Source organism: Sphaeramia orbicularis, chromosome 6 (assembly GCF_902148855.1).
Source record: "Sphaeramia orbicularis chromosome 6, fSphaOr1.1, whole genome shotgun sequence".
Lineage (NCBI taxonomy): Eukaryota > Metazoa > Chordata > Actinopteri > Kurtiformes > Apogonidae > Sphaeramia > Sphaeramia orbicularis.
Genome location: NC_043962.1, coordinates 43,198,181 through 43,270,269, shown reverse-complemented (window position 1 = coordinate 43,270,269; position 72,089 = coordinate 43,198,181). Strand labels below are relative to the sequence as shown.

The following is a 72,089-nucleotide window of genomic DNA, read 5'->3' as shown; positions in this document are numbered from 1 at the left end:
TTGTCTTGTTGTTTAACTGACTTTTGCCAAAAATAGATGCTACTTTGCTAGCGCAAAATGTGAAGACAACCGAGTCTCCTTAGTTATTTTAAAAAGCCCAGTAAATGTGATGGCGTTGATAAACACGGTGAAAAAAAAAGGGACTGATGTGGTGAAGGATGGACAAACAAGGAATACACCAGTTCTAATGGCATTTTTTTGTGTTATATGTACGCATTTTCTACCTTTCATGTGTTATTTGATGGCATGTCAATTTGTGTCCAGATCTCTGGTTCACATAACCCGAACCCTAACCCTCAGTGCATGGGATTTGACACTGTGTAAACAAACACAAGGAAAGCTTATAATGTTTACAGATAACACACCAATTAAAAGTGGCGTATATCTTTAGGCGAGTCGTGATATCACAATGGTTTATCAGCCAGCACCAACTACAATTGCTGTATCATTGAGACATTTTTACCTCCACCAAGGAGGTTATGTTTTTGCCAGGGTTTGTTTGTTTGTCTGTTTGTTTGTTTGTTTGTTTGCTTGTTTGTCTGTCCGTTAGTGTGCAACATAACTCAAAAAGTTATGGACAGATTTGGATGAAATTTTCAGGGTTTGTTGGAAATGGGATAAGGAAGAAATGATTAAATTTTAGTGGTGATCGGGGGTGGGGGGGCCCATGGGGGGGCCACTGATCAGCCTTGGCGGAGGTCTGCGCTCTCCGAGTGCTTCTAGTTGAACATTAAATACTACTAAATATATCTCATTATCATTAAAAAAAAAAAAAAAAAATTGAAATGACGGATAATTTTATGTTATGACAGAATTTTTCGACCCTGTCCATCAAAATGACGGACAAAAAAAATGTCTAGCACAACCTCTGACACACAGGAGTTGATAGTTGGTTGCATAACCATTGTTTTTAATGACTTCTGATGGTCTAATAATTTTTTCCACGACTTTACATGTGATATATACATTTCCTAATACAGTACATCCACAGTTAAAGAAACAGATACTATTTCCCCCCATGGAGATCACCTTGAGTGCAGTAATCAGTGAAGTGTTCAGCTTTTGCAATTTATATCTATGCTGATAAATACTGACTCGCTTGTTGGTGCCAAAGCATATAAAATCAAGGGTCTATTTAATCACAATCCTGCCATATTAGTCGTCTCCTAGCCTTAGTCCTGTCTCAGTTGAAGAATGGCTGGTCCTGCTTAGGGTCATCCTGCAAGGCCTCTCATAAATTCCACCAGCGTTACCTGTCTTCTGGCACTTGCTTGATAACACTCATTATTGCTCAATGACCTGGAGGCGAAGCTTCACTTTGGGCCTCATCACCTTCCGGACAAAGCTGGGAAAAGCTCTCCTCCTTGCAGCTCACCTCTGCTTTTAAAAGCCATAAAACTCATGCCCGACAAGTTAGCCAGGAGACAAGAATCACAAGTGGTGATTATTTGATATTGTAAAGTGAATTACTCCGTCCACCATTCTCCAGAGGAACGGAAGCCTTCTGAAGGACCGACGGGATGTTTCTGAGATGTGTGCGGTTTATGAGGCTCCTCAATCACAAGCAGGAAGAGTGTTTGAATCTGATTTTAACCTGGGGCGACAATGAAAGTTGGAAGTCTCCGTCAGTGCTGAGATGAAATAATAAAAGAGGGCAGACAAGACAAAAAAAAAAAAAAATCATTGTTGCAGTTTCTCCTGCAGTGATCATTCTGATGTAAAATGATAAAGTGTTGGTCCAGGGATCCATCCAACGCACTCTAGACCATCAAGACTTGGAGTATTAATGAAAACGGAGTGAACCAAAACCATAGGCTTTAAATCAGGGGTCTCAAACAGGCGGCCCGCCAAAGGTTCCAATGCGGCCCGTGGGATGAATTTGCAAAGTGCAAAAATTCCACAGTCAAGGCTGTGGAACTCATTTTAGTTCTGGTTCCACATACAGACCAATATGATCTACAGTCAAATAATAATAACATCATTATCTACAAAAAATAATAACCCCATATTTTCTTCTCAGTTTTATTTGAAAAAATAATATTACATTATGCCTAGAAATAATGACAACTTAACGTTTTTGTCTTTGTTTTAGTGCAAAAAGTAACATTAAATTATGGAAAGATTTACATTTAAAAACTATTCTGTAACAATAAAATGTGAATAACTAAAAAATCTTCAATTAAGTAAAAAATCTTGAATTAAGCCAAAAAATCTCAAATTTAGCAAAAAATTTTGAATTAAGAAAAAAAAAAAAAAAAAAAAAAACTTCAATTAAGTAAAAAAAAAAAATCTTGAATTAAGCCAAAAAAAAATATCTCAAATTTAGCAAAAAATCTTTAACTGAGCAAAAAATTTAGAATTAACTTCAAATTTTTGTCTTTGTTTTAGTGCAAAAAATAACATTAAATTATAAAAAAAAATTGCATTTCCAAGCTATCCTGTAACTATTAAATATGAATAACCTGAACTAATATGAACAACCTGAAATATCTAAAGAAAATTAAGCACAATTTTAACAATTTTCTGCCTGTTACTAAGCGTTTAGTGTCTTTTTTAGTCCGATCCATAATGCACATGTAGAAGTGATAAGTTGAGGCATAATATCATTAAAATTGCATTTATTTTTCAGAAGAAATTTCAGGTTTTTTTCAGATTATTCACATCTTTTTTGTTTGGATAGTTTATAAAAGTACACTGTAAAAAAATTCTGTTGTTTTTACAGAAAAAAAACAAAAAAAACTGGCAGCTGTGGTATCCAAAACAATACTGTAAAAACACATCCAACTGTAAACATATTTACAGAGTAACATGTAGATTTAACATTTTAAACATGCAGATTTAACATTGGATTTAAATGATGAATGGACTGCACTTATTTAGCACATTTTCTACACCTTCATGGTGTCCAAAGCACTTTCCAAAACCACCAGGTCAATTTAGGGTTCAGTGTCTTCATGGACACTGAACAGTCGGACAGTCTGGACAGTCGGAGCCAGGATTCGAACCACCAACCCTTTGATTATTGGACGAACTGCTCCACCAACTCTACCAACCCATTAATTTACAAAATTGAAATATTCCATTGTTAAATGTTTACTATTTTTTTAAATAACTTTTTTGTAAAAAAAAAAAAAAAAAAAAAAAAAAAAAAAAAAAAATTATATATATATATATATATATATATATATATATATATATATATATACAGACTGTTATTTCAACATTATAGTCTTGCAGTTTATACAGATATACATAGAAATACATCCTTTCTACATACAAATCTGGTTTTGTTCACATACTCTTCCTGTAAGAACTACAGCTATATTTGATTTAATCGTTAACACAAAAATCTTTTTTAAAAAAACAACTTTGCATTGTATTGTCACTTACAGGTTTTTTATGTTGCAGTTTTACAATTTTTTTGTGTTAATTCTACAGTCATTTTTTACAGTGTAAGTATTTTCATAATTTTATGGGATTTTTTGCACTAAAACAAAAACAAAAATTTGGAGTTGTCATTATTTATAGGTTATTATGTTATTATTTTACTGGTGCGGCCCACTGGAGATCAAATCAGGCTGAATGTGGCCCTGAAAGAAAACGAGTTTGAGACCCCTGCTTTAAATGGTGCTTCAGTGTCTGGCGTTGGATGAAACACCTTTCCTTAACGTAAACACTTTTAAAACACTCACACCAGAATATATAGATGCTCAACTGAGAGGAGAAGTCATTTCGACGGCCAAATAGAGCGAGAGGGCCTTAGGAGGCTATTCACACTAGTGCTGATAGTTGTTAAAACCCTATGTGCTTCACTTCAAATGGGCTTAGAACAGCTTGCGGATGTGAACAGGGCAATGGAGCAACACCATAATACACTCTGGGATGTTCACCTCAGGCAAACACTCTGTGATGCTAAGCACCTCTCTCAAAGCTGCCAAAGAAAGTCCATTGATTTTTTTTTTTTTTTTTTGTTTGTGGACTTCCATTTGGGAATTTGAAAAAGAAACACAACTAGCAAAGCACTCACACTGTTAACGTTTCCCAAAAGTCGATGGTTGGAAAAAAATCGATCAATTAGCATGTGTTTTGTTTTTTTTTTTTTTTGCTTCTAACAGTCGCGGATAAATACAAACTCTCAAGATTATGTGAAAACTGGGTCAAACTATGAAGTAGCATTAACTGACATTTAACATTAGTGAGTCTGGACTTCTATTGACAGGACTTGGCAGGTAATTACATTAAAATAACAGGTTACAACCAAGATATCGTAATACTGTCAGGTTCCATTACACTTCCATAACTTTACTGTTTTTTTTTTTTCCCCCACAAAACTATTTCACTTCTAAAGTAATTCTTCAAACCATTTGTGTCGTTACGGTGACATTGCTTTTAGCGCTCTCTAATCTCACTGTCACTGTTGCTATTTTAACAAATTGAGAACACTTTTCTTCAGTCGAGCTGCTTGGCTGTCATCATAGACACATTTTCAACAACAGCGCATCTACATGGCAGTCATGATAGTCATTTGGCTGGATAAAATAGACTATCAAAGCAAAAGCACCATTATATACTCAAAGTTAGAGTTCGTGTTGTGTTTAATCTGAAGAGAGTGTGAGCTGAGTTAACCCATTAAAACCCAGTGCTGCTTTTGTGGCAGTTTCCAAAATGTTCTCTCTATTTAATCTTTCTTAAATGATTTATCACCATTTATTATAATATTATCCTCTTTTTTTCCATTTCTGTTCAGTGAAAATCAGGTATTTTCCTATATTTATGTTACTAATCATGTAGATGTTTGTGAAAACTCAGATTAAAGCTGAAGGTTATTAGATCAAAAACAGAGAAAACTAAAGAAAAGGCGACTTTTTCAGATACATTTTTGAAAATAAAACAAGTGTGTCCATCCACTGTCATTTATCAAACTACATGGGTTTTACTGGTGAATCAGTGTTGTAGAAGATGACCTGAACGTCCAAATGGGTCATATTTGATGACCAGGAAAAGATGACAAACTGTATTTTGCACCAGTTATTGATATTGATAGGATTGATTGAACAACAGTTATTAAACATTTCAGATCAGTAGATGGTTTAGGTCACTGTTTGGGTCTTTATGGGTTAAACTAAATAAATGCCACTGATAAGTTCTTTAACCCTCCGGTATCCGGGTGCGGCTTTTAGGCACACTTTGCACTTCGTTTTAAAAAAACTTTATATTATTTTTTCACAATTTAAATAAGGTTAGAATTCAAAAGTTGTTCATTTTTGCATGATCTAAAACTAAAATTCTGGCCACCAACTAAAATTTGCACATTGTAAACAAAAGAAAATTACAAGACTAGCATCTGTCTCCCAAGTGTGCCTAAAACGCACAGTGTCTTCCATTTGATATGTATGATTAGAGCTGACCTTGATTTACAAAAATAAAATCAAATTAGAGCAGAAAAATAAATCAATATATAATATTTAATAGTTTGATTTATAGGTGTGCATTTTTGGCACACTTAGTGACAGATGCTAGTATTTTTGAACATTTGACCTAGCGCCAAAAATAATAATGCAAATTAACTGATGGAGGAGTGTGACGTAGGCTGGCCGTTTAGCGGTTGGAGGTCAGTGAAACGAGGAAGGAGATGAGGCAGAGGCAGGAGATGGTGTGGTCCACAATTTTTAAAAAATATTTTCAATAATACCTATTTCAAACAAAGCGCAAGGGCTAAAAAAGTGCAAATGCCAAAAAAAAGTGCAAGTGCATATGGAGGTTTGAGTAGGAGTGTTTTCTCCAGCAGCAGAACCTCAAGTGATGGAAATAGGCGCCTTTTATACTGTTCTACTAACTGGATAAAACCACTACAACTCCACAGGGGAGTTACAAATCTACATAAATTGCTAAAACTAATCTAAAACCTCCATAACTAAAACCCACAACCATGACCTATCTAAAACCCATGCTCTACACCTAAAAACTGTAAATCTAGACACCAAAGATAATAAAGACCAGTGGCGATTTCTCACAGACTGCAAGGGAAGCCCGGCTTCCCCTAAAATTACGAAAATTAAATGGTTAAATATGTTCGGTTGTGTTGACATTTCATTGACTACAAATGTGTTAGAACACGTTCATCTCACAGACGAGTTCGTTCAGAATCAGCTTTATCACAAACCAACAGACTCGATGTTGTTCACTTCTCATACATTCCCGTTGAGCTGTTTTCTCATTCGATCTCTGCTCAGTGCATTTGTCCGTAGACTGCGGGCGTCTCTGGGCTTCAATGGGACTGAGTGGAACAGTTTTTTTCATTGCGTCAAAACTGGACGGTAATTGGATAAATGCCACCATGTTGTCCCGCCCCCGGATGCCGGGCGTCTCTGGGGGTGAATGGAGCTGTGGGCGGAGCTCGGCCGGGCTGGACGCCAGAATCCCACGTGCTGATTGGAGGATCAGACGAAAGGCTGAATTCCGTTTGATTGACAGCTGGTTTCAGATCTTCTCCTTCACTGACACAGTTCAGTTTAATACCGCCGCACATTCTGCTGTGAAATGGAGAGAGAAACCACTACGAAATTACTTGTTCATTTCTTGCACTGTAACTAAAACACACTCATTGTTCCTTGTTTCAATTTAACATAATTTCAGCGTTTTCTTGTTTCAGTTCCATAATTTAATCATTAATCATTTAACTTTACAAACAAATTTAATCGTTTGACTTTAATATCGTTTTGTAGATAGTTAAATCAATCAAACTGTCGGCTAGGTTGGAGTGAAAGGAGCATCTCTTGTTTAAAAAGGCTGAAGTCTGACACCCACAACACACTGGGCCAAGGCTGTCTAAGCAGCCCAGCTCTGCTGGACATTCAGAGGACACTGGTCCAGTCCCTGGAAAAGACGCCGACTTGGAACGATAAGGTCACTGAGCATTTTCTTAAAAAGGAACAGAGGGCCGAATGTATGTTTAAATTATTTGACAATTTTTTTTTTGATGTAAGCCGACAATGAGCCTCCCCTGTCTGAAAGACGAGCAGCTGCCACTGGTGAAAACCCATAAACCAATAAAATACACGTCCTGGCTCCCCCACACATTTCTCTGCCTTGGTCCAGGCCGGAACCTTCTTAAGGGCTGTTGTTCATGCTGGGACTCTTTTGGTTGATGGACCTGGACACAAGGACAGGGTAAGTACAAACACTAACACACCATTCACTAAACACTTTAAAATCCACTCACACAGACACTAAACAAAGTTAAACTTAAATACTGCACATTTACATTGCACTCTCTGTTTGTGATCTAACTTATGTCTCCCCTTTTCTCCAGGCCCAAGCAATCATCAGTTAAAAATACAAGTACCACTGGATGTAAAAACTGAAAAGGAATGACCATAAAATCAATAAACTACTTTAAAAACCAATCATGTGCAATTCTTTTGTTTGTGCAAATATGTTGCTGTGCTGTAAACTACATGTGCAAGTTAAAGTGCTTAAGTGAAAAAAGGTGCCTGTATTCATACTTAAGTGACAAACGGCTGTTTGTCACAAGGAGTTAATCATTGACATATGCCAGGCTGCAAAAATCAAATAATATGTGACCCACTTTTTATGTAGTATATTGAAAAAAATCAATTTTTTGTGTTTTTTGCATCCAAAAAAATGGTTTGTTTACATTAAAAGCACGGCATTTGAAGGTTTAAAAAATGTGACACTTATTGAGTATTTGGTATTTTTATTTACGGCTCAAGTCGATGAAATAGAAAAAAGTGTAAAAGAATTAAAAACAAACTGAAAATTTTTTTTGACATTCCACAAGTGTGTGAAAAAGGCACACTTGGTGCTTAGTAAGGGCCTTGCTGGATGGGATACCAGAGGGTTAAGAAAAGCTCTAGATAAACATTTGGCCTTTGTTTTTCCTTGAGTCTATCCTATGTGTTATTTACTGTTTCATTTAGATTTAATGCTCCACACTCACTGGTCCTCACTGAACACCTGCTGCTGATGCTGACCTTTGACCCTCAGGAACCCATCCATTCTTTAAAACATGCAGGGATCTCCTTTAAAAGGTTTAAAAGAAAGCTGTTGTTAATTCCACCCCTCCCCACTTTTCTGCTTTGACTTTTATAGGATCTTTGTAGATAAACATGGTCAGTATGTCTGAAATCTTCTCCTGGTACCTCAGGGAGACAATCATTCTATCAGAGTTTGATTGATTGATTGACTGATGTATTTATTTTGAACATGAATGTTAAACAGAAGAAAATAATTAAAAAAACACTAAACATAAGACGTATAATACAAATTTGAAAAGGAGTGAGAAGAAGTACAACTTATAAACTCCCACCCCTTCTCCTTATATAATTAATAACAATCATAACCTTCCTAGTCTAATCATATCTATACACTATGCCATAATATGACTGATACTTACTAGTAAATAATTAGGTTTCTGGCTTTATATTATTAAAAACAGTTTAACACCAGTAAGAAACTGTACTGGTTTGTAGTGGTTTACCTGGTAAAAAAGTGGCCGCAATGGCTGTATTCTTTCCTTTTATGGATGATTACATTGGGAGCACAGTCTTAGTTTACGTATGATATTACACCTTTTATTCCAGTTTGTTGTTTAGTGTATTTTCATTTTTCACTGTAATTCATGTTTTTTTCCCTATAATTCCTGGATTTAATTTAGATGCTAAATGAATGAAATCTTTATTTTGAACATGTAAACAGTGAAATCAAAACAAAATCTACCAACAAAATATCAGTGATAATTAAAAAAAAAAAGAAAGAAAATAATGAAAATAAATTAAATTAAAATGCTTGAAAAGGAGTAGGAAGAAGTATGTTCATGAAAAGTGAAGAAAAAGTGACTTTTTCAACAACAATATCATTATCTGAGCATAAAGCCAGCGTCTCCATCCCCTTTCATTGATCCAACTCCATGGTGAATCAATGTTGTAGAACAGGGGTCTCAAACATGCGGCCTGGGGGCCAAATGCGGCCCGCCAAAGGTTCCAATCTGGCCCGTGGGATGAATTTGCAAAGTGCAAACATTCCACAGTCAAGGCTGCGGAACTCATTTTAGTTCAGGTTCCACATACAGACCAATACGATCTACAGTCAAATAATAACAGCAGAATAACCGACAAAAAAGAATGACTCCAGATTTTCTTCTCGGTTTGATGTGATAAAAATATTACACTATGCCTTTAAATGACAACTTCAATTTTTTTTCTTTTAGTGAAAAAAATTAAATAAAATTATGAAAATATTTACATTTACAAACCATTCTGCAACAATAAAATGTGCAAAACCTGAGCGAATATAAACAACCTGAAATGTCTAAAGAAAATTAGGCACAATTTTAACAATTTTCTGCCTGTTGTTTAGTGTGTTAGTTTGTTGACCAAGTGTTTAGTGTCTTTGTAGATCCGATAATGCACATGTATAAATGATAAGTTGAGGCATAATATTGTTAAAATTCCATTTATTTTTCTTAAGAAATTTCAGTTTTTTTCAGGTTATTCACATTTTTTTTTTGTTTGGATAGTTTATAAAATTAAGTATTTTCATAATTTAATGGGGGGTTTTTTGCACTAAAACAAAGACAAAAATTTCGAGCTGCCATTATTCATAGGTTATTATGTTATTATTGAACTGATCCGGCCCACTTTAGATCAAATCGGGCTGAATGTGGCCCTTGAAAAAAGGTGAGTTTGAGACCCCTGTTGTAGACGATGACCATGTTTCCACATTCGCTACGGAGCCTCTGAACGTCCAAATGGGTCATATCTGATGACCATGAAAAGATGAAAAACGGCATTTTACACCAATTATTTACACGTATTGATAGGATTAGTCTTTCGACCAGTATTTTTTTCATCAGTAGATAGTTTTGGTCACCTGTGGATGCTTAGGTCTTTTTGTGCAGGATGTTTTTTGTCGGGGCGGGGGGGGGTGTCAACCCCCCTGTAGTTTTTACATCCCTACTTCTGCTGAATGATTTTCATCCTCAGGTGGGGCAACCCCATCACTGGTTATAAACCGACTGAAATAACTTAATAAAGAAATAATGACTGAGTTTTCTTACATTGACTTTGGACAAACGTCCCCATGCACATAAATACATTATATACCCTACCTATCTCTCTGTATTTGTCTGTGTCTCTCTCTCAAATGTCACTCAGTACACATGAGGTACTCACAGCAGGCCGTACAGACTAATGATGTGCTGGGTCTTTTTTTTTTCAACCCGCTGGTCCCGCTTTTGTGGAATTCTTTGACTCGCCCCACAAATATAATAAATTTTTTTTGAGCCACCCCAACCTGACCCAGATCAGCGGGTAACCTGCGGGTTCCGCGTGTAACCCACTGATCTGCACATCACTAGTACGAACGTACATCTGCAGGCACCAACATACATGTTCAATTGAATGTTCAACACATGAAGTCCGACATCAAAGCAAACTGTTTAGTTCAGGGGTGTCAAACTCATTTTCTTTCAGGGGCCACATTCACCCCGATATGATCTGAAGTGGGCTGGACCAGTAAAATAATAACAGTGAAAAAAGTAAAATTACGTTATGATCATGTTTCCATCTATAATATTTCCTTAAAAATCTGAATAACATCAACGTGAAATGTCTTAAGAAAAACAAGTGCAATTTTAACAATATTCTGAGTCAGTTTATCATTTACACATGTGCATTACAACCTACATTACACTTAAAAATACACAAAACATTTATTAAGAAGCAAAATATTGGTAAAATTGCATTTACTTCTCTTAAGACATTTTAGGTTGTTCATATTTTTTTCAGGTTATTCATATTTTTTGTGAAACGATAGTTCGTTAATGTAAACATTTTTTTGTGTAATTTTACTTTTTTACACTAAAACAAAGATCAAATCTGCAGTTGTCATTATTTAAAGGTTATTATGGTAATATTTTACTGGTCTGACCCAAGTGAGATATAATTGGTCTGTATGTGGAACCTGAATGATTTTTTCACCACTGATTGTTAATATCTTAAATGTAATTTTTGCATTTCACAAATTCATCCCAGGGGCCGGACTGGATCCTTCGGCGGGCCGGATTTGGCCCCTGGGCCGCATGTTTGACACCTGTGGTTTAGTTAGTCTAATTAGCTGAATTATTTTGACATGATGTGAAATCTTAATAAATTAGAATTTATGTTACCTTTTACAGTCTGATTGAGTTGCCTGTTAAATCCTCTACCATGTTGGCATCATCGGCCCTTATCCATGGTCCTGAAACTTATTGAGGCCACCTCCCACATCACAGGTGTGGCTGTCGCAGAAAATTAAATGTTTCATGTATTTTTAGTTTGCATTAAAGATGAATGTTCAACTGTTTGACATGTAATAGGGCCTACTGTTAACCCTATAATGCCAAATGTATCATATTTGATACATGAGTTTTGAAGCCCTCTACATGATCAGTGTGATATATTTTTTTTCTTGAGAAACCTGATGTATACAATTAGATACATGCAATACACAGATAATCCACCAGGGGGGAGGAATTCGTTCACTAGAAGCCTTTCCAGTGACACTACAAGATTATCGTTAATGAGGAAGGAGGCAGAACTTTGCCAATTTTGAAAAGGAATTACCAGTTTCTTAGGCATGTTTGTGTTATATTAAGTTTTTGTTCAAAAATAATAATATTTAAACATTCAGAACCGATGTATAAAATTTGACACAACACTGAAACTCATACATGGAAATTGATATCCTACTATATAACACACATTCTGTGTCCCATCGATGTTGTAGCACAAGAGGGTGTTTGTACAGATTTTCCTCAGCCTTCACAGGCCCGATCGCCACCAAACTCACCAAATGAATAGAGACATTACCTGACTATCTACTAGGCATAATTTTATGTCCGTATTCAGATGTTGTGAGGTATACTGGGTGATTTTAGCCTCTCTAAACTTTGAATTCTTCATCCCTGCCGCCGTACTCCATTTTCGGAAGTGGTTATGCTGCCGTTCATGATATTTCTACCGCTAGCAGACGATGCTACAATGTGAAGGCTGCAGTTCACTACCGCTGTATGAATTTAATCATGCTGGAAGGGCCAAACAAATACATGCTCTTCCATTCATGCCTCACATGTTGGCTCAAATTATTACCTGCACAATGCATGATTAAATGGTAGTTTACAAATGGATAGTGGTGGCAGACAAGTTCTACTTATCATGCTGTCGTACAATGGCACCACGGGTACAATGCCGTTAGTTTGGAAAAAAAAAAAAAAATGTTTTGGTTGTTCAGAAGGACCAATAAAGGCTCCATTTTCAAAGAACTGGAATTTTCTGCCAATAATTTAATGGTTCAGGCTTTACAGCAGTGGTTCTTAACCGGGGTTCAATCGAACCCTAGGGGTTCGGTGAGTCAGTCTCAGGGGTTCGGCGGAGGTCAAGACACACACTCGACTCATTAGTCGGGTGTGTGTGTCGGGCTAGGTCTGTGTATGTAAACAAACGGCTTCGGAGACTCTTTCTCTGATTGACATCCAATATACGTGGTGTATTGTTGTTGCTTATAGCACTACAACACATCCGGAAGTGTTTATAATCTCTTCCACTCATCTGACGATGAATTATTTGAGTATTTTCCACATCGTTGTCATGACTTTTGCTACTTCCTGTTAACCACGGAGGCAGCCATGTGTAGCGTTTGTTTACATTTTTCGGTCACCGCATTGGTCAGTTACAATCATGTGACAACCGATGCACCATCGCGGATGGAGAAATCGTATTACGCTAAAGCCGAGCTAGTGCCGTAACAAAACAACGATCACAAAAATACTGAAGGAGTATAGCGAGAACTTTTTTTTTGATACACTACATGCAGTTATCTTATTTTTATGACAAAATTGCGTGGTTCGGAAAGTTTGGAGCGAGATGAAACGAAAACTGGGTTGACCTGACGGCCTACACATACATATACACAACAGCAGAAGTCACACTGATTTACAGTAAATATTCATTATTATTGTAGCCTGATGGAAATTAGGTGATGGGTGTGTGTTAAAATGTTAAAAATGATAAATAGCATAAATACAATAAGTTCATTATTGGAATACATAAGGTTAAAAATTAAAACCATTTCAGTGTGGTAGTATTAAAAAAGCTCATGTCTTTGTGAAAAGGTATGGAATTTGTTGTAAGTTCATGCACTGTATTGGTTTTGTTCTTTGAGCACAGTGATGTTAATGCACGGTTCATTTTGTGCACCAGTAAAACATATGTCGGTGTCTTGAATTTGAAAAAAAATCATATTGTATTTTTTAATAAAGAAGGGTTCAGTGAATGCACATATGAAACTGGTGGGGTTCAGTACCTCCAACAAGGTTAAGAACCACTGCTTTACAGGGTTAACTTAACCTGTTTAACCCTGACCATATTTTCAGGGGAAAAACGCCTAAAAAGACATACCCAAAGTAAATGAAGAATTACTTATAATACTTATAATAATAAGGTTCATATGGATGTTCTTGGTGTCTATGGACATTTAGAGACCTCACAGAATCTATTCCCATTGTCTAAAATATTGTATCTATTACTATGCCTGAGTAAACTGTAACAAACTAAAAGAGAAATTAGAATTTTTTATCCTCGCCTGTTTTTTTTTTTGCTGAATTGACGATGATATGCATAAATTAATTGCACGTGTCGGAGATTTTTAATAGCGTATATTTCACCCCACAAAGATTAAAAATCATGTTTGAACATTAAAGTTTGCACTAAAATACACTTTTGATGTACTTTTATTAACATTAGGGTCTAAACTTTGAGCAAAAGTTGAAAAAAACATCCATCATCCTGATTTATTATATTTTTATAGTAGATGAATATTAATCAAATTTTTTCGGCTGATAGGGCTAAAGGGGTTAAAAAAAAATTAGGTCTGTTGATTGCTTGTTTTTTCATGATACCCCCCCCCCCCTCCATTCTGTTTTTTTGACAAATCGTACCCTGTTTATGTGTTAAAGTGAGTATATAGGAAAAGTTTTGGTCTGTATCCTTCCTATTGACATGAAACATCTTATAATAGTAGTAAGACATGACCTCTAACACTAACCTACAGCTTACACAATATAAAATTATTTACAGAACTCACACCACTCAAAACAAAATGTTTAAAAATGGGACTGGCCAACATGATATCTGTTCACATCGCACATTATGGAGCACAGACCACTCCCTTCATGCTATCTGGCTTTGCCAACCAGTCCACACACCCTGTGGATAAAGGTTACTGAAACACTATCCACCATCCTGAGCTGCAGAATCCCAGCATCAGCACCACTTTGTCTTCTTGGCGACATATCCAATGTACACCTCCCATCCAAGACTCAAAAATCCTTTACATATTTCTCCAGCTGTCACTAAGAAAGTAATCCTCCAAAACTGGAAATCCAAGAAGTCATGTCACATCACTCACTGGACCAACCTCATCGCAGAATACATCTCAATGGAAAAGAATAATGCTGCCCAGAAGAAGCATATGTCAGCCTTTAAGCCTTTGGATTCTGTTGGGTTTCTGTAAATTGGCTTAAAGTCTGGTTTTTGACCAACTCTATATATAAAGTGTCATGAGATAACTTTTTTGTTGCGATCTGGCACTATATAAATAAAATTTGATTGATTGAGTGAGTGATTTAATTGGTTTTTCCCTGTAAGTTGCTTTGGAAAAAAGCGTCTGCCAAATGCATAAACATAAACATAAACATACAGGGTGGGGAAGCAAAATTTACAATATTTTGAGGCAGGGATTGAAAGACAGTGTATGACCAATTAGTTTATTGAAAGTCATGAGAATTTATTTGCCACAAGAAAATTTACATAACAGAAAATGTTTTTATTCTATGTGTCCTCCTTCTTTCTCAATAACTGCCTTCACACGCTTCCTGAAACTTGCGCAAGTGTTCCTCAAATATTCGGGTGACAACTTCTCCCATTCTTCTTTAATAGTATCTTCCAGACTTTCTCCTAATAGTTTTGCTCATAGTCATTCTCTTCTTTCCATTATAAACAGTCTTTATGGACACTCCAACTATTTTTGAAATCTCCTTTGGTGTGACGAGTGCATTCAGCAAATCACACACTCTTTGACGTTTGCCTTCCTGATTACTCATATGGGCAAAAGTTTCTGAAAAGGTATGGATAACAGTGTTGGGTATGATTATGACATCAATATATGTTTGGTTTCAAAACAATTGACGTAGTGCCTGCTGAGAAAAAAACAACTAAATGTTCATTGTAAATGTTGCTTCCCCACCCTGTAAACATTTGAGGATAACTGGGATCCATTCATAACTTTTCTAAACTTAACCAAAAACCACATAAATCACCACAACAGAACACACACACCCTTTTCCCCTCCACTTCCCCACCCCCCCACACACAACATCAATTTTCCTATTTCCTATATCAACTTCCACTCCTCCCTCCCACTCATCATTAACATAATAATTACACACACACACCACACTCATGTCAACACAATACACCTGCCCAGCATCACAACCACGTAGCTGTTTTGTCCCACTGTCTCATGTCAATCTGTCACTAGTTGCTTTTCCATTGACAGTTAAATTGCACAACTATATCTTGCGCATAAAAATTTACCTAATGGGAGATCCTTCTGTGTTCACTTTGGTGAATTTATTTCCTCTTCTGCCCCCCTGTCATGTGGGGTACCACAAGGATCCATCCTTGGACCTTTGTTATTTTCTCTTTATATGCTCCCTTTAGGATCCATCCTGAGGAAACATGGCATTGCGTTCCATTTTTATGCAGACGACAGTCAGATCTATTTACCTTTTAAGAAGGATGACCCGCAGGCTGTAAAACCCCTCTTGGACTGTATTGATGATATTAAATCCTGGATGTCATTGAATTTTCTGAATCTGAACCAGGACAAATCAGAAGTGATGGTTTTTGGCCCCAGTGTTTCAAATCACACAGCTCTTGTTGACCTGGGTTCCTTATCTCATTTGGTTAAACCGGTCATGTCAAACTTGGGTGTTAAAATGGACCCCAATCTTAAACTCGACCAACAAGTTAGTGGTGTGGTCAAGTCCAGTTTCTTTCACTTAAGACAGCTTGAAAAAGTAAAATCTGTTCTGCCCAAGGATCTGTTTGAAACCGTGATCCATGCTTTTGTAACTACTAGACTTGACTATTGTAATGCACTTTATGCCGGGTTGAGTGAAAATGCACTTTCCCGACTGCAGCTGGTCCAAAATGCTGCAGCTCGGCTTTTAACAGGGACATGGAAACATCAACATATTTCACCAGTTTTAGCTTCACTCCATTGGTTACCAGTGCGTTTTAGAGTTGATTTTAAAATTCTTTTATTTGTTTTTAAATGTTTGAATAGCCTTGCCCCCTCCTACCTGTCTGACCTGATCCACCCCTATGCCCCCTCTCGTGCTCTCAGGTCAGCAGATCGGCTGCAGCTTGTGGTTCCAAAAACTAAAAAGAAGCTTCGTGGGGACCGTGCCTTTTCTGTTGTCGCCCCAAAGTTGTGGAACCAGTTGCCCTTAGATGTTAGACAGGCTCAGTCTCTACCTGTCTTTAAATCACATTTAAAAACACACTTTTTCTCATTAGCTTTTAATCAGTGAGTGACATGTCTGGGTTTTTTTTTTTTTTTTTATGGTGTTTTTAACAGATTTTAACTTGTCTTTGTTTTTTATGATGTTTGTTTTGTGTTGTTCTTAGTCCACTTAACACCCTGTGTGTTCACTAGTTTTATTTACTTATTTAATTCCTTGTTTTATGTTTGGTGTACGGCACTTTGGCCAGCTGTAAAGTTCTTAAAGTGCTTTATAAATAAAGTTGGTATGGTATGGTATGGTAATGGAAAAACGACAATTTCTCCAAAAGTCTCATTTTTCGATTAAAAGTTTTTGCGCTGGCAAGAGGTGGTTTTAGGGTGTAGCGCAAATGGTACATCACGCAAAACTGCAATGGAAGGACCTTTTTTCACAACTAGAGTCAGGTGAATTAAAAATCCGGATGTTGACGGATGTTACAACAAGCGAAGAAGAAGAAGAAACATGTTGCGGTATGTGTGGGCACACCAAGAAAACCAATCATTTTTTTAATTTAGTACGAGATAGAGGGGTAACATATAATAATCATGAATATATCTGTAAATCAACACCATATTTACGTTTGTCACCATGTTTGTGGAATGACTACTCGTGTCATCTCGCGATAATAAATAAACAAATCATTGCATTTATGATTTAATGGAAAAACCAACAATACGCACTTCTTTTTTCGACATGTAGTAAATATCAGTGAAGTTTTGTGCAGATGTCCAGTTAGAAAAGCGACTCTTTTGTTTCATTCTGTCCCTGTACACTTTTGTCTATACGAGCCCTCCCCCTGTATATGTACAGTAGCAAGGAATGGATAATAATGTGAATGTAAAGTTTGAGATTGTCAGTAAAGGACAAGCTGTAATTAAAAATGAAGTTGCCTTCCGGAAAAAATAAATAAATAAATAAAAAAATTGTGAAGTGAAAATCTATCCTGGGAAACAAGCAATTTGCTCCATCTAGACGCTAAATAAATAATGCTAGCATGCAAAGCAATTCAGTTGTTTTTGGAGTGTTTATATACTTAAAGTTGTCGAGGTAGACTGGACTATTCCAGTACAAACAATTACAAAGTCAGCTTACTATCACCTCAAGAACATTTCTAGGATTAAAGGACTGATGTCGCAGCAGGACCTTGAAAAACTTGTCCGTTCATTTATCTTTAGTCGAGTTGACTACTGTAACAGTATCTTCTCTGGTCTGCCTAAAAAGTCTATCAGACGACTGCAGCTGATCCAGAATGCTGCTGTTCCAGTCCTCACTAAAACCATGAGAGTGGACCACATCAGTCCAGTTCTGAGGTCTCTACACTGGCTCCCTGTCTCTCAGAGAATAGACTTCAAAATTCTCTTGCTAGCATATAAAGCACCGAATGGTTTAGGCCCAAAATACATCAGAGACCTTCTAGTCCAGTATGAACCATCCAGACCACTCAGGTGGTCTAATGCAGGTCTGCTCTGTGTTCCAAAAGTCAGAACTAAACATGGAGAATCAGTGTTCAGTTTCAAAGCTCCGTATATCTGGAACAAACTACCAGAAAATATCAGGTCTGCTGAGAGTCTGAGTTCTTTTAAGTCCAGGTTAAAGACTCACCTGTTCACTGCTGCCTTTGACTAAAAGGATTTTGACTTTTTAAATTGTATATTTTCCTTCGAAATTCTGCACTGCAGCTCTTACTTTATTATGTGTGTGTTTTTATATTTTTGGGTTTTATGTGTTGTTTTCTTACTTGCTGTTTTTAATCACCTTTTACACGTTTCTTTTATAATGTTTTAAATGTGTTTCTTTTTCCCTGTCGTTGTATTTCAATGTCCTGTGTGAAGCACCTTGAATTGCCTTTTTGCTGAAATGTGCTATGCAAATATTTGTATTTTGTATTTGTATTTATTTATTTAGCACAATAAAAAAGGTGCAGGGAGGGAACGAAGCCCAAACGGCTTGTACAGAGTTCCACTCCCATCATCTACTATAAATCAAAAATAGAATGTACAAACATAAGAAAACAATAATTAAACAACAAATAATAATATAGAAAACACTGAAAAAGTCAGGACAGGAGATGTTTTTTCAGTGAGTTTTTGAAAGATGTAAATGACAATATAGACTTTAGAGACATGTCTAGATTGTTCCACAATTTAGGACCTCTAAATAAAATATTAAATTGATGACCAGATGTTCGACAGAAGGGTAAATGAAGATTGTCGCTATGTCTAGTTGAGTATAAATGTAAATCGGATGAAAAACTAAAAAAAATTATGAAAAGTGTCCGGAAGATCTTGCCTTGCCTTACAAACAACATCATGTTTTATACTTTACTTTTTAAATCACACATCTGAAATTTATTGTCAGTTTACAAGGATTTGACGCACAAGACAAACCCCTAGACCCATAAAAACAACAGGTAAAAATAAAAATCTAAAGCTGTTGCTCTGAAAACATGACACAGTCACACATGAGACATCCTCTCTTAACAGTAGAGCCATGAAAGAAAAGTGTATTTATTAAATTAATTGCTCATACACACTAAAGGCATTTGTGTGTTTGAGACACTTCTCTAGATGCAGACAATCTTTCAACACTTCTCAAGCTGTTATCACACTGATTTATGAGGACTCCTATGAGAGGCATCAAGGATTTTGATGGAAAGTAATATTCTTCTAATGCAACACTGATGAAAGTAATACATAAATATTCTTGTCTTGTTTTGCTGGTTCTTTTGAGGATCTGAAGAAATTAAAGTGCCATAATTGCTTATGTTGGAAAAAGCTGATTTGGAGCCTAAACTTTGCTATGGATTTGCTCGTCTTGAACTGACACTGAAAATGAGTTTGTGTATATATTTCTGTGAAGATGAGAGCACGTTTGATTCGTAGGGAGTCAGCATACTGCACTTTAAAGACAGAGATTAGAAGCCATACTGAATTTTACATCACATGCAGTATAGAGTATAAAGTTGTCCTCATGAACAGTGGATTAAAACGGGTAAAACTGACAAACATGGATACACGGTACTCAGCACAAAAACAACAGATGAAAGCTGTGGGATAGGTGGAATCTGTTTGTGAAATACATGCACGGGTTAGAGGTAAGATAAATGTGTTTTAAAGCACATACATCCATATGACTCCCAATAGAGGTCAGCCATACATCACACATTCCATGTCATCATCGGCCCTTATCCATGGTCCTGAAACTTGATTCGACCACCTCCCGCATCACAGGTGTGGCCATCACAGAAAATTAAATGTTTCGTATTTTTAGTTTGCATGAAAGATGAATGTTCAACTGTTTGACATGTAATAGGGCCTACCGTTAACCCTATAACGCCAAATGTATCAAATTTGATACATGAGTTTTGAAGCCCTCCACATGATCAGTGTGATCATTTACACATGTGCGTTACAACCTACATTACATTTAAAAATACACAAAATATTTATTGAGAGGCAAAATATTGGAAAAATGCATTTACTTCTCTTAAGACATTTTAGGTTGTTCATATTTGTTCAGGTTATTCACATTTTTTGTAAAACGATAGTTTGTTAATGTAAACATTTTTTGTGTAATTTTACTGTTTTACACTAAAACAAAGATAAAAATCTGCAGTTGTCATTATTTAAAGGTTATTATGATAATATTTTACTGGTCTGACCCAATTAAGATATAATTGGTCTGTATGTGGAACCTGAATGATTTTTTTAACCACTGATTGTTAATATCTTAAGTGTAATTTTTGCATTTCACAAATTCATCCCAAGGGCCAGACTGGACCCTTCGGCGGGCTGGATTTGGACCCTGGGCCGCATGTTTGACACCTGTGGTTTAGTTAGTCTAATTAGCTGAATTATTTTGACATGATGTGAAATCTTAATCGATTAGGTTTTATGTTACGTTTTACAGTCTGACTGAGTTGCCTATTGGCCATAAATCCTCTACCATGTTGACATCATCGGCCCTTATCCATGGTCCTGAAACTTGATTCGACCACCTCCCACATCACAGGTGTTGCCGTCACAGAAAATGAAATGTTTCATATTTTTAGTTTGCGTTAAAGATGAATGTTCAACTGTTTGACATGTAATAGGGCCTACCATTAACCCTATAACGCCAAATGTATCAAATTTGATACATGAGTTTTGAAGCCCTCCACATGATCAGTGTGATATTTTTTTTCTTGAAAAACCTGATGTATACAATTAGATACTAGGCCTGTAACGGTACACAAAATTTTCGGTTCGGTACGTTTTCGGTTTTCAAAGCCACGGTTCGTTTTTTTTCGGTTCGGTACGGGAAGAAAGAAAACCCCTCAAAATGTCTTTAATACATTTATGAATTTTTTAACATTTTTTCCCCAATTTTTGGACACAATAGAATATAGAAAAACAGGAATAATATAATTCTGCTGCTATAAATCAAATAGAAAATAAAATAAATTATTAATATGACTAAATGTATTTTAAACATTAGTATTGCACTTTTCTCTGACAGGTAGTTTTGAACAAACAAGAAAAATCTAATCACAGTTCTGTCAGTTCACATTCTGCAGAAAAATATCAGCAAAAAAATTCTGCATGAAGTTCAACATCAACAGGAGGGTAAACTGGTATTCTGTTTGAACAAACTGAAGAGCAACATTGACAACAAACTGAACCAAATTATTTATTTTAGGACAGAGAATAAATTGTTTAGGACACTGTGTGTACTTGTGTGTATGTGTGTGTGTGTGTGTGTGTGTGTTTGAGTGTGCGCGCGCATGGAACGTACGATTTGTCTGGGGGATGGTTTGTTTGTTGTTTTTTTGTTTTGTTTTTTTTGGTCGGAGCCGGGGGGTGGGGGGGTGCGGTCCGGTCCATAACTAACGTAACTAACGCTGGCGTGAAACGAAAGTGAAACTTTATTTTTATATACTGTCAGTGGCCAACTCCGAGTTTTATTCCTCTGTTATACAGCGTGCATGAGAGAGAGAGAGAGAGAGAGAGAGAGAGAGAGAGAGAGAGAGAGAGAGAGAGAGAGCGAGTGTGTTTTAGAACTACCGTAGTTCCTAGGGGCCAAACAACGTCCGTCTTATCTCCATCTCTTTCCTCGTTGTTGTCTTTCACCGGGACCTGAAGTGATCCAAACTGGACTGTACTGATGGTGGAGGGTCTTCAGTCTCTTCCTTCCAGGTTCACATCATATTTTTTTTTTTTTACCTTATATCAGCTGCTATTTGGTATTTTGGGTCAATGTGCGTGTCCTTTAATATGTCCGTGTGAAACTTGCGCGGATTTAAAGTTCCGCATTAAACGACATCTTTCGTTCCTTTTTCTTTTTGTCAACATACTGTGCCGTTTCGGTACAGCTGTGTGCCGAACCGAACAGGTGTGTACCGAAACGGTTCGGTTCGGTACGTGTACCGTTACAGGCCTATTAGATACATGTCATACACAGATAATCCACCAGGGGGGAGGAAATCGTTCACTAAAGGCCTTTCCAGTGACACTACAAGATTGTTGTTAATCAGGAAGGAGGCAGAACTTTGCCATTTTTGAAAAGGAATTACCAATTTATTAGACATGTTTGTGTTCTATTATGTTTTTGTTTGTTCAGAAATAATAATATTTAAGCATTCAGACCCGATGTATAACTGACACTGTAAATGAATTTGTGTATCTATTTCTGCGAAGATGAGAGCATGTTTGATTCGTAGGGCAGGGGTGTCAAACTCACTTTGGTTCAGGGGCCATATTTAGCCCAGTTTGATCTCAAGCGGGCCAGACCAGTAAAATAATGACTTAATAACCTATAAATAATGACAAATCCAAGTTTTTATTTTCGTTTTAATACAAAAAAAAAAAACCCAATTAAAGTATGAAAATATTTCCATTTTACAAAAAAGATGTGAATAACCTGAAAAAACAGGAATTTCATTTGAAAATTAGTGCAATTTTAACAATATTATGCCTCGACCTATTATTTATCCAAGTACATTTACACACAGTGTTACATAAACATTTGGCAACAGGCAGAATATTGTTAAAATTTTGGAGTTTGGAACTAAAAGTTGAACAGTTTATACAATATTGCATCTCTTATTATTAACACAACTCCAGATCACAGTGGATCCATAAATGCACCAAACATTTAGTAACAGGCAGAATATTGTTAAATTTGCACATTTTGAGTTTTTCATCTTTGTTTTGATTTCTGTATTTATTTGCAGGACACAACGTTATAAAAACAGCTTTGTTCCTGTTGCCGTCACTGAGCTCAATAAGAAATAGTGACATTGCACTTTACTAACTTATTTTAGTTATTTATCCCATTTCTTTGCTGTATTTATTATTATTGTGACTTTAAATTTTTAAATGTTATGTTCTTATCCTGGTTTTTATCCCAGGTTATTTTTATCTTTTCTGGTTTTTATTGTGTTCTATTGCATCTTGTTTTTATTTATTTGATCTTATTTATTTATTTTATTCTTTTACTTATTCATGCTACTATACTGATGAATGGTGGAACACTGAACACTTTTTGTCCTGTCTTTTTGTTCTGTCTGTAATGCTTGATCAAGTACCTGTCTTACATGTTCAATGTATGTCTTGTTGTAATATCAAAGCAATCACCTAGACTGCAAAACAAATCTACCTACGGGTACAAATGAAGTAACCTTGACCTTGATTTTATTGTGAAAAAATAGTTTTGTAAATGTAAATATTTTCACAGTGCAATGTTATTTTTTTCACTTGATTCTTTCCACATAATTTTTCACAAAGAAAATTTGTCATTGTCATTATTTATGGGTTATTGTGTTGTTATTTATTTATTTTTTTTTCATGGGCTCAGCTGGCTGACAGGCAGCTGTCTGTACCGATAAGGCAGCAGCCGACACCAACTGTACTCCCAGTCATCATTGCCCATTTTTCTAACACCTTTGCTTGTGTATCTTCTTTTATTTGGACATTTTACCAGGGAGTATCTCACACTACTTTTTTTTTTTTTTTTCCTACTTGTCTTGTCCAGCGTTCTAACAGCAGAATGGTAGTCTGGTTCCTTTTGGTGCTGAACAAATTTGCTTTGCCAAGGGTAACTTCATAAAGTATATGAAGCGCCCTTTGATATTCTACTGTGATTATTATGAGTTTTGTTGAACCACATTTCGATGCCGGACCTGACATGGGGGGTGGGGGTGGGGGGGGGTAGAAGAAGGGGAGAGAACAAGAGAGAAGAAGGTGGCGAAGACCCTCACAATAAAGTATCAACAATACAAACAGCAACAACCATGGAGACAATTATAATGGTGACAATAACTAAAACCAGAACTGAGTAAACTGGGCAGAAGAGAGAGAAAAAAAAACCCCAAAACAAACAAAACTACAAAAAAAAAAAAAAAAAAAAAAAACACAACAATGAGATACATAAGACCTATGAAATGAAGAATATAAGAAAGCATGAACAAAATGTTGTATACCACATTCGCACAAATAATACCTATAACAAATAATACCAGAAACAAATCCACACAACATCAGTTATCCATTCAGATATGTCCTCCACACATTTACCCAGTGCTTGTACGGGGCTATGGTCACCTGGGGACTTTGAAATGTAGAGCAGTGTGTCATCTGCATAGTTATGGTAATCTATTTTGTTTTTTTTCTATGATCTGAGCAAGTGGAAGCATGTAGATGTTGAACAGAAGGGGCCCCAGGATGGAGCGTTGGGGGACTCCACATGTCATTTTGGTCTTCTCAGATTTAAAGTTACCTATTGACACAAAATAATCCCTGCCCTTTAAGTAGGATGCAAACCAATCAAGAACTGTGCCAGATAGTCCCACCCAATTTTCCAGTCGATCAAGTAATATATCATGGTCGACTTATGAAGGGGTTATTGTGTTGTTATTTTTACTGTAGATCACATTGGTCTGTATGTGGAACCTGAACCAAAATGATTTGACTGTTCAGGTTCATTTTTGCACTTTCATCCTGCGGGCCGGAATGGACCCTTTGGGGGGCCAGATTTGGACCCCGGGCCGCATATTTGACACCTGCGTCGTAGGGAGTCAGCATACTGCACTTTAAAGACAGAGATTTGAAGCCATAGTGAATCTTACATCACACGCAGTAAAGAGTATAAAGTTATCCTCATGAACAGTGGATTAAAACGGGTAAAACTGACAAACATGGATACACGGTACTCAGCACAAAAACAACAGATGAAAGCTGTGGGATAGGTGGAGTCTATTTTGTGAAATATATGCACAGGTTAGAGGTCAGATAAATGCGTTTTAAAGCACATACATCCATATGACTTCCAATAGAGGTCAGCCATACATCACACGTTCCATGTCACTGATGCGCATCTCAGTGTTCTTCTTTTTTTAAGCCCACTGGAACATTTGTCCCTGAACACAAGTCAATCAAAGCAATGCATTCATCTTATATTGTCCATAAAAGGTCACATTTAGCCATCATTCAGGACAAGAAGGCAGGCATGCGTTTGACTTTGATGACATTATCATCACCAGTCATGGTTCCATATGCTTATCCCCGATGGTGCGTTCACATGCTACACAGAAGTGTTTATGCCTAGCCGAGCCCTGGGGAACAGTGCATACTGTACATGACCTGTGCAACCAGCCATATGTGACCCTGCACATAATTCAGTCACATGTAATGAGAGAAATACAATGACCTGTCCACACGCAGGCTTGCAGATCTGAAAGCCAGGCTCTATGTCATGTTTATCCTCACAACTTCAGTAAAGCTGAGGAACTGTGTGGGTGGTTTATCTGTTCTGGTGTCTGTGTGCTGCCGGTGGAGTTGATACTTTTTTAGTTTTTGAAAAAGATATTTTGAGTAATTCTTTGTTTTGTTTTGTTTTTTAAGGACTGTATAATCATTCGTTGCTCTCCAATTTTTATATTTACCCAACAAAATCACTTTTAATTGTAAAACATCTGCAGGCAATACCAAACACACACAGAGAAAGCACAGTCAACTCTGACTCCAGGAGTAGAAAAACTGAAAATCACAGGCAGCTTTTACCGTAATATGCATCATCATCATCATCATCATCATCATTATATGTACCAGCTTAAGCCAAGTGTCTAACAAAACCAAACAAAATAAAGGTTGGCAAGCCCAATCTGTATATTTTTTTTTTCTCAGGAGCTGACGGAAAATAACACCACAAGTGAAAAAGAAACAACTGAGGTCCATTAAGCAGACAGTATGCAGAGCAAGTTACACCTAATTTGTCTATGTGTTGTGTAAGAATGCAGCTGTCGGGTGATACATTAGTCTGAACGACTTGAAAAAGACACAGCTTTGTTTACACCGTTACATTTGTTAAATTAATTCAAGTGTTAACTCCTGTCTTTAACCCTTTCGTGCGTAGTGGTCACTACAGTGGACAGTTATTCTCCGGCTGTTCTCTTCTATATTCACAGGTTTTGTTGTTTTAGTTCCATATCAGCCAACACAGTGGACACTTACGCACCATCCCATAATATTACACTGACATTCAGATCATTACTGTAACTTTGCTGTTCTTGATAAACCTGATCTGCACTAACATGTTTGACTGTAAGTCAACTGCTAATAAAAATTGGGAATATGATAAAATGCGAACAAAACAAACAAAAAAAAAAAACCATCAGATTAGCTGCATTAAAAATGTTTTGATTTTGTAGATGACTTTCTGATATTCAAAAATTAAACACATGGTGTCCAGTGGAGTGGACATTTTTGGAACTCCACAAAAAATTATGAAGGTAGATTTGTTTCTTTGTTCATTCATTCATTCATTTTCTGAACCCGCTTTATCCTCACTAGGGTCACGGGGGTCGCTTGGAGCCTACCCAGCTACATAGGGGCGAAGGCAGAGTACACCCTGGACAAGTCGCCAGTTCATCACAGGGCTTTGTTTCTTTGTTGCTTTAACCAAAAAAAAAATCATTAAAAAAAAAATTCAATTAAGAAAAAAAAAAAAAAAATTACTTCAATCAAGGAAAAAAAAGTGTTCAAATGCAATTTTTTTTGGATCGTAATTTTTTTTTTCATTCAAACACTTTTTGTGTTTTTTCTTTTTTTAGTTAAAGCAATAAAGAAGCAAATCTACCTTCATAAAAAACCAGGTTTATTAAAAAAAAATCAATTGCATTGTTTTTTCATGCCTAAAGAGGAATAAAAACACTCAGGAAAAAAATCTCGACTAAGGCTGTCATAATTCATGCATGAAAAGGTTAAATTTAAGAAGTAGATTATTTTCATTAAAGGTCCTACAAAGAATGTAGTTCCATAAATGTCCCTTTACACGCCAGAAATCACACTGATCACACATGATCACACATTCACCGCTATGTCACAGTCAACATCACAATTAATGCATGAATTCAAGGGAGGATGTTCATGACGCATCCCACTTGAAGCTGCATGCAGAGGCTTTTCCACTCAGTCGGTTTATAATTTCAGAAATGTTGGCAAGGCAGTGGTTGCTGGACTGAAGCCAGTGTTTGTTTGTGGTGATCTTTGGTTTTGAACATGCAACCCCAAGGCACTCTTCAAAACAATTTAAAATGCGTTTATTATCTCAGTGTTTGATGATGATAATAAGGGAAAAAAAGACTAATATGCTGCAGAAAAGCTATAAAATCTATTGTGATGTTATGTTGTTAATATCAAGCATCGGGAGCCCTAGTGGTAACAATAAGTTGCAGTAACGTATATTTTGTACTTTCGGCAATGTGATATCATGACTTGCGTAAATATACATGGCACTTTTAATTGCTGTGTTATCTGTACGTATTATAAGCTTTTGGCACATATGTTCACGCTGCGTCAAATATCACGCACTGAGGGTTATTGTTAGGGTTATGTGAACCGATGATCTTGGCGTAAAATGACATGCGATCAAATTATACCTGAAAGGATGAAAATCCACACATATAGCACGCCAAATGCCATAAGAACTGGCATGACATACAACGCAATTTCATTAGATCAGTCTCACTGTCGTTTTTCCCATACTCTGTTTAGTCTGAAGAAATAACTAAACAGACACGTTTTCTCACTCTGTTGGTATGGTAAGGAAAAAGTTTGCCTGTGTGTATTTGTACCTTCAGTTGTTGTATGACTGAATACTAAAAATATCTCTGATGTAAACCTTTGTTGGATAAAAGGATGTTGCAAATTTCCAGTTAATCTGTAAATGCTAATCATTAGCATGTCTATGGAATTTCCCATTCAAGTTAGCATCGAGCTAGCCATTTAATTTCTATTAATTTAATGTGTAATGAATAACATGTGAAAGGTTGAAAATACGTACGTATAGCACACTAAATGCTTTTAGAGCTGGCGTGACATACAACGCAATTTCACAAGATCAGTCTCACTTTCGGTGTTCCCGTAGTCAGTTTAGTCCTAAGAAGGACCTAAACAGACACTTTTTTCTCCCTCTGTATGGCCAGGAAAATGTTCGCCTGTGTGTATTTGTACATTCAGTTGTTGTATGAACGTATACTACAAATATCTCTGATGAAAACCTTTGTTGGATAAAGGGATGTTGTAAATTTCCAGTTAATCTGTAAATGCTAATCATTAGCATGTCTATGGAATTTCCCATTCAAGTTAGCCTCGAGCTAGCCATTTAATTTCTATTAATTTAATTTGAAATGAATAACGTGAAAAGTTGAAAATGCATACGTATAGCACACTAAATGCTATTAGAACTGGCGTGACATGCAACGCAATTTCACAAGATCAGTCTCACTTTCGGTGTTCCCGTAGTCAGTTTAGACCTACGAAGGAACGAAACAGACCCTTTTTTCTCACTCTGTTTGTATGGCCAGGAAAACGTTCACCTGGGTGTATTTTTACATTCAGCTGTTGTATGAATGTTTACTAAAAATATCTCTGATGTAAACCTTTGTTGAATAAAGGGACATTGTAAATTTCCAGTTAATTTGTAAATGCTAATCATTAGCATGTCTATGGAATTTCCCATTCAAGTTAGCCTTGAGCTAGCCATTTCATTTCTATTAATTGAATGTATAATGCCATGCAAATGTACTAAGGCAACAAACATAACAGACATATTCTGTATGTATGTTTTGCAGTTTTACAGTGAGTCTTAAGTAAAGCTTTGGAGAGAAGTTTGATGTCGGCTTTTCTTGGAAAACCTGTTATCTATCTGCTGAGCTAGTGGCTACACACACACACACACACACACACACACAAGTAGGGGCAGCATATCTATTTTTTTTAATATATATATTTAGGCCTGAATGCCTGTAGTTGATAAATCCAAAAAGCTTCCCACTAGTTACATAACCACTCTTACCAAACTATGTGTATCCACTTACTACGTCACATTTCAACACAGAGTCAAAGTCACATTTAATAGATGAATTCGAGGCTGGATGTCAATGATGCATCCCAGCTGAAGTTGGATGCAGAGCCTTTGCAGCTCAGTCATTCTCCGAATTTGTTCTGAGCATCTTGGCAAATAACACATAAAGAGTCATCCTCCATAGCTGAAAGGGCTTCAAGATTGCTAGTGTTCAAGCAGGCAGAACCATTGGAATTGGTTTTGTGCCAAATGGACACAAGCAGAAATCTGAGTAACCTCAGTCAGGTTGCCCTGGGGAGGGTGAATGATTTTTAAAAACCTGAAACCCAAGATAAACCGAGGTCTGATTTATGTCCCAGATACGACAGTGTATATCATTTTTCTTTTCCTGTATGTGTCATTGAAGAAGGAGGGTATGTTGTCATCATCGGTTATTGTTTAATATTTAGTTTATTAATAGTGATACGTACACTGCTCAACAAAGGTTTGCATTGTGTGTCTTTATTTGAAGAATTTAAGGATCATAATATCTTTTAATTACCATATTTTCTGGACTAAAAGTCGCACTTTTTTTCATAGTTTGGCTGGGGGTGCGACTTATACTCCGGAGCGGCTTATTTGTGAAATTATTAACACATTATTATATAATTTCACATGTTCATTATTTTCACAATGACAACCGCGAGAGGGCGCTCAAGGCTTGTGTACCTGTACCTGCTACTTCTGTGCCACTGAAAATTTAAAATTTCAACATTACCAGTAACTCATACAGACAACTGAGAAGGGCTGAAAAAACTGCCATCAAAAAGAAAATCATATTCTGCAGATTACAAGCTGCAAGTAGTGAAATATGCAGCCGAAAACAGTAATCGAGCAGCAGAAAGAAAGTTTGGAGTGAGCTAGAAACTTGTGAGGGACTGGCGAAAAGCGGAGGTTACTCTTAATGCAATGAAGAAAACAAAAAAAGCTAATCGCGGGCTAAAAGCTAGGTGGCCACAGGTAGAGGAATGAGTTCGCACATGGGAATTGAACAACGTGCTGCCGGGAGAGGCTTGTCAACAGTGCAGTTGCGTCTACACGCCGAGGTAATTGCCAAGGAGATGAATATAAATGACTTTGAGGGAGGACCTTCTTGGTCAGGGGTCGGTAACCTGCAGCTCCGCAGCCTCATGCGGCTCTTCATCCTCCTTGTAGTGGCTCCTCCCTTTACTGTGGTCAAGCCAGCCGTGATTCTCCTCTGCATGGTCAAACCAGCCGCTAGCGTTTTTCTTGTGCGCTACTCATTCGACAATTACGGTAGATGAACTGCATTGAGCGAATGTGCCTTCTGGACCACAAAAGTAAGGGCTCATTTATGCTCTTCGTGAAAGACGCAGACAGAGACGGATGGAGGGTTCTGTCCATCCTTTGTATATTACTCACGAAATTCTGTCCGTTTTCTGGGAGAATATGGAGCAGTACAACTGGGAACTGCGGAGGCAGTGTTGAGTTTTGAAGAGAATCATTTCCATAAATAGCGATACTTTTCATAGAGCGATTGTATGAGTATGAGTACTGTGTACTTTTGGGTAATCCTACAACAGATTCCCTTCCAAGCTACCAAGTGTTTTTTCGTCTGAAATAGGCTTTAAGACTAAATTCAATGATGAATAAAATTATTTTTTCCAAAAAGTTCATCATGAATTTGGTATATTTGGTATTAGTACTTCATATACTATTAGCACAAATACTATGAACTACTTTTACAGTGTACTTTTGGAGTAATCATATTCCAGATTCCCTTCCAAGCTCCAGAAGTGTTTGTTTTTTCGTCTGAAATAGGCTTTAAGACTAAATTCAATGATGAATAAAATTAATTTTTCCAATAAGTACCTTGTGAATTTGGTATTGTTGGTATTAGTACTTCATATACTATTAGCACAAATACTATGAAATGCTTTTAGTGTGTACTTTTAGAGTAATCATACTCCAGAATCCATTCCACACTGCACTTCTGTTTGTTGTATTCAGTGGTTGTAACAGATAAAATGTAAAAAAAATAGGACCAATGGCCCTGTAGCTTAGCGGCCAAATTAAAAGCTTTGGGAAATGTATCCTGATGCCATTTATTGTCACCCAGTTCTGTGTATTTATTAAATTACAGAAATAGCCCATGTTTTGCTCATATTCCAATCAGATCTGTAAAAAAATTCCAATTCCAACTTGATATCATTGATACTTACTGATTTATTGGATCAATCCACTTTCTATCTGTTCTAATGGGAACATTTTTCAAAGTCGCACCAAATCCAGAATCAGATCCAGATCGAAATAATTTCAATACCTTGTGTTGACATCATCATACAGAAGCTGTATACCAAGTTTGAAATCAATCAGAACTGGAGTTTTGGAGAAAAAGACGATTGAAATGTTTTCCCCATAAGAGCCCATGTTAAATTTTCCGTAAGTTCCCGGATCCAGAAGAAGATCCTGATCAGCATGTGGACATTATGTTTTGGTCATCTCCCCATCAGGGCTGGACTGTAGAAATTTACACTGGATATCATTTATATTTACTGAGTTATTGCATCGATCCACTTCCTATCTCTTATAATGGGGAAATTTGTCAAAGTCGCACCAAATCCAGAATCAGATCCAGATCCAAATAATTTCACTAACTTTTGTTGACATCATCATAAAGAAGCTGTATACCAAGTTTGAAGTCAATTGGAATTGCAGTTTTGGAGAAGAAGACGATTGAAAGTTTTGTAACAGATGACAGACGACAGATGACGACAACAGACGCCGCATAACGACAATAGCTTAATGCCTGTCAGCCGGTAAGCTAAAAAGGTTTAAAATTTTTAAAAGTTTAGAAGCTCTGTTATTTTTTGTGGCTCCAGACTATTTTTTTTGGCGGAAGAGGGGGCAAAATAGTTGTTTTGATAATAAAGGTTGCAGACCCCTGTTCTTGGTGTTACCGCTTCATGCAACGCAACTGCCTCTCTATCAGAGCAAGGACAACGATTTCTCAAAAACTGCCAGCAGACTTCCAAGCCAAGGTCGACAGTTTCTGTGAGTTCGTTAAAAAGCATGTAACTGAGCTAGTGCTGGGCAATGATTAAATTTTTAAATCGCGATTAATCGTGTGGATTTCTGCGATTAATCGCATAGTTGTTGGGGGGTAGGGGGGCATCAACAGCATGTATTGCCTTTCAGTGATATTTCAGACTGGAAGTACTCCGGTGGTAAAAAACATAATTGCACGTCAGTGCTTCCAAACAACTGTGTCCTTCTCAACCCCACCATCTGAAGACATTTAAAATGAAAATGTCCATGGAACAGACCGCTACTTTTACACATGTTTATGTCCCCACCAGTGTATTTACTGTTGTGAGTGATTGACAGGAGTCTTAAGCCCACTAATAAGTACTAATACTAATAAGCTCAATGATATGTGATTTTCAGTTGTTCAAAGCAAGCAAAAGGGGCCCTGAAGTGGTCAGAATAAGTTGCACAATTTGTATATTTTGTCCTTTTGGTGTTTCCGTAGTCAGTTCGAACATAAGAACGAACTAACACACGTTTCTTTCACTCTGTTTGTATGGCCCCAAAAACGTTTGCCTGTGAGTATTTTATTTTCAGTTGTTGTCAGAATGAATAGTATAAAATATCTCTGATGCGAACCTTTGTTGCTGGATAAAAAGACGTTGTAAATCTTAAATTAACCTGTAAATACTAATCGTTAGCGTGGCAATGGATTTTTCCCATTCAAGTTAGCATCGAGATAAATTGACTGCTAATACAACATTCACATCGTAAATAAGTAAAGGTTAGTTCAAAGGCTGGCATATTATACCTAAACACAACCAATGAATTTACATAAACGTAACATGAGCCTGCATAAAGAATTAGCAACCCATCTCCGACTGCTAGCATAAACGAATTAGCTTAAACATGTTAATAACACGTTGTAATAAACACATCCAAAATAACGTCATAAACATGTTTCTAACGGCACGTTTGCATGTGAAATTATTTAGCAAACAATAGAATGATTGATACATACAGGCGTTGAACTGCAGGAGTTACACACAGTTTGATTCAGCTTTACTTGTAAAGTTCGCTCATTTTTCTCCTCTCAGCTGCACGTACACACAGCACCGGCGTGTGGACCGGCAAAATAAAAGCATGAGTTTTCAAAATAAGAGTCTGTATGTATAAATCAACTAAGACTTGCTTGAAAGGCAGAACAATAATAAAACGGCGTTAACGTGAGATTAAAAAAAAATGTCGGCGTTATTTAATGAATGCGTTAACGCGGTAATAACACGTTAACTTCATTTCATTTCAAAATTCTTGTGCTAACTTTCCGGGCCCTACATGGCCAGGCCCCTGCATACATTGCTTCCCTGATCCAGCCCTACAGCTCGACTCGTAGCTTGAGGTCTTCAGGACAGCACCTGCTGATGGTTCCACGGACCTGTTTTAGCACACGCGGTGACAGGTCTTTTAAAGCTGTGGCACCACGTCTATGGAATGACCTGCCTCTACACCTACGGTCCATGGACTCTGTAGAGAGCTTTAAGAAACACCTCAAAACCCTCCTGTTCAAAAAGGCTTTTTAGTCTCCCACCTGACCCAGGACCACCACAGACTGATTACACTCTATGTATCCATCATAACGTACTCCATGTGTCATCCCCCCCCCCCCCCCCCCCCCCCCCCAGTCTCTCTATATCTCTATCGCTCTCTCTTTTTCTCCTCCTTTACTCTCTCTCTCTCTCTTTAACCCCAACTGGTCAAGGCAGACAGCCATCCTTCAGGAGTCTGGGTCTGCTCGAGGTTTCTGCCCATTAAAGGGAAGTTTTTCCTCGCCACTGTCACCAATCACAAGTGTTTGCTCCTGAAGGATTCTGTTGGGTCTCTGTAAACTTAATTTGATTCTGATTTGAATTGATAAAGCACTTTGTGACTCTGTCTGTGAAAAGTGCTCTATAAATAAAATTTACTTTACTTTACTTTACTTACTTTACTTACTTTACTTTAACTTGCCCACCCCTAAACTGAGCACAACGTGACACCGGATCATATTATTAACATGGACGAGGTCCCCCTCACCTTTGATATTGTTAGCATGTTCTTTATGCTACACTTATCTGAATAACTGTTCATATGTTAGGTTAACATACCAGACACATACTCAGTTGGTTGTCTATGTGTCATGTAGCTGAATGTGTTACGTTAGCATACCGTAAACCTATTCGGCCTGTTGTTCTCTAATCCATTATTATTTTAAATTGCCTTTCAAGATGTAATGTCTGTTCTTGGTCTCAGATTTTATCAAATAAATTTCCCCCAAAAATGCGACTTATAGTCCAGTGCGACTTATATATGTGTTTTTCTTCTTTATTATGCATTTTTTGACTGGTGCGACTTATACTCCGGAGCGACTTATAGTCCAAAAAATACAGTATGTCATGCAATAATATCATCTAATTATGTCACGCAATAATAATTTAAATGTGAAATGCTTATGCAGTGTAAAAAACATGAACTTGGTTTCACCCTGAGCACATGACAAAAGAAAAGAGTCATCTTTAATTTACTGTTGCACCCCATCTACGGTGGAAATGGAGAATGAGCACATTATCACCTTTATCTGTAATCTCATGAGTCAAAGAGAATTATGTTACGCATTCACCGTACCAAAATGCACTGACAATGAACACAGAGCTCGCAGCTTTAATGTCCCATTTCTTTGCCAATTGCATACTATCCCAGGCCATTCCTCGTGCCAGTGGCATCATGAAAGTGAAACTGGAAAAGATGTATTGAGTGCAAAGAAAATGGGCTGTACGCTCTGAAGAATATCCAAGAAAGAACGATGAAATGAGTTCAGAGCAAAAGGGTAGTCAGCAAAACTGTAATACTGAGTGACATTTCTAAGTTCTGTGTCGGGTAAAGCTTCACACCTTGGCCCATGTCACTTTTCTTCCTGATCAATAATTAAAATATGACGAATAATTTATCCAAGACTTCTGGACTCTATTTCACCTATTCCAAATCTTTTAATAACACACTCTTTTTCATAAGTTGAATTTATTTTAGATTCATTTCTGTATCTTAAAAAGGTTATACAGTATGTAATGTTGATATTCCAAAGAGTCACACAGTAGAACACACCTTCACCTAAAATAGGGGCATCAAACTCATTTTCTTCCGGGGGCCAAATTCAGTCCAACGTTATCTAAAGTGGGCCGGACCGGAAAAATAATAGTATAATAACCAATAAATAATGGCAACTCCAAATTGTTTTAGTGCAAAAAATAACATTCATTACATTTACAAACTATCCAAACAAAAAAGGATGTGAATAACCTGAAAAAAAAAAGAAATTTGTTAAAAAATATAAGTACAGTTCTATCAATATTATGCCTCGACTTCTCATTTATACATGTGCATTACATATGAGATCTACAAAGGCACAAAACATTTAGTAACAGGCAGAATATTGTTAAAATTACACTTAATTTTCTTTAGACATTTCAGGTCGTTCATATTTGTTCAGGTTATTAACATTTTATTGTTAAAGGATAGTTTATTAATGTAAATATTTTCATAATTTAATGTTTTTTGCACTAAATCAGAGAGAAAAAAAAATGGTGCTGTCATTATTTATAGGTTATTATGATATTATTTTTGAGTTCAATGCCCTAACTTGTACTTTGCAAATTCATCCCACGGGCTGGATTGGAACCTTTGGCGGGCCGGTTTTGGCCCCTGGGCCGCATGTTTGACACCTGTGACCTAAAACTAACAGTGGAGACTAATCTCAGGAAATCCTGATGTGTGTCATGATGTGTGTCCCAAGCACACATGTCAGTCGAAACTAAAATTCACAATATTTATTTATTTTTTTTTAAACAACTACAGGAGGGTTAGGGGAGGACACGGCTAAAACAACAAACAAAATATCAAAAGTTGTAATTGCACCACTGTTGCAATGTTGTTGGGGTTGAGGGGGGCCTGGAGATTTTTCGTCCTCCAAAGGGGGGGGGGCAACAGAAAAGATTGAGAAGCACTGACTTAAATATAGAAAATAAACTATTTTGGAACTGCCACATAAGTAGCGCTGGGTCTTAATGAGTTAAGAAGCAACTGCAGCCACAACTAAAGTGACTTTGTCTCTAATAAACAAAGGTGGTGGATTTAGTGCAGATGTCAACAAAGAGGCGTTTGTTGACGTAGTGATGGCCTCTGAATATGCACATGGCATCAGGCCTGGCCAGTTCACTGCATGTGCGTGACAGCTATGGTTGGACGCTTACAGAAGGGTTTCTGTTCTTCCCTACCCAGATGGCACACACAGGCCACCACTGTGTTTTCTGGCCAAAGCATCCCAAGTAACCACTGGAATATATTTCAATACGGATTTTTGCATCCCCCACTAAAAAAAACAAAAAAAAAAAAAACAAAACTCAAATCAAAACATTTATTCCATGTATCCCTTTATTTGTGAACTGACCATCGGCTCATAGATATCATTAGTAACTCCTCAGTGCCATGTTGGGCATTGACTTTGAAGTGTGATTGACAGGTTCATTAACTGGATGACTTGAGAGAATAGCAAATTGCCAGAGGACCTAAAGTGTTGAGCATGTAAACCAAGAACTATGTCAGATGAAGTCTTTGTCTGCACGCAGCGCTAGAGATCACTGACAAGGTCACGTTGTTCAAGCAGCAAAAAAAAAGAGTAATATTTCTATCAAACACAAGAAACCCACACACTGTAAAAGGCCCATTATATAGAATAATAGTAAAGCTTTCAGATGGTTTTCTGTCTTTAGTCGAATGGTTCAGAGATTTATTACGTAAGGTTTATTTTTATTTTAACCCTTTCATGCATAGTGGTCACTACAGTGGACAGTTCTTCTCCAGCTGTTCTCTTGTATATTCATGGGTTTTGTTGTTTTAGTTCCATATCAGCCAACACAGTGGACGCTTAACCATCATCCCATACACTGACATTCATACCATTACTGTAACTTTGCTGTTCTGGATAAACCTGATCTGCACTAACATGTCTGAGTGTAAAAAAAAAAAAAAAAAAAAAAAAAAACTGCTAATTTTTATTAGACTGTAATTAACAGTTTTGTTTTGTTTTGTTTTTTTTAAATTATCTTCTTATTGGAAAGGCAAATGTCCTTTACATACATTAATTACAGCCTTAATCATTAATTAAAAAAAAAAAAAAAAAAAAAAATATATATATATATATATATATATATATATGTATATAATAGGATGAAAACAGAAAGTTTCATTGCTTATTTTTTGTTGCTTTTTTAAACAAAAAGTTTTTATTTTATTTTTTTGCATATTATCTCCATGAAGTGAGTAATAACTAGTATTAGAGTATGTTAAAATGTGAGAAAACATCATATTAGCTGCATTAAACATGTTTTTATTTCATAGTTTTCACAAAGTATATCAGTAAATACATGTTTTTGTTTCTAAAATCAAACACATGGTGTCCAGGTGAGTGGACATTTTTGTAACTCCAATTCAATTGCATTTTTAATTTTTTTTTTTTTTTTTTTTTGGGGGGGGGGGGGTCATGCCCTAAGAGGAATGAAAATCACTCGGGGAAAAAAAAATCTTGATTAAGGTTCTCATAATTCATGCATGAAAGGGTTAAGATAAGATAAGATAACATAACATAACATAAAGGGTCTAATCCATGGGATGAATTTTAAAATACAAAAATTTCATTTTAGCATCATTTCAGTTCAGGAGCCAAATTCATCCTATTTCAGTCTAAGTGGGTCAGATCAGTAAAATACTATCATAATAATCCACAAATAATGACAACTCCAATTTTTTCCTCATTGTTTTAGTATTAAAAAAAGGAAAATTACATGTAAAAGTTTACATTTACAAACTATCCTTTCACAAAAAAATGTAAATAACCTGAACAAATACTGTATGACAACCTGAAATGTCTCAAGAGAAGTAAGAGCAATTTTTTTTTATAATATTGTGTCTGTTACTAAATATTTTTTTGCAGATCCACAGTGATCTGTAAGTTGTAACAAACGTGCAAATGAGAAGCTGAGGCCGTGTTTGAATTACGTGGGAGCCAGAGGGATCTGAGCTCCCATAGAGGGAGGACATGGCTCCAATGAAAGCAACAAAGTCAAAAATCTGCGGGGGTCCCTCAAATGTCAAATTATATTATGATCAAAAATAAAGCTCATTTTTCATCCCTGTGAGGTATTATCAGGAAAGATGTTAAATCAAAATTGAGGATAATAAGGAACATTGTTGGGCCAGTTCTTAGGGATGTCCCGATCCGATCTAAAGATGGTATCGGCTTCCGATCTAGCGTTTTTTAGAAGATCGGATCAGATTGGATTTAGTCATGTGATCGGGGTGATTCAATTTTCACATGACTTATCAGTGTGGTTCTTCTTAAACTGTTTGCAAAACATGCTGCAGTTTACAGAACAGGTAACTGGGACTGGACATTTTGAATGTAAAGGGTTTTTTTTGTCAACACAATCTAAAGGTACTTAAGGTTTGGACAGACTTCAAAATAAAAGCACTTCCAGAAATAACTTAAAGCGTTTTCTCTTAATATCAATGACTTTTTTTTATGACTCTCTTTTACTATTAATAATCGAGTGAAATCTCGGAAAAATAAATAAATAATCCATCCTTTTAACCCTTTCATGCATACTGGTCACTACAGTGGACACCAGTTTTGTTGTTTTAGTTCCAGATCAGCCAACACAGTGGACACTTATGCACCATCCCATTCACTGACATTCAGACCATTACTGTAACTTTACTGTTCTTAATAAACCTGATCTGCACTAACATGTTTGAGTGTAAATCAACTGCTTGTTAGTGCTATTAGACTGTAATTTATAGTTGTTGTTTTTGTTTAAACAAAAAGTTTTGATTTGTTTTTTTTTTTTTTTTTGCATATTCTCTCCATGAAGTGAGTAATGACTATTAGTATTTGTTAAAATGTGAAAAAACATCAAATTACCACCATTAAAAATGTTTTTATGTCATAGATTTCAAACAGTATATCAGTAAATACATTGGAATATTATTTTAATTTAGATAGTTCAAGTCTTAAGTTTAATCACATATTAGTCAGTAGTTAGTGTTTTAAGATACACTATATTGCCAAAAGTATTTGCTCACCTGCCTTGACTCACATATGAATTTCAGTGCCATCCCATTCCTAGTCGATGGGGTTCAATATGACGTGGGTCCACCCTTTGCAGCTATAACAGCTTCAACTCTTCTGGGAAGGCTGTCCACAAGGTTTAGGAGTGTGTTCGTGGGAATTTTGGACCATTCTTCCAGAAGCGCATTTGTGAGGTCACACACTGATGTTGGACAGAAGGCCTGGCTCTCAGTCTCCGCTCTAATTCATCCCAAAGGTGTTCTATGGGGTTGAGGTCAGGACTCTGTGCAGGCCAGTCCAGTTCATCCACACCAGACTCTGTCATCCATGTCTTTATGGACCTTGCTTTGTCCACTGGTGCACAGTCATGTTGGAAGAGGAAGGGGCCAGCTCCAAACTGTTCCCACAAAGTTGGGAGCATGGAATTGTCCAAAATGTCTTGGTCTGCTGAAGCATTCCCAGTTCCTTTCACTGGAACTAAGGGGCCAAGCCCAGCTCCTGAAAAACAACCCCACACCATAATCCCCCCTCCACCAAACTTTACACTTGGCACAATGCGGTCCCACCAGTATCGTTTTCCTGGCGACCGCCAAACCCAGACCCGTCCATCAGATTGCCAGATGGAGAAGCATGATTGGTCACTCCAGAGAAGGCGCCTCCACTGCTCTAGAGTCCAGTGGCGGCGTGCTTTACACCACTGCATCCGGCACTTTGCATTGCACTTGGTGATGTACGGCTTGGATGCAGCTGCTCAGCCATGGAAACCCATTCCATGAAGCTCTCTGCGCACTGTTCTGGAGCTAATCTGAAGGCCACATGAAGTTTGGAGGTCTGTAGCCATTGACTCTGCAGAAAGTTGGTGACCTCTTTGCACTATGCGCCTCAGCATCCGCTGACCCCGCTCCGCCAGTTTACGTGGCCTACCACTTCGTGGCTGAGTTGCTGTCGTTCCCAAACACTTCCACTTTCTTATGATACAGCTGACAGTTGACTGTGGAATATTTAGGAGCCAGGAAATTTCACGACTGGATTTGTTGCACAGGTGGCATCCTATCACAGTTCCACGCTGGAATTCACTGAGCTCCTGAGAGCGACCCATTCTTTCACAGATGTTTGTAAAAGCAGTCTGCATGCCTAGGTGCTGGATTTTGTACACCTGTGGCCATGGAAGGGATTGGAACACCTGATTCGGATTATTTGGATGGGTGAGTGAATACTTTTGGCAATATAGTGTAGGATTCCTTTGTTTCACTTACTAAGTTTTTAGGATAGTATGGGTTGGTTGTAATATCTTGGTCAGCATATATTTCCTCCTTGGGGTGGATCCTTCGTACTAAGTAATGCTTTGTCTGTGATCAGATCAAGTCAAAATAAATTTATAAAAATGAGACCGAGATGAATCTGGACTTATTCTTGGAGCTTCCAACAAAAGAACACGCTAACAACATGTTTCTTTGTTTCAAAAATTAAATGCGTGATGTCCAGCTGAATGGACATTTTTGCAATCCCATGAAAAATAGGTTAATAAAAAAATATTCAATCACATTATTTTTTTTAATGCCTAAAGAGGAATCAAAAGACTCAGGAAAAAAAAAAAAAATCTTGATCTTGAGGGCTGTCATAATTCATGCATGAAAGGGTTAATATAAACTTACACCAACATGAATTGCCTGTTTTTCTCTAAACTCAAATAAATTAGTCTAAACAAGAACTCCAAGGCTGCAGAAAAGCTGAATGTGGAGCGAACACTGAATGAAAGCTGAATGTACAGCCCATAGAATAAAAGTTTGAGTTCTTACCAGATTTTTTATATGTAAACGCTAAGTTACCTGATGGCTTGTTTTTTTTTTTTTTTTTATATTTAAATCTTTTTTTTTTTTTTTCAGTGTTGTGTTTGTAGTTTTTCTTTCACTATTAAGCCTATCTGACAAATCATAGGCCCTAAATGCTCTAAACCACAGGTGTCAAACATGCGGCCTGGGGGCCAAATCCGGCCCGCTAAAGGGTCCAGTCCGGCCCTTGAGATGAATTTGTGAAATGCAAAAATTACACTAAGATATTAACAATCCTATTAGTTCAGGTTCCACATTCAGACTAATTCAACCTTAAATGGGCAGGACCAGTAAAATACTATTATAATAACATAGAAATATTCACAACACTGAATTTCTCTCTTTGTAAATGTAAATATTTTCATGTATTTACACTAAAACAAAGTATAATTTTGCAAAAAAAAAACAAAAGTGAATAACCTGAACAAATATGAACAACCTGAAATCTCTTAAGAGTTTTTTTTTTGTTTTTTTTTTCAATTTTAACAATATTCTGCCTGTTAATCAATTTTTTGTGTGTTTGTAGCTTTGTTCCTGTCGCCGTCACTAAGCTCAATAAGAAATAGTGACATTGCACTTTACTAACTTATTTAGTTATTTATTCCATTTCTTTGCTCTATTTATTATTATTGTGACTTCAAATTTTTTAAACTTTATAATTGTATGTTCTTATTCTGGTTTTTATCCCGGATTGTTTTTTTGTTTTTTTTATCTTTCTGGTTTTTATTGTGTTTTATTGCATCTTGTTTTATTTATTTGATCTTATCTATTTTATTTACTTATCCATGCTGCTATACCGATGAATGGTGGAACACTGAGCACTTTTTGTTTTGTCCTGTCTTTTTGTCCTGTCTGTAAGCGTGATCAAGTGCCTGTCTTGCATGTTTAATGTATGTGTTGTTGTAATGCCAAGGCAATCACCTAGACTGCAAAACAAATCTACCTACGGGTATAAATAAAGTAACCTTGACCTTGACTGTGATCTGTAAGTTATAATGTACATGTGTAAATGATAAACAGAGGCAAAATATTGTTAAAATTACACTTATTTTTTCAGTTTGTTCATGTTATTCACATCTTTTGAAAGGATAGTTTGTAGATGTAAACATTTTCATAATGTAAATTTACTTTTTTCGCTCTAAAACAGAGAAAAGTTTGGAGTTGACACTATTTATATATTATTATGTTATTATTATTTTACTGGTTCGGCCCACTTCAGATCAAATTTAGCTGAATGTGGCCCCTGAACTAAAATGAGTTTGACACCCCTGCTCTAAACGCTTTGCTTTATAAATGCATGATTCCACTGCCAGCTGTGTGTCTGTGCCTGTCTCTCCACACATTGTCGGTATAATTATATTTAGGCTACTGGTGCCATTTATTTGTTTATTTATTTGAAGATAGAGACCCCTTAGAGAAAAAAATATAATTCGAACACTGAGCTGAGGCATAATTTTGTTAAAATTGCACTTATTTTTCTTCATAAATTTTAGTTTGTTCATGGTTGTTCACGTTATTCACATTTTTTAAAGGATAGGTTATAGATGGAAACATTTTTTTTTTTGATGGAATTTTACTTTTTTCACTCTAAAACATAGGGAAAAGTTTAAAGTTGACATTTTTAAAAAATATATTATTATGTTATTTTTTTAATGGTCTGGCCCACTTTAGATAACATTAGGCTGAATGTGGCCTCTGGACTAAAATGAGTATGAAACCCCTGCATTAGACCATATGTACTGAATACAATAGTTAAATTAAAGTAAAAAAAAATTAAATTAAATTAAATTAAAAATGTGTTTAAGTTGACAAACTGTAGGTAGGTAGTATGACCTGAAATATAATGTACAAAAGTGGTCCCAAAGCCATTTTAGTATTTTACACCATGATTAACACTGAAAACATTTTCTTTCTTTCTTTCTTTCTTTCTTGCTTTCTTGCTTTCTTTCTTGCTTTCTTGCTTTCTTGCTTTCTTGCTTTCTTGCTTTCTTTCTGTCTTGTTTGTTCATTGTGTTTGTGAACTAAACCCCCTTATCCGGGTCTGGGTCAGGGGGGCAGCAGACTGAACAAAGAAGCCCAGTCTTCCACCTCCTCCAGTTCCTCCAGGAGGACACCGAGGCCAGAACCGAGCTCTAATCCCATATAATCCAGCCTGTCCTGGGTCTGCCCGGCTTCTGCTCTCCAAAACACCTCACCATGCAGATGTCCAGGAGGTTTCCTGACAACATGCCCAGACCACCTCAGATAGCTCCTGTGCATGTGGAGGTGCAGCAGCAGATTTTTTTTTTTGTGTGTGTGTGCTCACAAATTTGGTGCAGCAATTACAACATTTATAAACTCATGTTGAATCAGACCACTTATACTTTAGTACGTACGTTGTTTGGCTCCAAAGCTTAAAGTCTGGCAATGATTACCTCATGCATCCTCCACTTGAGGTTTTTTTTTTACCTCGACCGCCAAAGGGGAGGCAAAGGGTATTGTTTTTGGTTCGGTTTGTTTGTTTGTTTGTTTCTTTCTTTCTTTCTTAACACTCTAGCAGCAAAACTACTGGTTGAATTCATACCAAATTGGGTATATAAACTGCCAGTGACCCAGCACAGATGTCATTACATTTTGGCAAAATTAGGTCAAAGTTAAAATTTTTTAAGAATTTGAAAATTTTTTTTTTTTTCCCCCCCATTTACATATAATAGGCGAAATTTCAAATGTCTGTAGCAGCAAAACTATTGGGTCACTTCTTACCAAATTTGAGTAATAGATTGCAAGTGACCCAGAATACATCTCACATTTCTTTTGTATATTACATGCCATATATCTTAGCCCCGCCCCCCCCCCCCCACACACACACACTCCCCCCGCATTATGATGATGTAATATAAATGTTGTATAACACTGTACATAATGTCACTTGGTATTGCTTCAATAAAGGTTGAAAAATTTTTTAGAAACAAATAAAGAATAAAAAAAATACAAAAATTCCCATTTACTTATAATTAGCGAAATCTCACGTCTGTAGTAGCAAAACTATTGGTTGAATTCATACCAAATTGGGTTTATAAACTGCCAGTGACCCAGCATAGATGTCATTACATTTTGGCAATATTAGGTCAAAGTTAAAATTTTTTATGAATTTTTAAAATATATATATATATATATATATATATATATATATATGTTTTTTTCCCCATTTACTTATAATGGGTAAAATTTCAAATATCTGTTGCAGCAAAATTATTGGGTCACTTCTTACCAAATTTGAGTAATAGATTACAAGTGACCCGGAATACATCTCAATACATTTTGGGAACAGTAGGTCAAAGTTTACGTTTTTTTATGATTTAAAAAAATAATAAAAACACACCACAATACACACAGAACATTTACACAACCAGGACAGGACACTGATCTTTACTACTGACTGACATATGTTTCTTTTGTATATTACATGTCGTATATCTTAACCCCCCCCCCCCCCCCCCCCCCCCACACACACACACACACACACACACACACACATTATGATGATGTAATGTAAATGTTGTATAACACTGTACATAATGTCACTTGGTGTTGCTTCAATAAAGGTTGAAATAAATAAATAAATAAATAAAATCCCATTTACTTATAATGGGCGAAATTTCACGTCTGTAGTAGCAAAACTATCGGTTGAATTCATACCAAACTGGGTTTATAAACTGCTATTGACCCAGCATAGATGTCATTACATTTTGGCAATATTAGGTCAAAGTTAAATTTTTTTATGAATTTTTAAAAAATATATATATTTTTTCCCCATTTACTTATAATGGGTGAAATTTCAAATATCTGTAGCAGCAAAATTATTGGGTCAGTTCCTACCAAATTTGAGTAATAGATTGCAAGTGACCCAGAATACATCTCAATACATTTTGGGAACAGTAGGTCAAAGTTTACATTTTTTATGATTTAAAAAAATAATAAAAACACACCACAATACACACAGAACATTTACACAACCAGGACAGGACATTGATCTTTACTACTGACTGACATATGTTTCTTTGTATATTACCTGCCATATATCTTAACCCCCCCCCCACACACACACACACACACACACATTATGATGATGTAATGTAAATATTGTATAATACTGTATATAATGCCACTTGGTGTCGCTTCAATAAAGGGTGAAAAATAAATAAATTAAAAATTAAAAAAATAAAATATTCCCATTTACTTATAATGAGCGAAATTTCACATCTGTAGCAGCAAAACTATTGGGTGAATTCATATCAAGTTGAAATTATATATTTCCAGTGACCCAGAATGGATCTCGTTATATTTTGGGAACAGTAGGTCAAAGCATACATATTTTTTAGGAATTTAAAAAATCTTCCCATTTACTTAAAATGGGTGAAATATGTGCGAGGGGCGGGGTTTGTTGTGTCTGGCACCACTTATTTTCTTTCAGATACTGTGCAGACCACAGATATTAACCCATAAAGACCCAGTGCTACTTTTTTGGGAGTTCTCAAATTAATTTGTCTGTGTTTAACCTATCTTTAGTGATTAACCCTTTCATGCATACTGGTCGCTACAGTGGACAGCTATTCTACAGCTGTTCTCTTGTATATTCATGGGTTTTGTTGTTCTTTTTGTTGTTTTTTTTGTTTTTTTTGCACATATCTTTATTAAAGTTTTAAGACACTTTTCACACAATTTATCAGTAAACACATTTCTGTGCGTCAAAAATGAACTGTGTAGTGTCCAGCTGAGTGGACATTCTTGCAACTTCATGAAAAACAGGTTCATAAGATTTTTTTTTTCATTATTATTTTTTTATGTATTTAAAAATAATAATAATAATAATAAAAAATTAAAAAATAAAATAAAATAAATCAAAAATATAAAAAATATTATAAAAAATTAAAAAAAAAAAAAAAAATATATATATATATATATATATTTATTTATTTATTTATTTTTTTCAGAAGAAAATTTTCCAATCACATTGTTTTTTTCATGCCTAAAGAGGAATAAAAGCATTCAGGAAAAAATTTTGATTAAGGTTCTCATAATTCGTGCATGAAAGGGTTAATCACCATTTATTTTTACATCTGCCAAAGAGGTTATCAGGGTTTGTCTGTCTGTTTGTTTGTCTGGTAGTAAGATAACGCAAAAAGTTATGGATGGATTTGAAGGAAATTTTCAGGAAATGTTGATACTGGCACAAGAAACAAATGATTAAATTTTGGTGGTGATCCGGGCGGACTGATCTGCCTTGGTGGAGGTCTGCACTCTCTAAGTGCTTTTCTAGTTATAATTTTATCATCTGTATTTCGTGTTTTTTCAATATAAATCAGGCATTTTCCTATGTTTAATTTACTGACTGTGTCGATGTTCTTAAAAGCTCAGATTAAAGTTGATTGACATAATATAAGAAACGGAGAAAAATGAAGAAAACGCGACTTTTTCAACAAAATATATCAATAACTAAACGTAAAACAAGTGTCTCCATCCACCGTCATTGTTGGTTGAACAGGACAGAGCAGCACAGCCAACAACCTGGAGGGGGTGGGGCATGAAGTGACTCATTTGCATTTAAAGGGCCACCACTGAAAATGACCTTTCCTCAAAAATATTGTTGAAGATGGACCTGTGGAGTTGAATAAATGAAGAATTCAGACCCAAGCATAGCATTTACAGTTTATGTACACCACAGGGAAATGTTTTAAAATGCATAAGTCCATTTAAAAAAAGTGAAATATCACTCCTTTAAGTGATTTATCACCATTTATTATATAATATTATTGTCTGTATTCTGTGTTTCAATGAAAATCAGGTATTTTCTCATATTTAATTCAATGATCACGTAGATTTTCATAAAAGCTCAGATTAAAGTTGATTGTCATAATATCAGAAACAGAGAAAACTGAAGAAAATGGGACTTTTTCCAACACTATATATCATTAACTGAACATAAAACCAAGTGTCTCCATCCACTGTCATTGATCCAACTCCATGGGTTTTACTGGTGAACCAGTGTTGTAAAAAACAGTGGTTCCCAACCAACATCACAAATTTTTGGCGACCCCAGACAGTCAAAACGGAGACTTTTTTTTTTGTTTTTTTTTGGCTAAAATTCATTTGTTTTTGATCATGTAATAATTTGTTATACCATGTTGTAAATAAAAAAAACAAACAAACATTTATTTTAGATGACATGTAGTCTATAGAATTTATATTCTTATGGACGGAGGCAGAAAAGCCAGGTGTAGATTACTGCACAAAGTGAGAATTTGATTTTCCTTGGTCAGGATATGTACATTCAGTTCCGCTTGGATTTACAAGGCTGATAATTAATACTGAACAAACAAGAACTCAAACTATGAATTATGAAAGAGCTGCAGCATCTGAAACTGACCACAATGAACATTTGACAGATAAACAGAACCACAGTGCTTCAGTTTCAGCTTCAGTTTGTCATGTCTGTTATGGATTGGGATTGTCTCTGTCACCTCACCATATATTTTTTATTAGTAAGTTTTTTGTTTTGTTTTTTATGAATTACTAGGAATTTCAGACGACCCCATGAATTGCAGGCAACCCAACGTGGGGTCCCGTACCCAAGGTTGAAAAACACTGGGTTAAAAGATAAAAACGGTTTTACTTTTGATAAAAAATCAGCTGCCATAAGAATTGACGTGACACACATCACAATTTCCTGAGATCAGTCTCAGTTCTTTGTTTTAGATGAAGGTGTGTTCTGCTTGGTGACTCTTTGGGATATCAACATTAGATACTGTATAACCCTTTTAAGATACAGAAATGAATCTAAAATAAACTCAACTTATGAAAAAGAATGTGTTATTAAAAGATTTGGAATAGGTGAAATAGAGTCCAGAACTCTTGGATAAATTATTTGTCATATTTTAATTATTGATCAGGAAGAAAAGTGACAGGGGCCAGGGGGCCAATATTTTTTATTAGTAAGTTTTGTTTTGTTTTTTTTATCAGGTACTAGAAATTTCAGGGGACCCTACATGGGGCCCAAAACACTGTTATAGAAGATGACAGTGTTTTCACGTTCACTACGGAGTCTCTGAATGTCCAAATGGGTCATATCTAGGGATGTCTGATATTGGCTTTTTTGCCAAAAACCGATATGCCGATATTGTCCAACGCTTAATTTCCGATTTCGATATCTACCGATACCGCTGCTGATATATGTGGGATATTAAACTAATTTTAGGTAACATCACATATCTCCTGTCATGGAATTAGCACATCATGCCTAATTTTATTGTGATGCCCCATTGGATGCATTCTCAAATGCAACAAGGCTTTCAAAATGTAAACACTGTCTGTGCAAAGAATACATACTTCAGCTTAAGTTGTGGAAAAAATGCCATATTTATTTACAGGGTGTCCCATAAGTCTCCATACATAGGAAAAATAAACGTTTCTTGACATAAACCATTTTTATTTATATAATATGCTCTATATGACTGCCATTTTGTCGGGAACACATTTCAATGCGTGTCCTCCACTGCTGAAGAACTATAAAGAAGAAATATAAAGAAATACATGTTAGAACCATATGTATTATGTCTCCTATGTATGGAGACTTATGGGACACCCTGTATTTTCTCTCCCCCCCTCCATGAGTCTATTACAGTGTGGCAACTCTACTGTACAATTTTGAAAACTGCACATTTCTGTCAGCTACAAACAATGCTTCACAAGGCATTATTTTATCGGTTTTAAAAATAAGCAAAAAAAAAAATGATAACGATATTCACTGATATTACACTTTTATGTCAATATCGGGCCGATAATATCAGTGGGCCGATATTATCGGACATCACTAGTCATATCTGATGACCATGAAAAGACGACAAACTGCATTTTACACCAATTATTTACATGTATTGATAGGATTAGTGGATCAGCAGGTATTCAACAGTTTACTCTTTTTTTTTTTTTTCTTTACAGCGCCATCAACCCAAACCACCATCAAGGCAGGTAAGTATTCTCCATCAACCCAATCAACCCAAACTGCCATCAAGCCAGGTAAGTAGTCGCCATCGATCCAAACCGCCATTGTGGGCCTATCAACAAAACATCAGCGAAGCAGGGTGCCCACCTGAAGACCCCAGTGAAGCTTTTACCCCTACCCCACTCATCACCAAGTGCTGATCAATTAGGGATTGCAATACCAAGTCCTATTAGCTCAACATTAGATCAGTATATACTTTGGGTTGCCAGTGGATGTTTGGGTCTTTATGGGTTAATGGATAGGACATGGTACCTTTTAAACAGAGCACTTACTGTTACTCTTAAACAATGCATAGTAAGGGGTAAATGCCTTTGGTTGTACAGATCACCTCCCGGGAGATAAAACGTACAACTGTAGGACTCAAACAGAGCAATGCACTAAAAGTAAATGCTTGTTCAGCAAATTCTCCCTGGTTGACTGAAGACAAATAAGGAAAGTAACTGTACGGTTTAAAATACAAACACAATTCGACAGGAACACGTCACATTTGTCGCTTGTCTGCATATCTGCACAGATGTTACGCAGATAAGACGTACATAGCAGTTGATTTCATTTCATCTGCATTGCCCGTTTTCACATTAACAAAAGTGAAAAATCATCTCCGAACAGCCGACTGTCGCCGTGGCACCTCTCTACTTTACTGATTTTCAGCTTGACATATTATTGCTATATGTGTGTCAGCTCATGATATGGCGAGCGAAATTATAAGCACACAAAACGGCGGTGGCTCTGCTGTCATTCACAGATTGGAAGACAATAGACAGATGATGAACGATGAAGATGAATGGCATTCCACTCCGCCGAACGACGCTCTGAACAAATGAATTCCAAGGGCGCTCCTCGCCATTTCAATGAGCTTTCCCCCTGCTATGTTTCAGCATAAATCATGTTAACCTTCTCATTTTCAAGTTCATTCATTTTTAAGGTGCTCTTCCTCCTGTCTTAGTGGCTACGGGCCTTGTGGATGCATCAAAGGGATCTGATTGCTGAGATTCCATTAAACCTCAGACTGCAGAATATTGTGTCACTTTCCCAAGAATGCCAACTCCACTATCTGTCATAACTCAAAGCTGTCATCGCGGCTCTCCACACAGCATGCAAATGATGGTGGCAGGTCTAAGCATATCTGCAGCAAAAAGGGTGTGGAAAATCAGTGCCTCTAAAAGACAGAGAATTGGTCCATACCATGACAGGAACACCCACATGTAGAAAGGAGGAAACAGAAGACATCTTGACACTGATACGAAGCAAAGTGTTCTTGCATAGAAAGCAATCAGTACACTGTAAAAAAAACAACAAAAAAAAAAAAAAACAGAATTATTCCAGCAGCAGAGGTGCCGAAATAATACTGTTAAATAATGGAAAATAACCATCTCATAAAAATATGGTAGTTTTCCATAGTTAAAATACAGTTTTTTGCCCTAACTTTACATAAGATTTTGCATATTTTTGGACTTTTTAATGTTTAATAAAGAATATTTACATGTATTAAAGCAGGGGTGTCAAACTCATTTTGGTTCAGGGGCCATCTTTAGCCCAATTTGATCTCAAGTGGGCCAGACCAGTAAAATAATGACTTAATAACCTACAAATAATGACAAATCCAAGTTTTTCCTTTTTGTTTTAGTACAAAAAACCCCCAATTAAATTATGAAAATATTTACATTTTATGAAAAAGATGTGAATAACCTGAAAAAACAGAAATTTCATTAGAAAAATGAGTGCAATTTTAACAATATTAAGCCTCAATTTATTATTTATACATGTACATTTACACACATTGTTCCATAAACATTTGGTAACAGGCAGAGTATTGTTAAAATTTTGGAGTTTGGAACTAAAATTTGAACAATTTCTACTATATTCCATCTCTTATTATTATTATTAACACAACTACAGATCACAGTGGATCCATAAATGCACCAAACATTTAGTAACAGGTAGAATATTGTTAAAATTGCACATTTTGGCTTGTTCATCTTTGATTTTATTTATGTATTTATTTGCATTTTATTGTGAAAGAATAGTTTTGTAAATGTAAATATTTTCACAGTGTAATGTTATTTTTTTTTACTTGATTCTTTCCACATAATTTTTCACAAAGAAAATTTGAAGTTGTCATTATTTATGGGTTATTGTGTTGTTATTTTTACTGTAGATCACATTGTTCTGTATGTGGAACCTGAACCAAAATGATTTGGACAACCTGGACTGTTCAGGTTCATTTTTGCACTTTCATCCTGCGGGCCGGAATGGAACTTTTGGTGGGCCAGATTTGGCCCCCGGGCCGCAGGTTTGACACTTGTGTATTAAAACAATCAAATTACCTATAAATATATCTATATAAAAAATTTTCAATGAGACTAAGTCATACAATCCACTGATAAAAACTGTATTTGAACAGTTTATCAGTGCTTATACATGTTATACATTCACAAAAATATGTTTATTCAACATTTTTGTTGTGAAACCTTCAGTAATTACACAAGATATTTGCCAATTAACAAACAAGTTTTGTTAAACTTACAGAACAAATACTTCTTTTACGGTTAATTGTCAGTAATTTTATCTGGTTTTAATATTTTTTTTACAGTATTAAATGTTAAATTAACAGTTTAATCTCATAAATAGGAAATAAATATTTGTGAAATTATGATACATTTGCAAATGTATTTTAACTGTATTTTTCTGTGAAAAAAAATTCTTTTAAAAAACTGAAATTTTATGGTTATTCACAGTTACAGTTTTTTCATGTTATTTTACATTTGACATGTAAAATCACAGTCCATTTTTGTATTTCATTGATATTTTCCTGTATCTTAAAAATACAGGAAAAATCTGTAAAATAAACAGTGAAAATTCTGTTAAATTACAGATTTTTTTTTTTTTTTTTACAGTGTATCTGATCTGCACTGCTGTTCGTTGGACATTTAGTGTGCGTTTTTACAACTCTGCCTCTTATAGCCTTCTAGCGTTTGGGAAATAATGTACTTCTAATTCAAATGTGCAATAACTTGTTTTTACCTTACAGTACTTTTATTACTATTATTATTACTTTTTTTTTTTTTTTATCAATGCTCTGTTTTACAAATGTGTATTTGTGTTTGTCTGTGCAATAACTGTTTTTATATGTTTTAGCTGTGTTTATGTTTTGTTACTATTTTTTTATTCATGTCTTTTTCGAACTCTGTGACTCAGGGGAACGCACAAGAATTCCAATGTACCTATACTCCGATGGATCTGTGCAAGCGGAAAAATAAAGTCTATTCTATTCTAATGTCAAGTAAAGCATGGTTAAGACTGCCAATAGTCATTTTAGGATGCATTAGAACTGGATTAACCCTTTAACCCCTCACATGTCTGTGGTGGTGTTCTGAATGTATAATTTATTTTAAATATTCATGAAAATTTAATGGTTTACTCAGTAAGTAAAATGTCAAATTGTGCTGATAGACTAGACTAGACTGGAATAGAATAGAATAGAATAGCATGAAATAGAATAGAATAGAATAGAATAGAATAGAATAGAATAGCATAAAATAGAATAGAGAATAGAATAGAATATAACAGAATAGAATAGAATAGAATAGAATAGAATAGAATAGAATAGAATAGAATAGAATAGAATAGAATAGAATAGATCTTTATTGTCACTGTCACAGTTTAGCAGCACAGTTCAATTTTGCAGCAAAATACAAAAGGGACTGTATAAGAAAAATATTCCACAGAGTATTAAGAAAAGTAGGAATGTGCAACAGCTACAGAATAAAATATGAATACACATATGCTACTAAAGTACGACTAGAACTTCTGAAATGAACAAAATATACAAAGAAATATACAAACGCTAATTCTATACTATGGATAAAAATAGGAGATAATATATACAGGTAGTCAGGTCCATGTGTTGTGACTATTGACTATTGACAATTGAATAGACCTTGTTCTTTCCATATGCATCTGAGCATGCTCAGTGTACCCCTGTACACCAAAGTAGGATAAAACAAAACAAAACAAAAAAAAAATAGTCACACTTCATAAATTATTTTACATTTCCAATATATAGATACAAATGTAGGTAAAATAAAAAATAAATCAAAATAAAACAAAAGAGCTCGAAGTATAGAGATAGAAATTATTTAAATTAAAAAAGAATTGTTAATTGAATAAAAACAGTTCTTTTTTTCTATTATTTGATATTTTGTGTATTGTTTATCATTACTATTATTATTTTTCTATTGTTTGATTTTTTTTATTTGTGTATTGTGTATCGTTGATGATGATGATGATGATGATGATGATGATTATTATTATTATTATTATTATTATTATTATTATTATTATTATTATTTCATATATTTTGTATTATGTCTGTGTCTGAAATAAACTAACCTAAACCTAAAGATTATATATTTGACATAGTCTCCTGGTTTTAGTTGCTTTAGAATTCATAATATTCTTCAAATTATCTAAATAATTGGAAAAAAGTGCTTTAAAAACAACAATGTTAGGACACTGGCAAGCAAATTTAGTGCAATCAATGTAAAATTTGGCAAATATTACTAAAAGGTTGATGATATATCTTTTTTCTGGATTTATTTTATCAGTTTGTGAAAGGCCAAATAAAATATGTTGAAAGTTCAATTTACATGAAGGGTCAATTTTGGTGTTCATGAAGGGGTTATTGTGTTGTTATTTTTACTGTAGATCACATTGGTCTGTATGTGGAACCTGAACCAAAATGATTTGGACAACCTGGACTGTTCAGGTTCATTTTTGCACTTTCATCCCACGGGCCAGAATGGACCCTTTGGGGGGCCAGATTTGGCCCCCGGGCCACATGTTTGACACCTGTGATGTACACAAAATGTATTTATTTTTTTTCTTCTGCTCTAAACAAATAAATGAGTGAATTAAATAAATATTGGGTTGAATGTGGCCCCTGAGCTAAAATGAGTTTGACACCCCTGCCCTAAGGAATCCCACCCCACATGTTCCAAACTACTTACAAAATAACACCATCCACTTTGGTTATTTACACCATTTAACCTGTTAAACCCTGACCATATTTTCAGGGGAAAAACGCCAAAAAAAACATACCCAAAGTAAATAAAGAATTCCTTCACAATAATAAGGTTCATATGGATGTTCTTGGTGTCTATGGACATTTAGAGACCTCACAGAATCTATTCCCATTGTCTAAAATATTGTATCTATTACTATGCCTGAGTAAACTGTAACAAACTAAAAGAGAAATTAGAATTTTTTATCCTCGCCTGTTTTTTTTGGATTGACGATGATACGCATAAATTAATTATTCGTGCACTCAAAAAAATTATTCTTGGCTCTAATAAACATGAAGTAATATTTTAAAGTAAAATGTAACTGAAATATATGAAATTTAAAGTTTATTTATCCGAAAAAGTCAAACATAATGTGAATATGCTTAGTATAAAGTGAATCTAAACAAATAAAGTAAACTTTATTTACTAGATCACATAAAAAGGCTGAGCGTCACAGTCAAACACAATTTATGTAAAAGTTTGCATTAACTAAAGCAAATCTGACTGAAGGTATTTAATTTATTCATATGGACTCAATATGATAGAAAAAACATTGTATTAAATGCAACTCCTTACATTAAACTTATGTAATAAAATTACATGGAAAATTTACATGTAATTGAAATACATAAAGTCAACATTTTGGCTCAATCATTTTTTTGAGTGTGTCGGAGATTTTTAATAGCGTATATTTCACCCCACAAAGATTAAAAATCATGTTTGATACATACATACGTAAATACACTTTTGATGTACTTTTATTAACATTAGTGTCTAAACTTTGAGCAAAAGTTAAAAAAAAAAAACATTCATTGTCCTGATTTATTATATTTTTATAGCAGATGAATATTAACCCTTTCATGCATGAGTTATGAGAACCTTAGTTGAGGTGGGTTTTTTGTTTTGTTTTTTTTGTTTTTTGGAGTGTTTTTATTACTCCTTAGACATGAAAAAAACAATGACACTGAGTTGTTGTTTTTTTTCATAGATTTACAAAAATGTCCACTCAGCTACACCATGAATTTCATTCTTGAAGCAAAGAAACATGTATTTAAAACCCAATATCATAAAGCGATATGAAAACAATGAAATGAAACCATGTTTAATGTAGCTAATCTGATGTTTTCTCACATTTTAACATATTCTAATACTAGTTATTTCTCACTTCATGGAGATAATATGCAAAAAATAACAATTAACAATTGATTTCCACTCAAGAACAGCAAAGTTACAGTAATGGGTATGAATTGCAGTTTATAAAATGATGCATAAGCGTCCACTGTGTTGGCTGATATGGAACTAAAACAACTAAACCCATGAATAAACAAGAGAACAGCTGGAGAATAACTGTCCACTGTAGTGACCACTATGCATGAAAGGGTTAATATAATTTTTTTCGGCCCACGGGCAGGCTGATAGGGCTTAAGGGGTTTTAAAGCTGCTTCTTCATTTCAGTCCATTTTTCCTCTTCAACACGTCCTTCATCACCTCTCCTGCCGCCTTAATTTTGGATATTAATAGTTTATGTTCCTTTTTTTTTTTTTTTTTTTTTTTTCATGTTTATTTGTGTTGTCCTCGGCGGTAGATATTTGCCGCTGTGTGTTTTTGTCATCAAGTAGGTCAAGGTTGTGCTTGAACCAGATCTGATGACCTCTTGTTCTCCCAGTGGATTGGAGTCTTTGTTGTTTGGTTTTCAGTGGGGTCTGGTTTAGCAATTATAAGAGAAGGAGGAGCTGCACACACACGCCTCAAACATCCACCAGGGAAAAATCTCAGAGGTTCCTCATGGGTATTTAAGATCTCTGATGAGGTTAACGGTTTTCGAGTACTTCAGCCCATCAGAACGCATTACCTGGAACTGACGGAGGCTGTGCTACTTTCATTACAATATAAGGACTGGAATAGTATTTGTATATCTTATGCACTGAGGAATAATGTCTTTTGCCAAATGATGGAAATTGCACCATCAGTTATTATGTAAAATATGATTACAGCTCCACCCTGACATGTGTTATTAAATCATTTATCAGGTCTGACATATTTTTTATAATACTCTTTTTACTTGTCATGCATCTGTTTGAAAGGTATGAGACTGTGGTGTTAGAGGAAATATACACAAGTTTTTCTTTTTTTTTTTTTTTTTTTTCTTGGTTGACAGAGTAGAGCCTACCCTGGAGTATTAACACTGCTCTCTGTTGTTTGTTATTAATATTCTTTTTCATTTTTTTCCTTTTTGGCAGTTATTACCCTCGCCTCTGTCAGGGTATTGCACTTGTGTCTGTGTGTCTGTCAGTCTGTAGCTAGGTTCTAATAGTTTTGGATTTTTCATTATAGTTTAGTTTTATTTAGTTTTGACTTTTTTTTTTTTTTTTTCCCTCTAATTCAGTTAGTTTTAATTTATTTTTAGAGTGTGTTTGCTAGTTTTTATTAGTTTTCTTTTTTTTTCTAAATGCTTAGTTTTAGTATTAATTTTCGTTTCGTCGTATCTAGGGATGTAACGATTACCGGTATAACGATAAACCGCGGTAAAATTGCAGACAGTTAGTATTACCGTTTAAATTCTAATTATCACGATAACCGTGTTTGATTACCGCACTTTTAGGGGAAAAAAAACCCTATGTAAAGATATGCTTTTATGTCAAATATTTTAGTATAGTTGTAATTTATTACAATTTTGATTTTCTATAACTAATATTTGGAACCAATATTCACTTTTAAAGTCTTTGAAAAGGCAAGGCAAGTTTATTTGTATAGCACATTTCAGCAACAAGGCAATTCAAAGTGCTTCACACAGGACATTGAAATACAACGACAAGGAAAAAGAAACACATTTAAAACATTATAAAAGAAACATGTAAAAGGTGATTAAAAACAGCGAGTAAGAAAACAACACATAAAATCCAAAAAAATAAAATAAAAATAAAAAAATAAAAACACACATATTAAAGTAAGAGTTGCAGTGCAGAGTAGAAAAGGTTCGTTTAGCATCTTTGTGTTGTTCATGCAATAAATTATATATATTTTTCAAATCAGATTTTACATTTTTTTTGTGTGTGTGTTTTTTGTCCTTTTGTGTTGATATAGTAGGTTAAAGTGAAAAAATGATAGACAGATGAGATAGATGAAGTTGTGCTGAAAAAAAAAAAAACTAAACGTGGGTATAGTAAACAGTTCTGTATATAGTATATAAAGGCAAAATCAAAAGGACTGAAAAACGGCCAAAATAGGCTCAGACCCCTAAGGGTTAAAATTTGAATGTTTCTGCCAAGAGAAAGTACATTGTGCCTATTATTTTATTTTATTTTATTTTATTTTATTTTATTTTATTTTATTTTATTTATTTTTATTTTTATTTTTATTTTTATTTTTATTTATTTATTTATTTAAATAGCACTTGGTTAAATTATTTCAGTGTGTGTATAAGTATTTTTTGAACATTTTGAGCACAATTTCAATGATACCGTGATAATAATAATAACCGTGATAATTTTGGTCATGATGACAGTGATATGAAATTTTCATATCGTTACATCCCTAGTTGTATCTTTTCTCTTCTTCTCCATCGTATTCAAATAAATCCCAGACAGGACTCTGCTGTTTTCTCCCAACTTTAGTCTCTATGTTTCCAGGTAGCTTGGGGACCAGAAGACGACTGGAAACCACAAGTGACGGATCGTCAAGTGTCGTATGGTGACAGCACAGAAAATTACTAGAGTGAAATAAATTGATTTCGTATCAATCCGACATTGACAAAGACAAAAACGAAGGGAATTTTATCCATGATTTTTATTTGTTTTAGTTAGTTTTATAAGAACACAATATAGTTTCAGTTAGTTATGTTTTTTTTTCTTTTAATTATAGTTTTTTATTTATTTCAGTTAACGGAAATGTTTTTACAGTTCTAGTTTTCATCATTTTGTTAGTTTTCGTTATCGACAATAATCTTGGTCTGAAGGTCTGCACCTGTAACTCCAAATATACACCACAACTTCATTTGAGAATCAGTCACAAAGTGGGTCTCTACTGTATCTAGGTCCAGATCTGGATCTAGACTCGAGAATTTATTAAATGTCGAGGGTTTTCAAGTGTGCACACGTTATGTTTAACAGTTGTAGTTCAGTTTGCTGTGCATCCATGTGTCCCTCCCCACCCCAATCTCTCTCTAACTCTTCCTTTAACCCTTTAACGCCAAACGTATCAGATTTGATACATAAGTTTTGAAGCCCTCTACATGATCAGTGTAATATGTTTTTTTCTTGAAAAACCTGATGTATACAATTACAGGGTGGGGAAGCAACATTTACAATATTTTGAGGCAGGGATTGAAAGACAGTGTATGACCAATTACTTTATTGAAAGTCATGAGAATTTATTTGCCACAAGAAAATTGACATAATAGAAAATGTTTTTATTCTATGTGTCCTCCTTCTTTCTCAATAACTGCCTTCACACGCTTCCTGAAACTTGCGCAAGTGTTCCTCAAATATTCGGGTGACAACTTCTCCCATTCTTCTTTAATAGTATCTTCCAGACTTTCTCGTAATAGTTTTGCTCATAGTCATTCTCTTCTTTCCATTATAAACAGTCTTTATGGACACTCCAACTATTTTTGAAATCTCCTTTGGTGTGACGAGTGCATTCAGCAAATCACACACTCTTTGACGTTTGCTTTCCTGATTACTCATATGGGCAAAAGTTTCTGAAAAGGTATGGATAATAGTGTTAGGTATGATTATGACATCAATATATGTTTGGTTTCAAAACAATTGACGTAGTGCCTGCTGAGAAAAAACAACTAAATGTTCTTTGTAAATTTTGCTTCCCCACAATGTATGCTGCGTTTCCACTAAGTCACAGGTGTCAAACATGGGTCCCGGGGGCCAAATGTGGCCCGCCAAAGGTTCCATTCTGGCCCGTGGGATGAAAGTGCAAAAATTAACCTCAACAGTCAACGTTGTCAAAAATCATTTTGGTTCAGGTTCCACATACAGACCAATGTGATCTCCAGTAAAAATAACAACACAATAAACCCATAAATAATGACAACTACAAATTTTCTTTGAGAAAAATTATGCGGAAAAATATTTAAGTAAAAAAATAACATTACACTGTGAAAATATTTACATTTACAACAACATTCTTTCACAATAAAATGGAAATAAATACATAAATAAAATCAAAGATGAACAACCCAAAATGTGTAATTTGAACAATATTCTGCCTGTTACTAAATGTTTTATGCATTTATGGATCCACTGTGATCTGGAGTTGTGTTAATAATAAGAGATGTGATATTGTAGAAATTGTTCAAATTTTAGTTCCGAACTCCAAAATTTGAACAATATTCTGCCTGTTACCAAATGTTTATGGAACACTGTCTGTAAATGCAAATGTATAAATAATAAGTTGAGGCATAATATCGTTAAAATTACACTAATTTTTTCAAATTAAATTTCTGTTTTTTTAGGTTATTCACATCTTTTTTGTAAAATGTAAATATTTTCATAATTTAATTGGGTTTTTTTTTGTTCTAAAACATAAAGAAAAACTCGGATTTGTCATTATTTATAGGTTATTAAGTCATTATTTTACTGGTCTGGCCCACCTGAGATCAAATTGGGCTAAATATGGCTCCTGAACCAAAATGAGTTTGACACCCCTGCACTAAGTGGAACCAGCTCGACTCAGCTCGGCTTGATGCGGGTACCAGGTACTATTCCTGGAGACTGTTTCCATTACAGCAGGGGTGTCAAACTCATTTTAGTTCAGGGGCCACATTCAGCTAAATTTGATCTGAAGTGGGCTGAACCAATAAAATAAGAACATAATAATATATAAATAATGTCAACTCCAAACTTTTCTCTATGTATAAGAATAAGTAAAATTAAACAATGAAAATGTTTACATCTACAAACTATCCTTTCAAACAATGTGAATAACATGAACAAACTGAAAAAAAAAATTTAAAAAAAAATGCAATTTTAAGAATATTCTGCTTCAGTTTATCATTTTCACGTGTTCATTATAACTTGCAGATCACAGTGGATCTACAAACACACAAAACATTTAATATCAGGCGGAATCTTGTTAAAATTGTTCTTACTTTTCTTAAAACATTTCAGGTTGTTCATATTTGTTCAGGTTATTCACATTTTTTGTGAAATTAAGCTTTGTTTTAGTATAAATACATGAAAATATTTACATTTACAAAGAAAGAAATGTGGAGTTGTGAGTATTTATAGATTATTATGATAGTATTTTACTGAATCCTGCCCACTGGAGATTGATTTGTTCTGAATGTGGAACCTGAATTAAAAAGATTGTTAATATCTTCAGTGTAATTTTTGCATTTCACAAATTTATCCCAGGGACCAGACTGGACCCTTTGGCGAGCCGGATTTGGCCCCCAGGCCGCATGTTTGACACCTGTGCATTACAGGATACTACTGACCTTACAGTACCTGGACGTCATATCAATGCAGCACATTACTTCTGTGTCGTCTGCTCAGAGTTGTTGATAAACTCGCTCGTTGTGTGTTGTCTCGTCAAGCTCATGCTGAATTTTTACGTCGACCACCAAAGACTGAATCTCCTTGAGTAAAGTAAGTAAATAAGTAAATTTTATTTATAGAGCACTTTTCACAGACAGAGTCACAAAGTGCTTTATCAATTCAAATCAGAATCAAATTAAGTTTACAGAGACCCAACAGAATCCTTCAGGAGCAAACACTTGTGATTGGTGACAGTGGCGAGGAAAAACTTCCCTTTAACAGCAGAAACCTCGAGCAGACCCAGACTCCTGAAGGATGGCTGTCTGCCTTGACCAGTTGGGTTAAAGAGAGAGAGTAAAGGAGAGGAAAAGAGAGAGCGATAGAGATATAGAGAGACTGGGGGGGGGGGGGGGGGGGGGGATGACACATGGAGTACGTTATGATGAATACATTGAGTGTAATCAGTCTGTGGTGGTCCTGGGTCAGGTGGGAGACTAAAAAGCCTTTTTGAACAGGAGGGTTTTGAGGTGTTTCTTAAAGCTCTCTACAGAGTCCATGGACCGTAGGTGTAGAGGCAGGTCATTCCATAGACGTGGTGCCACAGCTTTAAAAGACCTGTCACCGCGTGTGCTAAAACAGGTGTGTGGAACCATCAGCAGGTGCTGTCCTGAAGACCTCAAGCTACGAGTCGAGCTGTAGGGCTGGATCAGGGAAGCAATGTCTGCAGGGTCATGGCCATGTAGAGCCCGGAAAGTTAGCGCAAGAATTTTGAAATGAAGACGATATAGAACAGTGGAGAGATTTAAGAATGGGAGTGATGTGGGTTCTCTTGTTTGTGCGGGTCAGAAGCCTGGCAGCAGAGTTCTGGACAAACTGTAGACGGGCTTGACAAACCATGGTGTAGTTTTACAGTCTGTCATCATGTGGATTAACCTACCGCTACATTTACTGTAAACTTCCGCATCTGTGTTTTTTGTAAAACAGTGGGTCACAGAGACAACTCTCTGACCAAACAGTGGTCTGCAGTGTTTACACGTCATGTTTTAGTATCTGTTCCCCAGTCTTGGAACCTCGGCGGACGTGATACCAAAAAACTAGTACCGGGTCCCAGACTCCAGGTCCTTTCTCGTAATGGAAACGCAAAAAGGCCGAGTCAACTTGGGTCAAGTCGAACCGGTGCCAAGTAGTAGATACATGCAATACACAGAAACTCCACCAGGGCAAGGCAAGGCAAGGCAAGTTTATTTGTATAGCACATTTCAGCAACAAGGCAATTCAAGGTGCTTCACACAGGACATTGAAATACAACGACAAGGAAAAAGAAACACATTTAAAACATTATAAAAGAAACCTGTAAAAGGTGATTAAAAACAGCAAGTAATAAAACAACACATAAAATCAAAAAAAAATAAAATAGAATAAAATAAAATAAAAATAAAAACACACATATTAAAGTAAAAGTTGCAGTGCAGAGTTTCAAAGAGAATATAAAATTTAAAAAGTCAAAAGCCTTTTAGTCAAAGGCAGCAGTGAACAGGTGAGTCTTTAACCTGGACTTAAAAGAACTCAGACTCTCAGCAGACCTGATATTTTCTGGTAGTTTGTTCCAGATATACGGAGCATAGAAACTGAACGCTGATTCTCCATGTTTAGTTCTGACTTTGGGAACACAGAGCAGACCTGCACCAGATGACCTGAGTGGTCTGGATGGTTCATACTGGACTAGAAGGTCTCTGATGTATTTTGGGTCTAAACCATTCAGTGCTTTATATGCTAGTAAGAGAATTTTGAAGTTTCTTCTCTGAGAGACAGGGAGCCAGTGTAGAGACCTCAGAACTGGACTAATGTGGTCCACTCTCTTGGTCTTAGTGAGGACTGGAGCAGCAGCATTCTGGATCAGTTGCAGTCGTCGAAAAGACTTTTTAGGCAGACCAGAGAAGATACTGTTACAGTAGTCAACTCGACTAAAGATAAATGCATGGACAAGTTTTTCAAGGTCCTGCTGTGACATCAGTCCTTTAATCCTAGAAATGTTCTTGAGGTGGCAGGAATTCATTCACCAGAGGCCTTTCCGTGACACTACAAGATTGTCATTAATGAGGAAGGAGGAAGAACTTTGCCAATTTTGAAAAGGAATGACCAATTTGTTAGACATGTTTGTATTCTATTATGTTTTTGTTTGTTCAAAAATAATAATATTTGAGCATTGAGACCCGATGTATCAAATTTGATACAAAATTGAAACTCATAGCTACATGGAAATTGATATTTGAAAAAAAATGTTTTGGGGTTGTTCAGAAGGACTGATAAAGGCTCCAGTTTCAAAGAACTGGAATTTTCTGTCAATGATTTACTGGTTCAGGCTTCACAGGGTTAACTATCTCTCTTTACGACCATCCTTCAGAGTCGGGATCTGCTCCAGGTTTCTACCTATTAAAATGATTTTTTTTCCTCACCACTGTCACCAAAGGTTTGCTCCTGGAGGATTCTGTTGGTGTCTGTAATTGCCTTAAGAGTCTGGTTTAGACCAGGTCTATATGTAAAGTGTCATGAGATAACGTTTGTTACAAAGTGACGCTTTATAATAAAATTTGATCGATCGATTGACCCATAAGTAGCCTACAAACAACTGATCACAGAAGCACAAGCCCAGTATGTATTATGTATATAAGAAAAAGAAGAAGAAGAAGAAAAAAAAAACATTCATTAATAAATTGCTTTTCATCAAAGTGCAAAACAACAAAAGAAATAAAGAGTAAAGACGAAATAAAACAGTTCAATAAAATTCAATAACAGTTCAGTGAAAAAAACAATGAAGAGCAGGTTATGTTTGTAATTTAAAAAAAAAGGTTTTCAAGGATTTGATTAATAAACGGGCTTCTGTGTGTATTTTCATGTGGATTTAACCTAAAGAGTGAAGGTTTACAATCCCTAAATGTCTCATTTAAATGTAAATAATGTTTTTCCATTGTATTTTTATTCTAACTGCGATGTGTGTATCATTTCTCCCTAATTTGTGTGGATGCGTCTCAGTTTTTAGACAATCCTGGACCATCTGTTGGACTTGTCAAGCCCTATTGTTATCTATTATTTATTCTCTCTGTTCTCACCACCGTACAGGCACCTCTTAAAACGCAGAAAAAAAACAGCTGCTATCATCATACTGTACATTGAACATGACACCGAAAGCCCGTGCAGGTTTTCAATGTGTGTTAACCCTATGGAAGTAAATCTGTCTCATCAGATTTTGAATTATAAAAGCCATTGAATTTCTAGCATGGAATTTTTTTTGCACTGAAATAAAGTGTCTGAATTTTGTCTCTGAATTCAGCTATGTTCATAAATTTAGAATAAAAAAAAAAATTAGAAGCAAAAAAATCAGAAGCAAAAAATTCAGATGCAAGAAATTCAGATGCAAAAAATTTAGAAGCAAAAAACTCAGAAGCAAAAAATTCAGAAGCAAAAAATTCAGATGCAAGAATTTCAGAAGCAAAAAAGTCAGAAGCAAAAAAGTCAGAAGCAAAAAAATTCAGAAGCAAAAAAAGACGGTCAACGTGGATGTGTGATCTGAATTTTTTGCTTCTGAATTTTTTGTATCTGAATTTTTTGTATTCTAAATTCATGAACATAGTTGAATTCAGAGACAAAAAATTCAGACACTTAATTTAAGTGCAAAAAATAAATTCAGATACTTAATTTAACTGAAAAAAATTTCAGATGCTTAATACTGAATTTTTTGCATCTGAATTTCTTGCTTCTGAATGTTTCGCATCTGAAATTTTTAATTCTAAATTTAGGAACATAGTTGAATTCAGAGACAAAAAATTCAGACACTTAATTTGAGTGCAAAATATAAATTCAGATACTTAATTTAACTGAAAAAAATTTCAGATACTTAATGCTGAATTTTTTGCATCTGAATTTCTTGCTTCTGAATTTTTCGCATCTGAAATTTTTAATTCGAAACTTAGGAACATAGTTGAATTCAGAGACAAAAAAATCAGACACTTAATTTCAGTGTAAAAATAAATGTGGATACTTAATTTAAGCGAAAAAATTTCAGATACTTAATACTGAATTTTTTTGCATCTGAATTACTTGCTTCTGAATTTTTTGCTTCTGAATTTTTTGCATCTGAAATTTTTAATTCGAAATTTAGGAACATAGTTGAATTCAGAGACAAAAAAATCAGACACTTAATTTCAGTGTAAAAATAAATGTGGATACTTAATTTAAGCGAAAAAATTTCAGATACTTAATACTGAATTTTTTTGCATCTGAATTACTTGCTTCTGAATTTTTTGCTTCTGAATTTTTTGCATCTGAAATTTTTAATTCGAAATTTAGGAACATAGTTGAATTCAGAGACAAAAAATTCAGACACTTAATTTCAGTGTAAAAATAAATGTGGATACTTAATTTAAGCGAAAAAATTTCAGATACTTAATACTGAATTTTTTTGCATCTGAATTACTTGCTTCTGAATTTTTTGCTTCTGAATTTTTTGCATCTGAAATTTTTAATTCGAAATTTAGGAACATAGTTGAATTCAGAGACAAAAAAATCAGACACTTAATTTCAGTGTAAAAATAAATGTGGATACTTAATTTAAGCGAAAAAATTTCAGATACTTAATACTGAATTTTTTTGCATCTGAATTACTTGCTTCTGAATTTTTTGCTTCTGAATTTTTTGCATCTGAAATTTTTAATTCGAAATTTAGGAACATAGTTGAATTCAGAGACAAAAAATTCAGACACTTAATTTCAGTGTAAAAATAAATGTGGATACTTAATTTAAGCGAAAAAATTTCAGATACTTAATACTGAATTTTTTTGCATCTGAATTACTTGCTTCTGAATTTTTTGCTTCTGAATTTTTTGCATCTGAAATTTTTAATTCGAAATTTAGGAACATAGTTGAATTCAGAGACAAAAAAATCAGACACTTAATTTCAGTGTAAAAATAAATGTGGATACTTAATTTAAGCGAAAAAATTTCAGATACTTAATACTGAATTTTTTTGCATCTGAATTACTTGCTTCTGAATTTTTTGCTTCTGAATTTTTTGCATCTGAAATTTTTAATTCGAAATTTAGGAACATAGTTGAATTCAGAGACAAAAAATTCAGACACTTAATTTCAGTGTAAAAATAAATGTGGATACTTAATTTAAGCGAAAAAATTTCAGATACTTAATACTGAATTTTTTTGCATCTGAATTACTTGCTTCTGAATTTTTTGCTTCTGAATTTTTTGCATCTGAAATTTTTAATTCGAAATTTAGGAACATAGTTGAATTCAGAGACAAAAAATTCAGACACTTAATTTCAGTGTAAAAATAAATGTGGATACTTAATTTAAGCGAAAAAATTTCAGATACTTAATACTGAATTTTTTTGCATCTGAATTACTTGCTTCTGAATTTTTTGCTTCTGAATTTTTTGCATCTGAAATTTTTAATTCGAAATTTAGGAACATAGTTGAATTCAGAGACAAAAAATTCAGACACTTAATTTCAGTGTAAAAATAAATGTGGATACTTAATTTAAGCGAAAAAATTTCAGATACTTAATACTGAATTTTTTTGCATCTGAATTACTTGCTTCTGAATTTTTTGCTTCTGAATTTTTTGCATCTGAAATTTTTAATTCGAAATTTAGGAACATAGTTGAATTCAGAGACAAAAAATTCAGACACTTAATTTCAGTGTAAAAATAAATGTGGATACTTAATTTAAGCGAAAAAATTTCAGATACTTAATACTGAATTTTTTTGCATCTGAATTACTTGCTTCTGAATTTTTTGCTTCTGAATTTTTTGCATCTGAAATTTTTAATTCGAAATTTAGGAACATAGTTGAATTCAGAGACAAAAAATTCAGACACTTAATTTCAGTGTAAAAATAAATGTGGATACTTAATTTAAGCGAAAAAATTTCAGATACTTAATACTGAATTTTTTTGCATCTGAATTACTTGCTTCTGAATTTTTTGCTTCTGAATTTTTTGCATCTGAAATTTTTAATTCGAAATTTAGGAACATAGTTGAATTCAGAGACAAAAAATTCAGACACTTAATTTCAGTGTAAAAATAAATGTGGATACTTAATTTAAGCGAAAAAATTTCAGATACTTAATACTGAATTTTTTTGCATCTGAATTACTTGCTTCTGAATTTTTGCTTCTGAATTTTTTGCATCTGAAATTTTTAATTCGAAATTTAGGAACATAGTTGAATTCAGAGACAAAAAAATCAGACACTTAATTTCAGTGTAAAAATAAATGTGGATACTTAATTTAAGCGAAAAAATTTCAGATACTTAATACTGAATTTTTTTGCATCTGAATTACTTGCTTCTGAATTTTTTGCTTCTGAATTTTTTGCATCTGAAATTTTTAATTCGAAATTTAGGAACATAGTTGAATTCAGAGACAAAAAATTCAGACACTTAATTTCAGTGTAAAAATAAATGTGGATACTTAATTTAAGCGAAAAAATTTCAGATACTTAATACTGAATTTTTTTGCATCTGAATTACTTGCTTCTGAATTTTTTGCTTCTGAATTTTTTGCATCTGAAATTTTTAATTCGAAATTTAGGAACATAGTTGAATTCAGAGACAAAAAAATCAGACACTTAATTTCAGTGTAAAAATAAATGTGGATACTTAATTTAAGCGAAAAAATTTCAGATACTTAATACTGAATTTTTTTGCATCTGAATTACTTGCTTCTGAATTTTTTGCTTCTGAATTTTTTGCATCTGAAATTTTTAATTCGAAATTTAGGAACATAGTTGAATTCAGAGACAAAAAATTCAGACACTTAATTTCAGTGTAAAAATAAATGTGGATACTTAATTTAAGCGAAAAAATTTCAGATACTTAATACTGAATTTTTTTGCATCTGAATTACTTGCTTCTGAATTTTTTGCTTCTGAATTTTTTGCATCTGAAATTTTTAATTCGAAATTAAGGAACATAGTTGAATTCAGAGACAAACAATTCAGACACTTAATTTCAGTGTAAAAATAAATGTGGATACTTAATTTAAGCGAAAAAATTTCAGATACTTAATACTGAATTTTTTTGCATCTGAATTACTTGCTTCTGAATTTTTTGCTTCTGAATTTTTTGCATCTGAAATTTTTAATTCGAAATTTAGGAACATAGTTGAATTCAGAGACAAAAAATTCAGACACTTAATTTCAGTGTAAAAATAAATGTGGATACTTAATTTAAGCGAAAAAATTTCAGATACTTAATACTGAATTTTTTTGCATCTGAATTACTTGCTTCTGAATTTTTTGCTTCTGAATTTTTTGCATCTGAAATTTTTAATTCGAAATTTAGGAACATAGTTGAATTCAGAGACAAAAAATTCAGACACTTAATTTCAGTGTAAAAATAAATGTGGATACTTAATTTAAGCGAAAAAATTTCAGATACTTAATACTGAATTTTTTTGCATCTGAATTACTTGCTTCTGAATTTTTTGCTTCTGAATTTTTCGCATCTGAAATTTTTAATTCGAAATTTAGGAACATAGTTGAATTCAGAGACAAAAAATTCAGACACTTAATTTCAGTGTAAAAATAAATGTGGATACTTAATTTAAGCGAAAAAATTTCAGATACTTAATACTGAATTTTTTTGCATCTGAATTACTTGCTTCTGAATTTTTTGCTTCTGAATTTTTTGCATCTGAAATTTTTAATTCGAAATTTAGGAACATAGTTGAATTCAGAGACAAAAAATTCAGACACTTAATTTCAGTGTAAAAATAAATGTGGATACTTAATTTAAGCGAAAAAATTTCAGATACTTAATACTGAATTTTTTTGCATCTGAATTACTTGCTTCTGAATTTTTTGCTTCTGAATTTTTTGCATCTGAAATTTTTAATTCGAAATTTAGGAACATAGTTGAATTCAGAGACAAAAAATTCAGACACTTAATTTCAGTGTAAAAATAAATGTGGATACTTAATTTAAGCGAAAAAATTTCAGATACTTAATACTGAATTTTTTTGCATCTGAATTACTTGCTTCTGAATTTTTTGCTTCTGAATTTTTTGCATCTGAAATTTTTAATTCGAAATTTAGGAACATAGTTGAATTCAGAGACAAAAAATTCAGACACTTAATTTCAGTGTAAAAATAAATGTGGATACTTAATTTAAGCGAAAAAATTTCAGATACTTAATACTGAATTTTTTTGCATCTGAATTACTTGCTTCTGAATTTTTTGCTTCTGAATTTTTTGCATCTGAAATTTTTAATTCGAAATTTAGGAACATAGTTGAATTCAGAGACAAAAAATTCAGACACTTAATTTCAGTGTAAAAATAAATGTGGATACTTAATTTAAGCGAAAAAATTTCAGATACTTAATACTGAATTTTTTTGCATCTGAATTACTTGCTTCTGAATTTTTTGCTTCTGAATTTTTTGCATCTGAAATTTTTAATTCGAAATTTAGGAACATAGTTGAATTCAGAGACAAAAAATTCAGATACTTAATTTAAGTGCAAAAAAAAAAAAAAAAATTAGACACTTAATTTCAGTGCAAAAATAAACGTGGATACTTAATTTAAGTGAAAAAAATTTCAGATACTTAATACTGAATTTTTTTGCATCTGAAAATTTAATTCTAAATTTAGGAACATAATTGAATTCAGAGACAAAAAATTCAGACACTTAATTTCAGTGCAAAAAAAAAAAAAAAAAAAAAATCAGATACTTAATTTCAATCCAAAAAAAAATTCAGATAATTATTTTCAGTGCAAAAAAAATCAGTGCAAGAAATTCAATAGCTTTTATAATTCAAAATCGGATGAAACAGATTGACTTCCACATAACCCACACAGGGGGAAAATACCAGCTCAATTGGTCTTATCCAAACAAGAGAAACCAGTCTTGACCGGTTTATGCTAAAGATGCCGATATATACAATTGGGGCTTATATCTGACAGTTGATTGTCTTCATTTACGGGGATACTTCAACACAAGTGCATGTGTGCATGCATGCAAAGAGATTGATGACTGACAGTTTGACGGTGGAATGGAAAAACTGAACACCCCTGCGGTTTTCCACTTAATCTACTAAAATGCTAATGCATGACGGATCAATACCACAGTATATTTACTTCAGCTCTTTTTTGCTGATATTGCAATTGCTTGAAACATCGTGGGGCTGTGAAGACTGTTTTTTTTTTTCTCCCACTGAGGAATGGAAAGCTGGTGTGCAGAGATAAAGAAAAGGCCTAGGTTTACTCAGATACTGCCTGATACATCTGTACACAGCAACCTCGAAATGACCCATGAACCATAATGGAGCAAAGATGTCAACTGGTAGACGTAAGCACAAAAGCTGCTTCTGGGCTTTTCTTGATGGAGCAAAAAGCAAGCAGTTTTGACACCATTCACTTCAGCAATCTTCTGTTTCTTCCTCAGCTGTAATGGTATGTTAGAACAAGTCACGGGTTGAAATGCATTGAAGCACATGACAGCGAGGGTGTTTAAAGGATAAATGCGAGTGACTGTTGATGTGACAAGGGGACACTGTGACTAACATATTAAAATAGATAAAAACAACAAATCATAGACTGACTTTGTACAAATATATTTCAATTTTAACCCTTTCATGCATAGTGGTCACTACAGTGGACAGTTATTTTACAGCTGTTCTCTTGTATATTCATGGGTTTTGTTGTTTTAGTTCCATATCAGCCAGCACAGTGCACCATCTCATACACTGCAATTGATACCGTACTGTAACGTTCCTGTTCCTGATGAACCTGATCTGCAGTAGGGTCAAAACATGGTATTTGCAATCTCTCTGACGGGACATTTTAGAGACAATTTGACAGATTAGTGTTGCTAAATGACCCACATTTTTACTTTTAAATTAATTTTTGCTTTAGTTGGACCATAAGTGATTATCCAAAACAAGAAACTACTTTATATTGAGATAAATCTTGGAATGGCAATTAACCCTCTGATATCCTGTTCAACAAGGCCTTTACTAAGCAATAATGTCAAAAACTTTTTCACACAGCTTGTTTTTAATTCTTTTACACTTTTTTTCTATTTCATCAACTTGAGCTGTAAATAAAAATACCAAAAGCTCATTAATTGTCACATTTTTTAACCCTTTAAATGCCATGTTTGTAATGTAAACAAACCATTTTCTTGGATGCAAAAAAACACAAAAAAATAATTTTTTTCAATATACTACATAAAAAGTGGATCACATATTATTTGATTTTTGCAGCCTGGCATATGTCAATGATTAACTCCAACATTGGTTAACCTGTTTAACCCTGACCATATTTTAAGGGGAAGAACGCCTAAAAATACATACCCAAAGTAAATGAAGAATTACTTCACAATAATAAGGTTCATATGGATGTTCTCGGTGTCTGTGGACATTTAGAGACCTCACAGAATCTATTCCCATTGTCTAAAATATTGTATCTATTACTATGCCTGAGTAAACTGTAACAAACTAAAAGAGAAATTGGAATTTTTTATCCTCGCCTGTTTTTTTTCGGCTGGATTGACGCTGATATGCGTAAATTAATTGTTCGTGTCGGAGATTTTTAATAGCGTATATTTCACCCCACAAAGATTAAAAATCATGTTTGAACATTAAAGTTTGCACCAAAATAAACTTTTGATGTACTTTTATTAACATTAGGGTCTAAACTTTGAGCAAAAGTTGAAAAAAACATTCATTGTCCTGAGTTATTATATTTTTATAGTAGATGAATATTAATATAACTTTTTCGGCCCGCGGGCATGCTGATAGGGCTAAAGGGGTTAATTTGCATTATTGTTTTTGGCGCTAGGTCAAATGTTCAAAAAAACTAGCATCTGTCACCAAGTGTGCGTAAAATGCACACCTATAAATCAAACTATTAAATATTATATATTGATTTATTTTTCTGCTCTAATTTCATTTTATTTTTGTAAATCAAGGTCAACCCTAATCATACATATCAAATGGAAGAAATAGTGCGTTTTAGGCACACTTAGGAGACAGATGCTAGTCTTGTAATTTTCCTTTGTTTACAATGTGCACATTTTAGTTGGTGGCCCAAATTTTAAAGATCATGCAAAAATGAACAACTTTTGAATTCTAACCTTATTTAAATTGTAAAAAATAATATGAAGTTTTTAAACACAAAGTGCAAAGTGTGCCTAAAAGGCGCACCCGGATACCGGAGGGTTAATTAAAGTTTGCTCTCTGACGGACACTACTGTGTTTTCAACCCAGTAACATGTTTGAGTGTAAATCAATTACTAACTGTTATTAGACTGTAATTAACAGATTTCTTACACAAAACTTTTTTTTTTTTTTGTTTTTTTTGCATATTATCTCCATGAAGTGAGTAATAACTAATATTAGAGTATTTTAAAATGTGAGAAAACATCAGATTAGCTGCAAGAAAAATGTTATTATTTCATAGTTGTCACACAGTATATCACGTTCTGATGATGGGTTT

The 72,089-nt window shown here is 34.8% G+C and overlaps 2 long non-coding RNA genes across 2 annotated transcripts; one reads left to right on the top strand and one right to left on the bottom strand.

Annotated features, from left to right (window-relative positions):
* The first annotated feature begins 10,429 nt into the window (after positions 1-10,429).
* Positions 10,430-20,603, top strand: LOC115421509 (uncharacterized). The gene is made up of 3 exons (XR_003935691.1): positions 10,430-10,462; positions 14,405-14,406; positions 20,467-20,603. It is a non-coding gene; the product is annotated as an uncharacterized LOC115421509 (long non-coding RNA).
* A 15,358-nt stretch (positions 20,604-35,961) lies between these two features.
* Positions 35,962-57,812, bottom strand: LOC115420551 (uncharacterized). Its single transcript, XR_003935557.1, has 3 exons — positions 57,799-57,812; positions 55,026-55,027; positions 35,962-36,036 (listed from the first exon to the last, which is right to left on the bottom strand). It is a non-coding gene; the product is annotated as an uncharacterized LOC115420551 (long non-coding RNA).
* Positions 57,813-72,089: the final 14,277 nt, after the last annotated feature.